A 72,089-nucleotide genomic window follows, 5' to 3' on the forward strand; every position below is an offset into this window, starting at 1 on the left:
CTTTGTGAACCACAAAGAGGCCTTTGTTTCAACTAATGGACAGATTCTGGAGCCGTTGTGCATACTGAATAGTACTTCAGTCCACATTTGGTTCCCTTGATAGTTTGGATAAAAATGCAGATTAAGCACCCCCAAAATATGTGCCAGTTTCTGCCAGTTTTCCTGAATTGTTCTTGTGAAAAAGTAAAACTTAAAAAAAAAATCTGAAAAATTCTAAACATTTTTTGATATTTTTTAAATGAAAGGTTTCAATTTCAGTTCCAAATGCCTTTTCATTTATTAATTTCCTTCCAACCAATTTAAAATTAAATAACATTAAATCATTGACATTAAAATGAAATGTTTCATTTGACCCAAAACATACATATATATATATATATATATATGAACTGCTAGTAAGCCAAGACATCCATTATTTTCACTGATTTATCCATTAATGATGAAGGCGGCTACCACAATCTGGGCCAATATTTGATCAGTTCTACAGACTTTTTTTTTTTTAAATCTTAAGAAGTTTTGGAGCTATTTAAGGAGATGTGTATCTGTCAGTTCAGAAAAATCACAACACCTGGCACAACAGTCAAAGGGAAGGCACATCAAGAGTGGTGAGAAGCTAAACATGACTAGAAGTGGTGAGTACTGCTGAAGATATATCAAATTCTGATCCTCCTACTCAAGTCAATGGGACTATTAATGGAGAAAGGTGTTATTCAGTGTAAGGGTGTATCAGAATCAGGCCCAAACTGTCTGGTCCTTTCATAGGCTACTAATAATATAAAATAGAAAAAAAATGATTTTGGTGGGAGGTATTTTCTAATTCTCTTCATGGCAGAAAATTCACAGGGGGAGAAAGGAAGGCGGGTGAAGCGTCTCCCAAATCACAAAGTATCCAAGGCTAATAAATCTGTGCCCACAGTACATGAAAAAGAGAATGAAAGAGGATCAATCCTCTTTTACCATGTACACCATCTAGTGGCAGAAAATGATAAACCTCCAGAAACTGTAACATCTCTACTCCATTTGTGTGTGTGTAAATTTTATACTCATAAACTTCACAGCGCCCCTCACCCCCTCCCACCACGCACTTTTTTTTTTGAAGGTTATTAAGGCTGCCTCTTGTTCTGGAAAGCTGTAACTGAGTAACCCAAACGGGAAGGATTTGGAAGCAGTTTGGTCTATTTGCAGATATAGCAGAAGTATGCTTGAAAATTGCCTACTTTCTACTGTGTGTTTTCAGCTGTGGTTACTTTAGCTACTCTGCCAAGACCAGAAAAATTTCAAATGAGCAGTAGCAGAAAAACAACTTATAATATCAGCTGTAGCAGGAGGTTCCAGTGAGTGGGAACTCGATTTATTATATGCTTGAGAGATTCTTGAAACAGCACAAAGCTGTGCCTTAATACATGGGCAAGCACAAGACAGACAAGGCAGATGTTCCTTTAACTACAACTCATTGGAATTGGAGAAGAGCTTTAGTTTCTTTTTGCTGCCTGTTTGACCTGGTCAGTTTGATATCTTGGAGATTGTATAAACAGGTTATGTACTTCCATACAGGAATTACTTCAACTCTTGTTAAAATATAAGTTAAATGGAGAGATGCCCAACTTGTACTGGAAGCCTTGGAGGTCAAGACTCCTCAGCTTTACTTCTGGCTGTCACTGATTTGCTGTATGACTTTGAGTCACTTAGGAAGAAATTCACCCAGGTACAGATGGGCTCTGCAAAGTCCACTGCTCCTCTTAAGCCCTTAGCACAATTCTCAAATGAGCAGAGATCCTTGGTAGACTCTGTGTATGGGGATGAATTTCACTCTTATTCTTTCTGTCTTTGTAAAATAGATATAATCGTACTTATCTATACTAGCTTTGCAGCTTAATTTATATTTACATATGTCTACATATATGAAACAGCTTTCATCCGAGGATCTCAAAGCCCTTTTCAAAGTATTTGTGCTCCTCCAAGTATGGCTCCCAGCAAGTATGCCTGATCTATGGGAAGTCAGAGACCTCACTGAAGCTGATGGGTGTGCTGGCCATCTTTCATTAGGATAAATAAGGGAACAATTAAATCCCCATTTAGCAACAGCTGAAACAAAGGAAGCCACTGCCAAAGACTAGACTGAATGAAAACACAGGGCTGGGGGTTAAGTGATGGAGCTGTGTGTGTCTGTGAGTAAGAAAGCAGCCTGAAAGGAGACTGCAGCAAAAGTGCTGGTAGTGTGGCTTTGAGAGAATGCTGGGAGAGAGCTTTTTGGGCAGAGTGCTAACTGGAAAGGCAGGCTCGGAACTGTGAGCAAGAAAATTGCCTCCTATTGTTTGATCCCACTCTGTTCAGAGAAACAGACCATTGTGTACATTCTTTGTAAATAAATGGGATTTCATCAAAGAAATGCCAGATTTATCATCAATATCTCCTCTTAATGGAAACGACCCACAAGAGCTCAAATTTTGGCTAGCTGCTTGGTCCAAAAGGAATAACAATAATAAATGATGGGGCAGGCAGTGTGGTAGGAAAGAGATCTTTATTGAGTATGTGAGTGTTTTGGAGTTTGAGAGTTAGCAGGTTGGGCTCTACTTACATTCAAGACCACCATGGTGTCACCCTGTACTGTCTTCTTGAAATCTGATGCTCTTACTCCAGTTCCAGTCATCCTACTTCATTCTCAACAATGGTGATCCCTATCCATGTGAAATATGACTGAGCAATTAACCACCCTACTGTCTAAGTTATTGGGGTTAATTATTCTAATGTAGTGCACAGTTCCGAAAGTGTGGATGGATATGCATTGTATACTGGATGTTTTAATAGGGACTAGAAGTAAAATATTGCTTAATAATTGCAAAGACTTTGCTTGATATTCATACACTCATAGGACTGGAAGGGACCTTGAGAGGGCATCTAGTCCAGTCCCCTGCACTCATGGCAGGACTAAGTATTATCTAGGCCATCCCTGACAGGTGTTTGTCTAACCTGCTCTTAAATATCTCCAGTGATGGACATTCCACAACCTCCCTAGGCAATTTATTCCAGTGCTTAACCACCACAAAGTTAAGAAGTTTTTCCTAATGTCCAACAAACTGTCCTTGCTACAATTTAAGCCCATTGCTTCTTGTCCTATCCTCAGAGCTGCAGGAGAACAATTTCTGTCCTTCCTCCCTGTAACAACCTTTTATATACTTGAAAACTGTTATCATGTCCTCCCTCTCAGTCTTCTCTTCTCCAGATTAAAGAAACCTATTTTTTTTTTCAGTCTTTCCTCATAGGTCATGTTTTCTAGACCTTTAATCAATGTTGTTGCTCTTCTCTGGACTTCCTTCAATTTGTTCACATCTTTCCTGAAATGTGGCACCCTGAACTGGAAACAATTCCAGGTGAGCCCTAATCTGAACAACATGACACTGTTAACTCATATTTAGCTTGTGGTCCACTATGACTCCCAGATTCCTTTCCACAGTACTCCTTCCTAGGCAGTCATTTCCCATTTTATATGTGTGCAACTGACTGTTCCTTTCTAAATGGAGTACCTTGCATTTGTCCTTATTGAATTTCATCCTGTTTACTTTAAACCATTTCTGCAGTTTGTCCAGATAATTTTGAATTTTAATCCTATCCTCCAAAATCCTGAAACCCCTCCCAGCTTGGTATCATGCACAAACTTCATAAGCATACTCTCTATGCCATTATCTAAATCATTGATGAAGACATTGAACAGCACTGTACCCAGAACTGATCCCTGCAGGACTTTGATATGCCCTTCCAGCTTGCCTATGAACCACTGACAACTACTCTCTGGGAATAGTTTCCAATCAATTATGCACCTACCTTATAGTAGCTCCATCTAGGATGTTGCATTGCTTACCTGATATAACTCTGGTTGTGATTTTGCTTAATTTTCTTCATTTCTCTTCACTGACTTTGGTTCATGAAACAGTTTTCATCTGAGGATCTCAAAGCAGCAGGGAATTGAGCAGTGCAACTACTGTAGATAAGTAAAGTTAAACTCATTTTTTAAAAAAGGCACAGAGATGAAGGGCTTTGACCCAGGTGTACAGACATTGCATGAGGCCTTCTGCCCACTGAAAACCCACACTAAGAATTTAAGTGGAGTGGCTGGATCTGGGCAATTCAGAGCAACAGCACCTGTAGTTGCTTTCCATGGTCCAGCAATGGCACCCACTCTGAGGCTTCTGGCTCCCCGGCCATCACCTCTTGGATGGTCGTGTCACTCTGTCTCCTGACTGGGGTATTACTAAGATGCACAGTTCCCTCGCTATACTGTGAATTCCCCATTCACTCAGACTACTTCAACAGGCCAGCTTTTGCTTTTCTCCACAGAGTTAATAAACAGTGTAATTGCCCACAGTTAAGTTACCTCACAAGCCTTTCCAAGAAAATACATTTATTCTCAAGTAACATTACAGAGAAAACATATTAAAACAATAAGAGAACCTAGACACGGGCTAATAAGCTTACCAGAGGTCACCCTGGATCCAACCAAGGCTCTGGCCAGTGAACAGTCCTTCAAACCCCCACAGGTTTTCTGTGGTCACAAGTTTAGAATGCTTTTTTCTCACAATAAGAACCCCCATGAATCTGTGGGCCACTCCCATATACAGCCTACTACTTTGATCTGGGAAGAGCTAATCCATAAACAATGGGTTTCTCCTCAGGGCATAGCTTTGGGTCCAGAGGTGGACATTTGCACTCACCTCCTTCCAAATATTTCCTAGGAAACCAAACTCAATTTTGTTTATCCCTGGTGTTCCTTCTTGCCTGGCCTATTCTTTGAGTCCTTTTGAAGCTCACAAAGCTTCCTAGGGTTTACACTAGTTATGTCTCCTCTTTAGAGATGTAAAGTATTGCCCCACAATAATACATAAATATTTGCATTGTAATACTCCTAAAATACTTAAACTTGATTCAATAAGGTTTATCCAGGATGTTGCAGGAAATTGCCGTATCTGTCACAGACACATCAAAGCTCAAACAGTGGAACGACAGCAAAGTCAGGAATAGAACCCAGGAATTCTGATACCCAGTCCCCTGTTCTAACTAAATACTCTTTTTCTTACTTAATAGTCTTTGTTATATTCCGTATCAGAGGGGTAGCCGTGTTAGTCTGGTTCTGTAAAAGCAGCAAAGAATCCTGTGGCACCTTATAGACTAACAGACGTTTTTGCAGCATGAGCTTTCGTGGGTGAATACCCACTTCTTCGGATGCAAGTGGTGGAAATTTCCTGGGGCAGGTATATATAAGCAAGCAAGAAGCAAGCTAGAGATAACGAGGTCAGATCAATCAGGGAGGATGAGGCCCTGTTCTAGCAGTTGAAGTGTGAAAACCAAGGGAGGAGAAACTGGTTCTGTAATTGGCAAGCCATTCACAGTCTTTGTTTAGTCCTGAGCTGATGGTGTCAAATTTGCAGATGAACTGGAGCTCAGCAGTTTCTCATTGAAGTCTGGTCCTAAAGTTTTTTTGCTGTAGGATGGCCACCTTAAGATCTGCTATAGTGTGGCCAGGGAGGTTGAAGTGTTCTCCTACAGGTTTTTGTATATTGCCATTCCTAATGTCTGATTTGTGTCCATTTATCCTTTTCCTTAGAGACTGTCCAGTTTGACCGGTGTACATAGCAGAGGGGCATTGCTGGCATATGATGGCATATATTACATTGGTGGAAGTGCAGGTGAATGAACCGGTGATGTTGTGGCTGATCTGGTTTGGTCCTGTGATGGTGTTGCTGGTGTAGATATGTGGGCAGAGTTGGCATCGAGGTTTGTTGCATGGATTGGTTCCTGAGCTAGAGTTCCTATGGTGCGGTGTGCAGTTGCTGGTGAGAATATGTTTCAGGTTGGCAGGTTGTCTGTGGGCGAGGACTGGTCTGCCACCCAAGGCCTGTGAAAGTGTGGGATCATTGTCCAGGATGGGATGTAGATCCCTGATGATGCGTTGTAGGGGTTTTAGCTGGGGACTGTATGTGATGGCCAGTGGAGTCCTGTTGGTTTCTTTCTTGGGTTTGTCTTCCAGTAGGAGGCTTCTGGGTACACGTCTGGCTCTGTTGATCTGTTTCCTTATTTCCTTGTGTGGGTACTGTAGTCTTGAGAATGCTTGGTGGAGATTTTCTAGGTGTTAGTCTCTGTCTGCGGGGTTAGAGCAGATACGGTTGTACCTCAGTGCTTGGCTGTAGACAATGGATCTTGTGGTGTGTCCGGGATGGAAGCTGGAGGCATGAAGGTAGGCATAGCGGTCGGTAGGTTTTCGGTATAGGGTGGTGTTGATGTGACCATCACTTATTTGCACCATGGTGTCTAGGAAGTGGACCTCCCGTGTAGATTGGTCCAGGCTGAGGTTGATGGAGGGGTGGAAGCTGTTGAAATCGTGGTGGAATTTTTCCAGCGTCTCCTTCCCATGGGTCCAGATGATGAAGATGTCATCGATGTAGCGTAGGTAGAGAAGGGGCGTGAGTGGACGGGAGCTGAGGAAGCGTTGTTCCAGGTCGGCCATAAAAATATTGGCATATTGTGGGGCCATACGGGTGCCCATAGCGGTGCCACTGATCTGGAGATATATATTGTCAGCAAATTTGAAATAGTTGTGTGTGAGGATAAAGCCACAGAGCTCAGCAACCAGTTGTGCTGTGGCATCATCAGGGATACTGTTCCTGACAGCTTGTATTCCATCAGTGTGTGGGATGTTTGTGTAGAGAGCCTCTACATCCATGGTGGCCAGGATGGTGTTTTCTGGAAGGTCACCAATGCATTGTAGTTTCCTCAGGAAATCAGTGGTGTCACGGAGATAGCTGGGAGTGCTGGTAGCATAGGGTCTGAGTAGAGAGTCTACATATCCAGACAGTCCTTCAGTGAGAGTTCCAATGCCCGAGATGATGGGGCGTCCAGGATTTCCGGGTTTGTGGATCTTGGGTAGTAGATAGAATAACCCTGGTCGGGGCTCTAAGGGTATGTTGATTAGTTCTGGTGTTAGTGTAGGGAGTGTCCTGAGTAGATGGTGCAGTTTCTTAGTGTATTCCTCAGTGGGATCTGAGGGAAGTAGCCTGTAAAATTTAGTATTGGAGAGTTGTCTGGCGGCCTCCTTTTGGTAGTCAGACCTGTTCATGATGACAACAGCACCTCCTTTATCAGCCTCTTTGATTATAATGTCAGGATGGTTTCTGAGGCTGTGGATGGCATTGCGTTCTGCACGACTTAGGTTGTGAGGCAAGTGATGTTGTTTTTCCACAATTTCTGCCTGTGCACGTCGGCGGAAGCATTCAATGTATAGGTCCAGACTGTCATTTCGACCCTCAGGGGGAGTCCATGTGGAGTTCTTCTTCTTGTGCTGTTGGTGGGAGGGTAACTGTGTATCCGTGCGCTGTTCAGTGTTGTCCTGAAAGAATTCTTTGAGTACCCACACGAGGAAATAAGGAAACAGATCAACAGAGCCAGACGTGTACCCAGAAGCCTCCTACTGGAAGACAAACCCAAGAAAGAAACCAACAGGACTCCACTGGCCATCACATACAGTCCCCAGCTAAAACCCCTACAACGCATCATCAGGGATCTACATCCCATCCTGGACAATGATCCCACACTTTCACAGGCCTTGGGTGGCAGACCAGTCCTCGCCCACAGACAACCTGCCAACCTGAAACATATTCTCACCAGCAACTGCACACCGCACCATAGGAACTCTAGCTCAGGAACCAATCCATGCAACAAACCTCGATGCCAACTCTGCCCACATATCTACACCAGCAACACCATCACAGGACCAAACCAGATCAGCCACAACATCACCGGTTCATTCACCTGCACTTCCACCAATGTAATATATGCCATCATATGCCAGCAATGCCCCTCTGCTATGTACATCGGTCAAACTGGACAGTCTCTAAGGAAAAGGATAAATGGACACAAATCAGACATTAGGAATGGCAATATACAAAAACCTGTAGGAGAACACTACAACCTCCCTGGCCACACTATAGCAGATCTTAAGGTGGCCATCCTACAGCAAAAAAACTTTAGGACCAGACTTCAATGAGAAACTGCTGAGCTCCAGTTCATCTGCAAATTTGACACCATCAGCTCAGGACTAAACAAAGACTGTGAATGGCTTGCCAATTACAGAACCAGTTTCTCCTCCCTTGGTTTTCACACTTCAACTGCTAGAACAGGGCCTCATCCTCCCTGATTGATCTGACCTCGTTATCTCTAGCTTGCTTCTTGCTTGCTTATATATACCTGCCCCAGGAAATTTCCACCACTTGCATCCGAAGAAGTGGGTATTCACCCACGAAAGCTCATGCTGTAAAAACGTCTGTTAGTCTATAAGGTGCCACAGGATTCTTTGCTGCTGTTATATTCCGGGTCTCCTTAATAATAATTGTCTTGCAGATTATCTTTACTTACAAAACTCTTGCAGAGACCAATATGTTATGCAGAAAAAAGAGATTGGGATAGTGGTTTGACTTTCACCTTGAGTGCTTTTAAATTGGGAGGGTAGTGGATGAGACCAGTTAAATGAAAATAAAGTGAACACGCAGCTTTTTATTTTGGTTAATTCTCCAAGAACATATAGTGCTCTCTTTTCATATTATAGATATAGCATTTCTGGGGATTGCACATGATGAGGAATATCATTTGGTTCTCCCTCACCCCACAATTTGGTACCTAATTCTGATCAAGAAAAAGAAATCTGTTTACCATGAAATATTTTTTTCTGTCATTGGTGCAGACATTTTATAGGATCACAGCTTGCATATATTTTTTAATTTTATTTACTGTAAACCTAATTATTGAGCCCACCAAGTTCTTTCTACTGATATCACTTATTTTTAGCATTTAGACATGCTTGAGTGTCTAATACGCAGAGCTCAACCTTTCAAAAGGCTTGTGACTGGACAGGTCATAACCATTCTGCCCCAAGAACACTAATTTATGGTTAGAAGTTTGCATTGGCAGGTGCAATTGACACCTGCTCCAAAGGTAAAAAAAAAACATATCTGGCTTCAAGACTAAGCTTGATAAGTTTATGGAGGGGATGGTATGATGGGATAGCCTAATTTTGGCTATTCATTAATCTTTGACTATTAGCAGTAAATATGCCCAATGGCCTGTGATGGGATGTTAGATGTGGTGGGATCTGAGTTACTACAGAGAATTCTTTCCTGGGTGTCTAGCTGGTGAGTCTTGCCCACATGCTCAGGGTTTAGCTGATTACCATACTTGGGGTCGGGAAGGAATTTTCCTCCAGGGCACGTTGGCAGTGGCCCGGTGTGTGGGGGGATCACCTTTCTCTGCAGTGCGGGGCATGGGTCACTTGCTGGAGAGTTCTCACCCTAAACCATGATTTAAGGACTTCAATAGCTCAGACATAGATTAGGGGTTTATTACAGGAGTGGGTGGATGAGATTCTGTGGCCTGTGTTGTGCAGGAGGTCAGACTAGACGATCATAATGGTCCCTTCTGACCTTAGTCTATGAGTCACTAGTGAGTAAGTGTAACAGGCCCTGCTTGGGTCTTCAGCATAGTTTAAGCCCTAGCACTAAAAGACTGAGCAGCTGCTCCATTACTTGAGCTAAGGGATGAAGGGCAGGTTTATGCTTAAAATGCCACAGCAGCGCAGCTACCCTGCTGAGGCACTTCAGTGAAGACACTACTACACTAATGGGAGAGTTTCTCCTGTCAGTGTAGTTAATCCATCCCAGCGAGAGGCAATAGCTTTGACAGGAGAAGCCCTCCTGTCAACTTAGTGCTGTCCAAACCAGGGCTGAGTTGGTATAACTGTGTTGTTTAGGGGTGGACCACCCATTAGAGGAAGGATTAAGATTCATACTCTCCTAGTGTGGGTTACACAGACTCCTCCAATGCATTTCCGCAAGAACAATGCCTCTGTCCCTCACCATTTGTCTGCTGTTCCTCCTCTTAACAGCTCTGTTTTTCTTCTAATGGCCGTAACTGAGTCCACAGAGTTTATAAATACTTAACGTGTTTAGGTGCGTAAACCGGGCACAGATTCCAGGCAAACTGCAAGCAACTGAATTCTGGGCATGTAAATTCGATCCTTTGTGTACATGCAAAAATTGTGTACACAAGTGACTTTGTAGGCCTCTCTAAAATATATATATCCCTTACTGACCTCTAAAGAGTTTCCTTTTGTCTTGATTTAATAAAACACTTCTTTCTAGTAATGAAATTTACATTTTAATGTCCATTATTTGTAGCTGCAGAAAGTAGCAGGGAATGCATAGGTACCTCTGATCACTTCATTTACACCTACCCTATCCACACAGAAAACTGCTGATTGATTCTATATATTTCCCAATTATGCATCAGGTGGCATCACCTGGACCCAATCTGATGAAGTAATTTATCACTGGATGTGATTGCTTTGAAGCACAACTGAATCAAATGATGCTTTACTCTGCTTTTTTAAAAGTCTCTGCCTAAATATTTTACTTACTATCTCTATGGTAAGAAATAAAACTGAATGATATTTGCCTACTCAGAGTGAAAACAGTGATGTTCATTGAAAATAAACTGCAACCTAAATGTTTATGCCCAGTGAGAACCCAATATATATATCCAAGCAGTCAATTAACCCAAAGTTCATGCCCTGCATAAAGCATGAGTGCAAAATGAGCACACACAGAAATTGAGCCCACAACGAATAAATATGGCCTGATGGAGAATTGATTCTACTGCTTTCTGTACTATTGATACTGTATAACATAGAGAGAAGAAAACGGTAGGTAAGAAAGGAAAAGTGCTTAACTGCACTCTGGGTATTTCCTACAGAATAACTTTCTCAATTTACCATAACTCAAGCAACTGGCATGTGGCATGTTTTGCAGATGGATCATCATCAGCACATCTACAGCTGTGCGTATTAGACACTCAAGCATGTCTAATTCTTGCATGGCAGATGGTGCAAGTACGGGCATATATTTTCTGGATCAGTTTTTTTTAAATAGCTGCCATAGTGCATGATGGTTTTGGCAATGCTGCTCTTGGCACCAATAGCTGGTTGAGGTGTGTTAGTGTCCGAAAACAAAAGTTTGACTCAGATCTCGATTTTTGTCAGGGTGACTTTGAACTGAATTGTGTCTAATCCTCTTGCTTTCTTCTTGGCAATACAGTGTTGCTAGGTCCTAAGTGAGAGAAGTCTCTGCAGCTGAGGTATCTTTGGACTATGATATCTCAATCTATGCAGTACAATCAAGCTTTATTTTTCTATCACATGAGTGATATAGACTATTGTAAAACATTTATATAGAAAATCACTAAAATATAACACACAAGACATTGGGGTGGTGTGGGCTAATAGAGCATTGAGCAGGGAACCTTAGGACTTAGGCTGGGTTCACCTTTCTGCTAATGACATGGTGTAAGACTTTGGACAAGTCTTTCCATTGAAGGCAAATTTAAAATTAAACACGTTCATAAGTGTTCACAGGATCATGCACTTTATTTTTAAATCTTGGGGAGACCTATACAACTCGCTATGGCTGATGAAAATTTATTCATTATTTTTCAAGTAAGAAACATATAGAGTGGGCAAATGCCTTATTAATTGTGATGTAAAAATAGCAGCACAGGTGGATGGGGAATGGAAGGAGCCAGCAAAGGACCGGTTGAACTGTAAGTAATTTTGTATCTGATATGGACCAACAATAAATTGTATCCATTTCTAGCATGCCCAGTCACTATGGCATCTGAGTTTGCTGCAGCCATTTGAAAAACAACAGAAGTTTTTTCCAAGCCAATGAATTGAAATCAGTGTTAAATGTGCCAAGGCAGAATATTACAAATGCAATAAAAAGGGGTTCTTTCTTTACTTTAGGTTTAGTCCTGCATTCATTGGACATCCATACTCTTTGACTTAACTTGCTAGTTTGGAGTATCAAGCACCAAATGTTAATTATTCTTCTTTGCATTTGAGTGCCAGTTGTGCTATGCTAATGGGGGAAAATAATGTTAAGGAAATATTTGTGTCACTTATTTTAATTATGCTAAAGAGAGATGCGGCATCTTCCACTGTAGTTCAGTCAGTGCTGCTCTTGTTAAAATGAATCAGATACGTTTTGCTCTTATACAAAACTTATTTAAGATTTATTGTAGATTGGAATTTAAATACCATGGAACTTATATTGACTTTTTTTATTTTTATAATTGGAGTTGGTTCACAAGTTGACTTCTAAAGATCACATTGTAGGAAGGAAAAATATTAAAACTGAAACAAATATAAACACACACTATTACACGTACAGTCCATCCCTTTCTAGAAGAAGAAAGATCAACAGTCTTTGGCTCAACAGAGTTCTAAATATTTCATTGTCCACAAAGAAATTCACAGTAAAGTTATCCCGTTGTTCTATTTGCTCTGTGATTACCCTTTCAAATTGATTTACAAGAAAATTCTATTAGGAGAAATAGTGGTAAAATGCATTTTTCAGTCTCAGCAGTATATCATACCCCCTTTCAGAAAGGGGGAACAGCAAGAGTGACCAGTAACATCCAAGCTCTGTACCAACTTTTACACCAATAACATATTTGATCCACTGCATAAAATTCCATTTATCTTCGCTTTACAGTAGCACAGTCAAATGAGGTAAGGTCACAACTTCCTAAATTTGTGACATGACCTTGAGACAAAGTTTAAAACCAGAAAACAATATGAAATGTTTTAATTCTGTCCCATGATGTTTTTTTCCACTTGATTTAGAAGATTCAAGGCATGTCTGAAGTTGTTTTTGTGTTTCATTTTTTTTTTTTACAAGGCATAATGTTTTACTGGGCCAACTCTCTGCTTGGCACAGAAAGGTGTGGGAAGCTAGTTGCCTGTCTCTGAATCTCAGGCTGGCTCTACACTTGTTCTGGCAGAATTTAAAGCAGATTTCAGTTTATTCTATACAATTTTTTTGAGTTGTGACTATGTTGAACTTTGTTTGTCATGGGTAACATATCAAGTGATCCTTTTTATATTTTAGCTTTGTATTATACCTTTCTTGCTCGCTGAACAAGATTAGAATTTATGCAACTATATATTGTTAGGTCCTTTGTTTGCCATCAGTTTACACTACTGAAAAGGTTTTATAGCTAGGAATATCTTCTTTGCACATTCATGATTCAGAGGGTAGATGGCAGCAGAGCTACAACAAATATACATTTTATGAACACCTAGTCTAGTAAATAGATCTCTGTCTGCCAGAGATCTGCTATGATTATATAAAAAATACTAAAAGCTGAACCTTGAAAAGATACTAAAATTACTGAAATCTGATTGGGTTCAGAAAATTAGAGGAGACTTCAGTTTAATAGCTTATATACTTGTAGCCCATACTGCACATCAATAATAACGTTCATACTAAGCTTGTTTAATAATCAGAACAATGTATTTTATTTAGCAAAACATAATAATGAAGCATACTGTAAAAACAGTGATAAATGCAAGTTTATGTGATCTTCAAGTATTGTTTCCCATAATGCAGCCATCAATTATACTACTGTGGGACTGGATATGGATCTTAGATAGCTCATTCAAATAATAATTGACCATTAACTGCACAAAAGACACAATAATTATTTTTACTGCTAACTTTGGAAGGAAATACTTGGTAACAAAAAAAAAATTAGATCCAAGGATATTGGAGAGATGAAGAACTGTTCATTAAAACACTATAGTAGGAAGGTTTATTGTGATATATAAATAAAAGCAGCTGAGAGCAATTATGTTTTAAAAATTAAACAGCAAAGTAGAGCATGTAGCCTTTCACTCTAATTAAATGAACACAGATGAAAGCAAGCAAACAATAAAGAAAACTGGATAAGCAGTTCTGAGCAGGTTTTTGCTTACTGTTCAAATAATGATCTACTCACACTATAATAAGTTCCAATGTAGTGTTTACAACAGAAGAACAATTTGGATTTCTACACCACAAGACAGGGCTGATCAGTCTTAGGGATAGAATCCAGAATCAGAACTGAACTTTGCATATAGAATTTCTTATAAGAAGCTCAGTCAAAACCCTGGATCCAAATATTGGGGAGTATGAAATCTGGATATGAATGTTGTAGTCTGATCTGATTTTATTGGTCTTTCCATTAGAAACCCCTATTTCTGTTATTTCTACTCAGTTGTAAAATTTCTCCTGGCTTGAGAAAAAATTTAAAACTTATTTCCAAGGTTCAGTTTGGGGTGTGTGTCTGTGTGAGAGAGAGAGGGTTTTTGTTTGTTTGTTTGTTTGTTTGTTTTGAGCTTCCCACACTGAAGCAAAGTCCTTTTTCCTTGGTAATTTCAATTAGTTCAGAAGTTAGAAGTGTGTTTGACTAGTTCAAATTATTCCTTCTAATGTGCATTACTTTATTTGTCCACACTGAATTTCATCTATCATCTTGCTCCTCATTTGCCCATGTTTGTTGAGTCCCTCTGAATTTCATCAACATCTCTTCTGTAGCCTTAACTATTCTAAGTAATTTAATGTCAGTGGCAGCTTTTGCCACCTCATGTTCAACGCCTTAAAAAAATAAGTATATTAACACCAGTCATGGTATGGAGACCTTGTAGAACCCCACTGTTAGCCTTTGGCCCTGGGGAAAGTAGACCATTTATTTTTCTTGTTTTCTGACTCTTAGATTTTCATTTATGAAAGTATATTCTCTCTCATCCCACAACTGCTTAGATTCTTCAATATCCTCTTGTGAAGGACTTTGAAAAAAGAATTTTAAAAATCCAAATAAATTACATTGACCATTTTAACTTATTTTGTTGACATGTCAAAAGAATGCTAACAGATTAGAGGTGCATGATTTTTCCTTTACAGAAGCCATGCTGGTTTATCTCCATCATGTTTTATTCTTCTAGGTATTTGCTGAGATTGCACACTCTTTGAGGCAGGGACTGTCACCTTTGTTACAAGTGTGAAAAGCAATTAGCACAGGGGGTCCCAGTCTTAACTGAGGTCTTGAGGTGTCACTCCTGCAAAACAAATACCAGTGCTACTCATTATATGTTTAATTATAATTCAACTAATTTACCAGATACTGCAATAAGGATCACTAGTCTGTCATTCTCAGAATTTCCCTTACTGAAACTTTTAAAGATAGATAGAACATTGGATGCTACCCCATCTTTATGACCTGAAAAAAAATTGTTTAGCCTTCCTAATTTCCCTCTTACATTTAACTTGCTCCTTCCTATTTGTTTCTGCTGGACTTGATTTCCAGTTTCTGAAGGATACTTGCTTGACTCAAATAACCTACTAAACCTTGCAATTTAAGCTTTTTATCATTTTTCTGTCTCTGTGTTCCTCAGAGGTATACTTGTCTTCTTCGACTGTCATGGAACACTGAAGAAGCCGCTACATTGATTAAAGGAGTTTTAATTTGCTTACTTCTGAATTTAGGGTCTCTTTGACTAGCATCCTCATTTAAAATAAATGTCCCTTTCTAAACTAATTATTTGCATGCCCCTCTATCTAGGATATATTGGGGTCACTATTGCTTAGTGCAGTGTTGCCTACGCTCACAATTTTATCACATCTTGGGTTAGATTTTTACCCCTAAAGTCTTAGCTTTTGGAAACCTTTTATTACCATAGAATTTCAGCTTTGTAATATGTTTCCAGCCCTCCTAGTTGCAGAGAAAAGCTTGAAAATGAGCCTAATGTTTTAGACATCAGTAAGGAAAAAAACAGGTTAAGAAAAATCTCATTAATTTTAATTGTCTCATATTTTGCAAGACCGTGACTCAAGATTTTTGAATGTTTAGCATTGGGAACACTGTTAGTGGCTCAACAGTAAGTATGTCTTGAAGCAACTCCGATCCAGCAAACACTGATGCATTAAGAATGCGCATAAATCTTTGCAGGATTGGGATCCACATTGAGAATAATCTTGCCTAGTGTGTTCTAGAACTGCCTGTTCCAAGAAGCAACCATTTAAGCTGTGATTCAGCAAAAGCACTTCAGCATGTGCTTAAATTGCACTCAAGTCTGTTAGCCAGTAGTTGATTCATAAACCTGAATGTGATCCAGCCATTAGAGTGGGACAGAGAACCACCCTGTGCAAGCATGAGTTACTCAGAACTTGGGCATCCAATCTGCTGCAATATGTGCCGAACCTCCTATTGCAATTTAACTAGAGAAGCTTGATGAATTTTATATGTAGGTAATACTCTTTTAAATGTCTTTGAGTTGTAGAATTAAAAATATAGATATAGTAAATTATTAATTTCATTAACAAGTATCAAAGAGTTCTAGACCACTCAAATTGATTGATTAACATACTGCTGGGAAATTCATTAAAAAGTAGAGTGTACCAATGAGGCATAACCTTCATTCATTCACTAGCTGTGATGCAAATTACTAGGGAATATCCTGAAAAATAGAAATCACTAATTCTAATTTTCATGTTGGTGGTTAATGGAAAACGATATACAGGGAGAAAATGAAAGCAACTATTTTCAAACCAAGGAATGATCTGAGATGTACGTATAGATACACTGTTTGCCACTTATAGTCTGTGTTGTTACTAAACAGACAAACAGTGATTTACATTTAGGGGGTTGTACATAAATAATCTGAGGCAATATCTGTTTATTGTTCCTTTTTAAAAAAAATAATATAAACTCAGACAACTGTGGATTACCAAATGAAGAAGTATGCCTGCAGAAACACAAGTCTGACTCCTGATCACAGCTAAATCTCTCTAGAGGACACTACTGGAGCTTAACTTTACTTCTGTTGCATTCAGCCCCGATGGCAATATTTGCAAGTATCTTACATTTTACTGCCATGTTGTTATAACATCATCACTACTTTAAAAGTTGTGGAGCCAGATCTGGATGTGGTGTAAATCATGGATATACACCAGCTGAGGCTGTGGTGCAAAATGTTTATCTAACATATAGCATGGGCAAAAACAAACAAACAAACAAATAAAAAAACCCCACAAGTTATTTGCCAGCATATAAAGGAATAGCTATAATAAGCAGTCATTAATTTTCTCCCATTTTAGCCTTTGGGGGGAATATGCATTAACAAGACTATTATTCAGTTAAATGATTTCACCAATTGATTCTAATATAATAAAGATATACTACTGACTAGAATTGTTCAGTGCATTTCCCCCATGGAAGATGGCACTTCCAGGTCAAGATTTAGACACAATCATGTGGGGAAGATTCTACTGCTACCAGGGCCAGCTCCAGACTCCAGTGCGCCAAGCGCGCACTTGGGGCGGCATTTTGCCGGCAGGGTGGCAGGAGGCTCCGGTGGACCGCAGGCATGCCGCTGTGCTTGGAGCAGCCGGATTCCTAGAGCCGCCCCTGACTGCTACTGTACTGTCTTGTGAATGAACAAGGAATTTAATTTCTTTACAGGGCTGCTAGTTCAGCTTCGTTCATGATCACTACATTCACTTAACTTTTGAATTTATTTTTCTCTAATTTTCTTTCGTTTAATAACTTTTTTCTCTGATGGACACTTTTGTTTGTTTGCTTGTGTGTGTGTGTGTGTGTGTGTGTGTGTGTGTGTGTGTGTGTGTGTGTGTGTGTGTGTGTGAAAAGGGAGTGAAAATTGAATACATTAAACTTCTATCTCATGGGTCTGAGTTTTCAAGATGATTTGTAAGACTTTTTTTTTTCCAGTGGCATGGTAGTAAAGAATTGTAATGAAAGAAAAACATTTAAAAAATGCACAGGTTCATACAGCCTCAGAGCAATTAGCTAGGTAATTAGAAGCATGATAAAAGGAGAAGCATGGAAAAAGGAATTTAAACCCCCTTGAACTGTTGCATCAAAAAGTGAATAAGAAAAAGAGTAAATTAATAGTATAGCTTATAGCTGGCAGGCAAAAGACAAAGCCAATTATTCGGGGTACGGGGGAGGAGAGTGTTTGCTTATTTATCTAGAATTACTGTTCATCATGTGTAATAAAGTTACAGAATGTGCAGGTACCAAATTGCTTGTTACTCATTTCTACCTATTGGTACCCAGACTATGGCCTTATCCTATCAGCTGCTGTAACGCCCTCAGCCCTTGTCAGGATCAGACCCATTGGTCCAGGATGAGTAACTTGCTGCATATTGGGTAAAGAGTGTAATTCCCCAAAACTAAAATGTGAAAATAGATGAAATAACAATAAGAAAACCTGGATGCTGTCAAAGTCAGAATTACCCAAGTCATTACTCTGAAAAGGGATGGGAAATAGAATTAGGACATGAATTTGAGATGTTTCACACAGATCCCAATTCAGCAAAGCACTTAAGCATATGCCTAAATCCAACATAGTTCAAAGCATCAAAATCAATGGGATTGAAGCCCGGGCTTAAAGTTAAGCACGTGTTTAAGTGTTTTCCTGGCCTGTAATGGCCAAATCCTAACCACAAGGCCTGGTAGGTGGGAGGGGCAGTGGACTAATACAGGGGCAAGATGGAGGAATTTTTGCCCAGGCTGCCAATTGGTTGTGGCAATGCTCTGTACAAACCAGAGCGTCACATTGTTCACTGCCTCGACACAGCCCCTACCCACAATCTTTCCACATTGTGGCACAGTGGACCCACACTATTTCCACATCTAGGGAATCTGTTCTAGTCCTGACCTAAGCAGTTCTCCTCACCCTGCATTCAATTGGCTGTGGGCAAAGACAAACACTTAGCAGCTCTTCCTGGATATATCACTTGAAACATGTTGTAAATTTTTGTTAGCAGTAACTCATACTGCAAAGGAACTGGTCAAATGCTGCTAAAGCACTTGATATGATTATATTCCAAAGCTCAAAGATATGATTATATTCCAAACATCTGTTCAGTGAATGATATGCATGCTCCTTTGTATTCAAAGTTTCCGAACATTTGCACAAGTGGGGTTTGATCAAAAAATATTTTGGGAATGGCTAGTGGCTAAGATTCTCCTGTGTACCGTGGGCCAGCATCAGGGCCGGCTTCAGACCCCAGCGCGCCAAGCGCGCGCTTGGGGCGGCATTTTGCCGGCAGGGCAGCAGGTGGGTCCGGCGGACCGTCCGCAGTCATGCTTGCGGGAGGTTGACCACAGCCGCGGGATCAGTGGACCTCCCGCAGGCATGACTGGGGACGGTTCAATGGTCCCGCGGCTCGGGTGGACCTCCCGCAGGCATGACTGCGGATGCTCCACCGGAGCCGCGGACCAGCGAACCCTCCGCAGCTGTGGGAGGTCCACTGGAGCCGCGGGACCAGCGGACCCTCTGCAGTCATGCATGCGGGAGGTCCGCTGGTCCCGCGGCTCCGGTGCACCGCCCGCAGGCATGACTGCTTGGGGCGGCCAAATTCCTAGAGCCGCCCCTGGCCAGCATGCGGCTTATGCCTCACTTAACTCCATTTTAACTCTATTTAAGGGGTTAAGTGAAACTAAGTGAGGCATAAGCTACATGCTTGCTCTTTGCACAGGGGTGAACTTCACCACTTACAAATATCCATATTGACACACACACACAAAGATATTCATATATCCTGCATGAATACATTATTCTTTATTCACTGTTTCTTATTTTCTATTCATCATTTCTTATTCATTATTCTGCTTTAAAATGTCAGTCATCCCAGCAGAAACAATATCAAGAGACTTAGGTAACCATTCATACACCATGAAGAGTGAATAACAAATTGTCAAAGTGAACAGTTTCCAGACAACTTGTGGGTTGAAACTTATTTGCATAAACAGTTGATTGAATGATTACAAATATGGAGAGTGAAACATCAGTGTCTATTCAGGCAATGTATTCACTGTGAAGAACATGGCTATGTATACTACTCAATCCAGAAACTATTAATTATTTCTATTACAGTCGTACTTAGCCCAACCGAGATTGGGTTTCTGTTATGGTGGGCATTGTGCAAACACTAGTAAAAGACAGTCCCTCTTTCAAAGCATTCAAAGAGCTTAAAATCTAACTAACTAAACCATCAACAAGATGTTTTGGGGTTCTTTTATATAGCAAAAGGCATCACATGCACATATATATGTGTAGGGTACTGTTATATTGTTAATTATTAAGTAAGTACCACGCTCTCACACATGATCAAGGACCAGGAAAAGAAAATGCATGCATGCTTCTGTTTTACTGCTTTTTTTGCTCACAACTGTAAACATCTTAAATGTTTCTAACATGCTATTTCAGTTGACAGCACTCTGTGCAGCAGAGAGACAGGTAGTGCTTAGATTCTGGCAGTTAAAATCAGACAAATTCAAATTAGAAAAAAGGCACATTTTGTTTAACAGTGAGTGATTAACCATTGGAACAAACTACCAAGAGAAGTGCTAGATTCTTCATCTCTTGAAACTTAACATGAAAACTTGATGAGTGTGGGAGATGTGCTTCAGCCAAACATAAGTTAGTGGGCTCAATACTGAAGCAACTGTGAGCAATTCTGTGGCCTGGGTTATATAGGAGGTCAGAGTAGATGATCTAACATTGGCTTTTGATGTATGAATCTATGAATGTATATCACCCTTACCCATTTTACCTGTGGTGTACTTCAAGAAGGCAGTGGAAATTTCAGTACCCAGGTGCATCATAGTCATCTCCTTATCCAGCAGTTCTCAAACTGTGGGTTGGGACCCCAAAGTGGGTCTCAACCCTGTTTTAATGGGCTCGCAGGGGCTGGCGCTAGACTGGCTGGGGCCTGTGGCCGAAGCTGAGGGCTGAGCCCCACTACGAGGGCCAGAAGCCGAAGGCCAAGCCCCACCACCCGGGGCTGAGGCTTTGGCTTCAGCCTGGGGTGGCAGGGCTCAGGTAACAGGCCCCATGCCCTGGGGCTGCGGCTTCAGCCTCCCCTGCTTCGGGTGGCAAGGCTCGGGCAGGCTCATGCTTCAGTCCCCTCACCTGGGGTTGTGTAATATTTTTTGTTGTCAGAACGGGGTTGCAATACAGTGACGTTTGAGAACCCCTGTCCTTATTTTCCTAAACTGTAAGTCTCAGGGTTTTATGTGTATGTGCTTTTCAAGATGAGGAGATGCATAAAGTACTTCATGGGTCAACTATATTTTGGTAACCCATGAAAATCATTTGGGCCAGTGCTCCAAACAACTCTGAACACAATGGAGAACAATGATTGCAGTTTATGAGGAAGTGAGAGAGGATATTCATATTCAATATCATGGGGATATTCTTGGCACCTATGGACACTTGGGTTTGAAATTGTTGTCTTGCTCTTAGTGTTGATAGAAACCACAGCTGTTCATATGTTCACTCTAAAGCTTCACTCCGACTGCATTTGTAGCTCAAGCATGAGCCGCACTCGAGTTTCACCCCGTTCCCCAGATTGTTACCTACTTTGAGATTAAAGCGTCACATAACTCGTGCTAGAGACTTGTGTGTGTGGACATGAGTTGGGTTGGGGCAACATTTGAGTTATACCTTGAGCTGGCACTGCAGTGAAGACAAGCCCTGAAAGTAAAGTTCCTTCCACTTTCCCAAAATCCTGGGCTACTTTAGAGTCAATTATACCATTGCCTATGCCATTGTGTTTGGAATTTTTCAACCCATTGTAGTGCTTTTAACTGCGTGATCATTACATCCTATATACAAAGCCAGATGTTGGCCTCTCCTGTGTGCCTGCATAATTAAGGGAGGGTAACAGTGCAGGGCGAGTTGGGATGCAGGGAGATGCTATTCCCCATCTTGTGCAGGTGGGTTGGGAATAGGCATCTATGGGGTGAGGAATGGGCAAAGCCTTTGCTCTGCTTCCCCAATTTGCTGGGGAGGTGCTGCATAAGGGGACATGCATTGTGCCAGGAAGGTGTCCATCCCTGACGTAACAAGTGGGGGAGTCCAATGTGTAATTCACATTAATTTGCAAGGGAAGGAGAAGAGTAAATCCACCCCAGATATGGGTGGAAGAAAGTAGCCCTAGCTCAATGCTTAATTTCAATGTTTTTTAATGTTTTGACGTTGTAATGCTGTGGGCTTTAAAAATTTATTATGTTATTTAATTGTTTTATAACTAGTGTGTTTGATTATCACTGCCCTCTGAGAGGGGGAAAAAAGCCTTAGAAATTAGATGAAAGTCTCACCAGGTTTATTTGTGGTTAATTAATAATCAGATATCCTTATCTGTAGCAGAGTTTGCCAGCAAAAGAAGTTTAAAAAATATTGATTTAATGAGGAGACAGATATTTGCTTTATTGACTATCCAGCTGTAAATGTACAAATTATTTATTTAAAAAAAAATAGAAAACTATTTAAAAAACAAACCAAAAAAACCCCAACCAAACAACCCCTTCTTTGTAACAAAGCAGTCAACAAATGTTGCTTGACTGCTTCATCACAAGACATAGCCTGGAAATTGGCTTAATAATAAAACAGGGCTCAATCGTGCCATTTATAGTTCCATAGATTTTTAAGGTCAGAATGTCCTCCCCACACATTAAGTTGGGGATGGGGTGAGGGTGTTGTCTGGCTTGTAGGAAAAAGTGTGTGGCTCTTTAAAGGGCCAGAAAGCTGAAATGACTTACTGCAGCAGCCTCAGACCAGGTCTGCCTGAGGATGCTGACCCATTGCTCCAGGTGACTGAAAGAAAGAGCGGGGACTATTTAGGTCCACGCTGGTGCATGAAAAGCCCTCTTTTTCTGAACTCCTACAATTCACCCACTGATAAGGAATGTGAATTTTTGGGATAGAATTGCTGGCCTGGGACAGCTTGGGGGCAATAGGGCACTGAGGCCCCAATGGTCAGTCACATTGGTTATGCTGGGGTGGCTGACCCCAGGGGAGTTAGAACATAAGAACATAAGAAAGGCCGTACCAGAGGTCAGACCAAAGGTCCATCTAGCCCAGTATCTGTCTACCGACAGTGGCCAATGCCAGGTGCCCCAGAGAGAGAGAACCTAACAGGCAATGATCAAGTGATCTCTCTCCTGCCATCCATCTCCATCCTCTGATGAACAGAGGCTAGGGACACCATTCTTTCCCATCCTGGCTAATAGCCATTTATGGACTTAGCCACCATGAATTTATCCAGTCCCCTTTTAAACATTGTTATAGTCCTAGCCTTCACAACCTCCTCAGATAAGGAGTTCCACAAGTTGACTGTGCGCTGCGTGAAGAAGAACTTCCTTTTATTTGTTTTAAACCTGCTGCCTATTAATTTCATTTGGTGACCCCTAGTTCTTGTATTATGGGAATAAGTAAATAACTTTTCCTTATCCACTTTCTCAACATCACTCATGATTTTATATACCTCTATCATGTCCCCCCTTAGTCTTCTCTTTTCCAAGCTGAAGAGTCCTAGCCTCTTTAATCTTTCCTCGTATGGGACCCTCTCTAAACCCCTAATCATTTTAGTTGCCCTTTTCTGAACCTTTTCTAGTGTGAGAATATATTTTTTTTGAGGTGAGGAGACCACATCTGTACACAGTATTCGAGATGTGGGCGTACCATGGATTTATATAAGGGCAATAATATATTCTCAGTCCTATTCTCTATCCCCTTTTTAATGATTCCTAATATCCTGTTTGCTTTTTTGACCGCCTCTGCACACTGCGTGGACATCTTTAGAGAACTATCCACGATGACGCCAAGATCTTTTTCCTGACTCGTTGTAGCTAAATTAGCCCCCATCATGTTGTATGTATAGTTGGGGTTATTTTTTCCAATGTGCATTACTTTACATTTATCCACATTAAATTTCATTTGCCATTTTGTTGCCAAATCACTTAGTTTTGTGAGATCTTTTTGAAGTTCTTCACAATCTGCTTTGGTCTTAATTATCTTGAGTAGTTTAGTGTCATCTGCAAACTTTGCCACCTCACTGTTTACCCCTTTCTCCAGATCATTTATGAATAAATTGAATAGGATTGGTCCGAGGACTGACCCTTGGGGAACACCACTAGTTACCCCTCTCCATTCTGAGAATTTACCATTTATTCCTACCCTTTGTTCCCTGTCCTTTAACCAGTTCTCAATCCATGAAAGGACCTTCCCTTTTATCCCATGACAGTTTAATTTACGTAAGAGCCTTTGGTGAGGGACCTTGTCAAAGGCTTTCTGGAAATCTAAGTACACTATGTCCACCGGATCCCCCTTGTCCGCATGTTTGTTGACCCCTTCAAAGAACTCTAATAGATTAGTAAGACACGATTTCCCTTTACAGAAACCATGTTGACTATTGCTCAAGAGTTTATGTTTTTCCATGTGTCTGACAATTTTATTCTTTACTATTGTTTCAACTAATTTGCCCGGTACTGACGTTAGACTTACGGGTCTGTAATTGCCGGGATCACCCCTAGAGCCCTTTTTAAATATTGGCATCACATTAGCTAACTTCCAGTCATTGGGTACCGAAGCAGATTTAAAGGACAGGTTACAAACCTTAGTTAATAATTCCGCAATTTCACATTTGAGTTCTTTCAGAACTCTTGGGTGAATGCCATCTGGTCCTGGTGACTTGTTAATGTTGAGTTTATCAATTAATTCCAAAACCTCCTCTAGTGACACTTCAATCTGTGACAGTTCCTCAGATTTGTCACCTACAAAAGCCAGCTCAGGTTTGGGAATCTCCCTAACATCCTCAGCCGTGAAGATTGAAGCAAAGAATCCATTTAGTTTCTCCGCAATGATTTTATCATCTTTAAGCGCTCCTTTTGTATTTTGATCATCAAGGGGCCCCACTGGTTGTTTAGCAGGCTTCCTGCTTCTGATGTACTTAAAAAACATTTTGTTATTACCTTTGGAGTTTTTGGCTAGCCGTTCTTCAAACTCCTCTTTGGCTTTTCTTATTACACTCTTGCACTTAAGTTGGCAGTGTTTGTGCTCCTTTCTATTTGCCTCACTAGGATTTGACTTCCACTTTTTAAAAGAAGTCTTTTTATCTCTCACTGCTTCTTTTACATGGTTGTTAAGCCATGGTGGCTCTTTTTTAGTTCTTTTACTGTTTTTCTTAAATTGGGGTATACATTGAAGTTGGGCCTCTATTATGGTGTCTTTAAAAAGGGCCCACGCAACTTGCAGGGATTTCACTTTAGTCGCTGTACCTTTTAACTTTTGTCTAACTAACCCCCTCATTTTTGTATAGTTCCCCCTTTTGAAATTAAATGCCACAGTGTTGGGCAGTTGAGGTGTTTTTCCCACCACAGGGATGTTGAATGCTATTGTATTATGGTCACTATTTCCAAGCGGTCCTGCTATAGTTACCTCTTGGACCAGCTCCTGCGCTCCACTCAGGATTAAATCTAGAGTTGCCTCTCCCCTTGTGGGTTCCCGTACCAGCTGCTCCAGGAAGCAGTCATTTAAAGTATCGAGAAATTTTATCTCTTTTCGTCCTGAAGTGAATGAAGTCCAGTCAATATGGGGAAAATGAAAATCCCCACCTATTATTGGGTTTCTTAATTTTGATTTTCTCTAATTCTTCCCCTCATCATTCATCATCACATATTCTGTCCTGGTCAGTGGGTCGAGAAGAGATAATTAATTTTTTTTTTTAGATAAAATTTCTTCTATCCATAGAGACCTCTATGGAACATGTGGATTCTTTTTTTTTTTTTTTTTTTTTTTAACTTCTTTTCACATATATATACACTCCTCTCCCCCCTCTGACCTGTTGTCCTTTCGATATATTGTTTTTGTACCTGATTGTGTCCCCATTGATTGCTTTGCTGGTCTACCCAGGTTTTCTGTGATGCTATATATATATATATCCTCCATCACAAAGGCACACTTAGTTCCATCCATTTTATTATTTACTTCTGGCATTTGTGTACAAGCACTTTAAAAACTTGTCCCTGTTTATTAGCCTGCCTTTTTCTGATGTGCCAGATTCTTTTTTATGTGACTGTTTATCATCTGATCCGGCCCTTACATTATACTTTTCAGTCCTCTGCTCCTGACTATAACCTGGAGATTCTCTATCATCAGACTCTCCCCTAAGAGAAGTCTGTGTCCGATCCACACGCTCCTCTGCAGCAGTCGGCTTTCCCCCATCTCCTAGTTTAAAAACTGCTCTACAACCTTTTTAATGTTTAGTGCCAGCAGTCTGGTTCCACTTTGGTTTAGGTGGAGCCCATCTCTCCTGAATAGGCCCTTCCCATCCCAGAAGTTTCCCCAGTTCCTAATGAACGTGAACCCCTCCTCTCTACACCATCGTCTCATCCACGCATTGAGACTCTGAAGCTCTGCCTGCCTACCTGGCCCTGCGTGTGGAACTTGGAGCATTTCTGAAAATGCCACCATAGAGGTCCTGGATTTCAGTCTCTTCCCTAACAGCCTAAATTTGGCTTCCAGGACATCTCTCCTACCCTTTTCAGTACTACAAAAGATACGATTTTGAGGGAGGAACATGTAGACATCTCATCACTGTTGCACAGTGAAGTGCTGACAGGGAATAAGCTGGAGCAGAGAAAGCAGGCCAGCGAAATGCCTAATAAGTCAAGGGTGACTACGGAATATTGGGAAGATTCCTTCCTGATCTATTGCAGAGGCTTACCCAGACAGAAGCCCAGTATTGTTCAAATATTTGCATATAATCCAGCGGGCATGTAATACATTTCGGAGCCTGGCTTGGTTTAACCATGGCAAAGAGTTTTAGATTGAGGGCAGCAACACAAACCGGAATCCAGTGGGAAATACCACGTCATACACGGGGGCCTGTTTTCCACACTGATAGTGGCCTCTTCATTTTGCAGCAAGCCCTGCTGAGGCTCACAACGAAATTTGCTGGGCATCTGTCATAAACAGATAGTTAAGGGTTAATGTCTCTTTTACCTGTAAAGGGTTAAGAAGCTCAGCAAACCTGGCTGACACCTGACCAGAGGACCAATAAGGGGACAAGATACTTTCAAATCTTGGTGGAGGGAAGTCTTTGTTTTGTGCTCTTTGTTTTGGGGGTTGTTTGTTCTCGGGACTGAGAGGGACCAGACGTCAATCCAGGCTCTCCAAATCTTTCTGAATCAGTCTCTCATGTTTCAAATTTGTAAGTAACTAGCCAGGCAAGGTGTGTTAGTCTTTTGTTTATTTTCTCAACCTGTAAATGTTTCTTTTTGCTGGAAGGATTTTTACCTCTGTTTGCGGCAACTTTGAACCTGAGGCTAGAGGGGTTTTCTCTGGGCTATATAAATTTAAGTACCCTGTAGAGTATTTTCCATCCTGATTTTACAGAGATGATTTTTACCTTTCTTTTTCTTTAATTAAAAGCTTTCTTTTTTAAGAACCTGATTGATTTTTTCTTTGTTTTAAGATCCAGGGAATTGGATCTGGACTCACCAGGAGTTGGTGGGGGAAAGGAGGGGGAAATGGTTAATTTCTTCTTGTGTTAAGATCTAAGGGGTTTGGATCTATGTTCCCCAGGGAAGGTTTTGGGGGGATAGGGAGTGTGCCAGACACTGACTTCTGGCTGGTGGCAGTGTTACCAGATCTAAGTTAGTAAATTAAGCTTAGAAGTGTCCATGCGGGTCCCCACATTTGTACTTTAAAGTTCAAAGTGGGGAAAGAAACCTTGACACCATCTAATGAAAGTGGTTGGTTTTATAGCATCTGGAAATGTAGGTGTGCTTGAAAATGTGCTTTTGGGGAGCATAGAGCCTGCGATTGCTACAGCAGTTGGGGAAGGCAGCAGTGGGGACCACAGGAAAACAAAATGGTAGATGGGTCAGGTGCTGCCACAGACCAATGGGGGCTGGAGCAAAGTGTGAGACCCAAGGCACAGGAAGGGGTAGAGGGCAAGCTGAAAATGGCAGGGGTGGGGGAGGTGGACAAGAGCACCATCTCTGATTAAGATGGAAGTGTTAAGGGTGCTACTTTGGGATTATACTTACAAGATAGATAGGGCATACTTGCAGGATAGTTTACTGGTGGGTAAAGTGGTTTCCCCCCTTTACAGGTGAAAGAAGTCATGTTAGGTCCAAAAATCTGAAGTTCTTTAGTGGAAATGAGTCATATTGTGGGGGGTTTGTTTGTTTGTTTGTTTTTTTAAAAAAAAGCTTATACAAGAATTAATGGAGAAAAAGGTAGCAGGACCACTCAATCATCTACCTGTACAGGATTTGTGGGTTTCTTCTCTGGGCTTGGTCCCTAAGAAAGTGCTTGGTGATTACCACTTAATTCATCACCTGTCATACCGCAGGGATAGCTCAGTTAATGGTGGAATAGATCCAACCTTGTATTCCATGCACTTTTCCTTCATTTATGAGACTGTGCACATGGTTGGGTCATGTGGCATGGGGAGGTGATGGCCAAGCGTGATGTCAAATCTGTTTTTCGATTGCTGCTGGTGCATCCTTCTGATTTTAACCTTATGGGTATCTCTTTTGAAGGACAATTTTATTTTGCCAAAGCTATGCCCATGGGATGGACAATATCTTGTTCAGCATTTGAGACATTTAGTACAGAGATGAATAGGGCAGTGACGTGGGAAGCTGGTTTATGGCAGGTAGTGCATTACTTGGGTGACATTTTATTCAATGTGCAGGGTGCATTCGGACAAGTGTGTTAGCCTGACAGACACCTTTCAGGCCTTGGCTAAAAACTTCGGAGTACCCCTAACGGAGGAAAAAACAGAGGGGCCTTCCACTATGCTGTCTACTAAGGGATTGAACTAGATGCACTGGTGGGTATCTTGCAATTCACTCAGGATAGCCTTCAGCAGATACTAGGCTTGATTTGGGTGTGGGTGTGGGGGTAGAGCAGCTAGGAAAATCACAGTCTATGAGCTGCAATCTATTAATGGGCATCTTAACCTGACCTGACATGTGATAGACTGGGTGTGGGCATTCTGAGCCCCGCTTGCAGAGGCCACACCACAAGCACTCCCATTTTATAAGAGTTACTGGAGAGAGGAAGGATGATTTGAGGGTTTGGAACCAGTTTCTGAGTCATTTTAATGGAGTATCATTGTGGCAGAAGGAATGGATACTTGAGGCTGATTTTAAAATCCACTTGGATTCTTTGAGAGAGATGGGTTTGGGGGTATTTTACCAAGGCAGTTGATTTACTCAGAAATGGCCCTCTACCTGGATACAAAAAGGGATAGTGCAGGGTATAACATCTCTGGATCCCCACCCCCCTCCATTTTAGTTGCAATGGTCATTTGAGGGATCATTATGACCAGCTAGCCTGACCTGCTGCATAACCCAGGTCAGAGAATGTCACCCAATAATTTCTGCATCAAGCCTATGACTTTTGTCTGAGCTAAAGCATCCCTTTTAGAAAGACCCACATTGGGGATTGTTCTGCCTCAACCTGGTGGAAGCACTGGAAGTACTCTTCACCAGAGCCAGAATGCCTCCCAGAGTTCCCAGGAACACAGAGGAACTTAAACACACTGTCATACCCTTCTAAGGTATGCATAAGGCCCAGGGTGCATGGTTCTCCTGGGAAGCAGCCTGGGGGTGGGGTGTGAGGTCAGCCTTCTGCTCCCTGTGGGTCTGTTGCTGCAGCGGTTGGGCTGTCTCAGCTACTGGGACCTAGTTCCTTGCACATCTTGCTCCCTCAGAGAACAGGGGAAGCAGATTGGGCCACACTGAAAGATTGGGGTCAGTCATGTGCTCTGTCCGGCAGACTCAGGCAGGGCCAGCTCTACATATTCGGCCACCCCAAGCAGTCATGCGCGGGAGACGCCCCGGAGCCCCGGGAGCAGCGGAACTCCCGCTGGCTTGACTGGTGAGGGTCCGCTAGTCGCGCGGCTCGGCTGGACCTCCCGCAGCTGCGGACGGTTGGCTGGTCCGGCGGCTCCGGTTGAGCTGCCGCAGTCATGCCTGCGGGAGGTCCACCGGAGCCCCGGGACGACCGGACCTGCCGCAGTCATGCCTGCGGGAGGTCCAGCCGAGCCGCGCGACCAGCGAACCGTCCGCAGTCATGCCTGCGGCAGGTCCGCCGGCCCAATCTGCCGCCCCTGTTGACAACTGCCGCCCCACGCACGTGCTTGTAGCACTGGGGTCTGGAGCCGGCCCTGGACTCAGGCTACCACCTGGCTCCCTGCCCATCTCGCCCCTCCAAGCAGGGAGCGAGGGTTAGATAAGATGGGCAGACAGCAGGGTGATAGAGGAGTGAGACAGGCAGGGAGCCCCTCTTAGATTTTGGGACCCAGGTCCAGCATCTCTCTCTCCCCCAAAACACAGCAGCAGCCACCAGCCGGTAGTTATCCTCCTCTGCATGGGTGTACTGTGCTGTCCGACAAGAGATTGTGGGGGTGGGGAGTTGGATCCGGCAAGTTTCAGAATTTGTGATAAAATCAATAAAACCCAAATACTTGCTTTTGCAAAACCCAGGAATTTTGCAGGGAAGTAAAAACTGAAAACAACGGATCTCAAGCCTGCAGTATACTCCCTTCTCCTTTTCTGCCGAATACATCGTCTGGACGGAGCCAGGGTTCTGCCTGCTTCTTGCCTCTTCTCAGGTTATTTAGAGAACCCTGTGCCCCCCAGTGGAGTTACTGGAGACTGGTGTCTGCACTCCCCTGGTTGAAGAGAGCGCAGTTCTGCCTTTTTTATATGAGCTGTGAAGGGAGAGGGGAAGGTGTCCCCACTGATCCCAGTGCATCCATGTAAGGGCTAGACAAAATCTTAGCCCTATGTGAATAATGCATGTGAATGTTACTAAATCACATAATCCCATTACATTCTTTTTGTAAAGATGCTATATTTTAAAGATGAGATGTATCAGAGTTCATGGACTAATATGGTAACATGAGCTTTTGTAAGAAGAATACAACAAAGGGCATTTTAATCAACAGTCTTCTATTTTTTTCCTCTGTCTGGTCTTCTTTCACCATATTCTCAGCCCCCTGCAACTTATTTTATTTTATAATAGCTGTTAAGCGCATTAATGAAAGCACTTCCACCATGCCTCTGATAACAGGCTGCTCACCCACTCAGAACACTCAACTAGCACTTCTGGAAGTATCACCAGAGCTTGATCAAAACAACATGTAGGAAGATGATCCACTTTTCTGCTTTTATTTTTCTCTTCCTTTATTTCTGAGTGACTTCAGCTGTCATCAGATGTTTTCTCCTAATGCTGGAGGCTGAAGTCATATTTACCACTGGAGCTGGAATGCAAACTTCCTTTGTTTCACCCTGATCATGTACTCCTCACCTGACTTGGTGAGACTATTGCAGTCTTTCTGCCATAGGACTGCTTGTTGTGGTGATGTAGGCTGATGGTATTGGATTGACATACACAACACAAGTCACCAGTGGCTTTTAGCACAATTGGTATATATTGTACTTGAACCAATGACCTTGGACTCAAAAGCCTTCATACCGCACTGTCAAGCCTCCTGAGCCATCTAGTTTCCCCTTATGTTTTGTTTTTACATTTATTACAATGTGACCAGTTGTAAGAGTTCCATTTCCATTGATTTATTCCTGACATCACCTGGATTGAAAACGTTAAGTTACCCAACTTGGGTTCTGAAAACCATGGATAACAACACCTGCCTAGACCAACCTTCAGGCTGATGTAATTTATGTCCTAGCTACACAGTCAGGATTGAGGAAATAAATGGATCCCACAAGCATTTTTCCTTCCTGAATTTTGCACCTCAGTAAAACCCAATAGAGGTCTTGGCCTATATCTCTGTTACACTTCTTTTCGTCTATATAGCACATGCTGAATGGAATCATGCCCCCAATGAAGACAATGTCAAAATTCTTGCTGAATTCAGAGCGGTTTGGATCCACACATTGTTCTCAGAATTGTATAATGCGTAAGCAACTGGAGTAAATTAGAACTGAAAATCTTAACTTGTATTCGGCTTGATTGTATTTGTGTCTGTCACAACAGCCTAGTATTAGTTGTAATTACTGCAGACCCAATCCTGTGAGATGCTGAACACTCCTAATGCCTGTTGACTTCAGTTGGAGTTGAAGGCACTTGGTATTTCTGTAAACTGGGTGATTTTTTTGGGGGGGTGGGGCAGGGGAGATATAAGTTGTCTCATTTGCACTTGTGATTTCCAGTTAAATGCAGATCTGTTGGAAATTGACTAGGGCCCTACCAATTTCACTGCCATAAAAACATGTCACAGACCATGAAATAAGCCCTTCCCTGTGATAGCCAATCCTCCCCTATGCTTCTGAGAGCACCCCAGTAGAGGTGCTAGTCCTGCCTGGGCTGAAGAGGACAGGACTTGGCCTTCCCCTGCTTAGCTGCTCTCAGGGAGAGATCAGACCCACCTCCAGGTACCTCCTTCTGCTGCAGGAAGCTCTGGGGCTGCTGACGTGAAATTGACTAATTTTCAAATCCTATGGGCATGAAATTGACCAGAATGGGCCCTGAGTTTGGTAGGGTCCTACAGATGACAGGTTCACCTTTTGCCTTCTAAAGTTCCACTCAGCGACTAATAATATGATAACTTTTTAACTACCCTGCTGAGCAGAAACATTCATACAATAAATATGGTATGGAGTAAATGTGTTGCAGTTTATTTTACTGTAGTGCTAAATTCACTTTTTATAGCTCTGATTTCTTCTGTTCAGTGAAGAAAAACTAAATTTACAAGGAAGATACTTAAAAGTGCAAAATGTTTTCTATGGCGACAACCTTTGCTCCCGCCCAGATATTTTCTTACAATTAATGACATTGTAATAATATTTAAATATGTGGTTGATTTGCATATCTGCCAGGTAAAATCCAATTCAGGTTTCAATATATTCATTGTTTTATTGTATTTAAGAAGAAATGAAGCTATGGTAAGTACATATTTTTCTTGTTTGTTGCTTTTTATTTTCTTTAACAAAATAAAGGAATATATGGCTTTGAGGAATTCTATTCAAAGTGATATATTTTCTCTGAATTCCAGTAGAGCTCTCCCAAATCATAAGGGCATCTATTGTATAGTCAACTTGTATTGCTCTCTTCCCGTTAGGCTGAACTATTATGACGAGCTATTGTAAATCTGTGTTTGCTCATCTTGAACAACAGAAATAAAAATGTCTAAAAGTATTATTGTTAAATAATCTGAAACCACCTAATAACCTTCTTGCTCAGCCACAACTCTCACTTCCATTTTTAAAAAGTGGGCATTTATTGATTTGTTTCTTTGAAGGGATAGTATCAGTGGTAACTAGGGTTCCCCATAATGGAAATAACACCCACAAGGGGAATATGAAGGGGAGCAAGAGCTCTCTACAGCAGTGAAGTGAACATGTTGCCTTTTTTAAAAAAAAATTAGAGTCTCAAATCATTGAGCCTGATTCCAAAGCTCAGTTACAACATGCTCTCTCTCTCTTTTTCTTTTTCCTGACTGGATTCAGATATACTTAAAATAAGCCACACTGGAACTAAAAAAATCCTTTAAATTCCACTATTTCAAATTAATTTAGCATATTCAAAGCTTTGCACACAATGAGAATAGATATATTAACATAACTCTTAAATACCTGTTTTCTTAAACATACAATGGCCAGATTTTAAAAAGTGCTCAGCATCAAATGAGGGTCAGATTTTTCCAAGACGTTAGCTATTCATGCACCAAATTAGGTGCACAGGCTTTCAAAATTGCTCATCATGTTGATGCTGGGTGCTTTTGAAAATCCTGCCTATAAATGTCACAATGGGACCTTCTGGATACTGAGATCTCCTGACAATGTCTCCAGTAGTAGTTTCTGAGTATTTTACAATGTGTCTCTTAGGTTCTTTGACAATCTGGGCCACACAGTACCAAGACAATAAGTAGAATTAAAATGTTTAGTAACTTTCTACTGTGAACTGATGTGCTTCATAGAATAGCCTGTATTTCTAAAGGCCGGAAGTGTACATTCAGTCCTTTGAGTAATGTGTTACTGTGCTAAAACTGTGACTGTCTTTTACAGGCTAAAGAAGTTAAAATGTGTTTAGCCTGGGATTGAACAGAATGGCAGAATTAGACCAGTGTGTATATTCCATGCATATGTCATATAATATATATACAGTGTACAGGTTAGACACCATTTATTGATGACATCTTATCTCAGCAGGACACGCCTGCTGGGCTGTTGAGATTTTTTTTTATTATATATATAAATCCTTTTTTCAAGGGCATCCCTGGGGCTAAGCAAGACACCATACAAACATTACCGTACACATTAGCAATCTTTATGTCTCATTGCAATTTAATATGAAGCATGAGAAAATGAGTCAGCCTAAGGACACCTTGTCAAGCTGATAGTGGCTGGGATGAAAGAAATAACCTGTTGATCAATGGTTTTCAACAGTGGTGGTTTTAATACAGATTTCTCAATTTGAAAGACTTGTGTGTTCTTCCACTTCTGGTCACCCATTTTAAATCATGTTAGAGATGAAAAAGTGTTCCTTTATGATAGCACTTAAAGGAAGTAAAGTCAAGTAAGGTGTTCTAAAAGCATGCCATACTTTTTCTGCTGTTGTCTGGAAGGAATTATGTATGGGCACTGGGAGGGAGGCTGGGGACACACAACTGTTGTCAGGGATGATGGGCCACTAAAAGGAGGGGAAGTAGACTTCTAGGAGGGGAGCTGGCTCATCTGATTAAAAGAGCTTTAAACTAGACACTGGGTGACTGGAGGGGTATGGAAGGGTATGTGCTGTTGTTTAAGAAAGACCGATGCAAAGTAAGGGTGGGGAGTAGCACTGTATATCAATAATGAGGTAAAATGTAATGAGATAACTAGCGCTGCAATGGAGCTTAGAGATGGATAGGAGCTCTTTAATGTTTTATAGCTAATGAATTCCTTCATCAAAGTTGTTGCTGAACCGACGGGGGATGCCATTTTAGATTTGATTTTGGTGAGTAACGAGGACCTTGTTGAGGACATAATCATAGTGCATCTGAGACTAGGGTGTATGATGATTTCAGGGCTAATTTTACTAAATTAAGGCGCGACTAGTAGAAGTGGACTGGGGCTAACATATTTAGGATCTAAGGGCAGATGCTTTAAATGGAGGAGATTAGGGATAATCTTGGAATGGAATAGTGATAGAGGAGATGGGAATGAAGATATGGGGGGTAGACATTACGGTAGCTGAGGTAGAAGCCAAACCATCTGTAGTATGCAAAGTCATGGAAAAATCTAAACCAACTTGATCTCCTTCTTGAGAGTAAACAGATTTTTAGACAAGGGAAATGCGATGGATCTCATATATCTGGATTTCAGTAAGGCGTAAAGATGGGGAAGTGAAAAAAAAAAGGTGGAGGAGGAGGCTGGGTAAAAGGGAGACTGCAGAGGGTAGTATTGAAGGGGAACTGTCGATGACACCAAGTTGGGTATTGTCAATTCGGAAGAGGATCGGGATATTCTCCAGGAGATTTAGATGACGAACTTTAGTTATAAGCTGGGGGGCACCAGTTGGAAGTAACGGAGGAGGAGAAGGACCTAGGAGTCCTGGTTGATCGCAAGATGACTTCATTTGGAGTATTGTGTGCAGTTTTGGTCTCCTATGTTTAAGAAGGATGAATTCAAACTAGAACAGGTACAGTTTGTTTTCCTTAACCAAAAGAAGGATGAGAGGAGATATGATTACACTCTTTAAATATATCAGAGGCGGATATAAACTGTCAGTCAGAATTCAGGCTTGAAAATTAACGAAAGGTTTCTAACCATCAGGGAGCCTCACGACTTTAATTAAGCTAGATAAGTTTATGGAGGATGGTATGATAGGATAACGGAGGGGCTTAGTATAGGTCAATTATGTGCCCTGTATGATGTAACCTTTTTCCAGAGGGTATGGCTGGAGAGTCTTGCCCGCATGCTCGTTCTGATCTTGAATTCTATGATTCTATGAATCCTGAGAGAGTTTTATAAATGCATTTTTGGTAGGTATAGATGAGAGCTAATCCATTGCAACAGGAAACTGAGGTACCTATTTAGAGCATGAATAGTGTAACTCTATTCCAAATGGCAGAACACTGCTGCCTAGCTATTAACATATGATCAGACATCAGTTTTCTCTCAGTTATGATGCACTATTGTGACATAGGAGCCTTCTTTCCTTGTTTACATGAATGTTTTAATTATATAAGGCTAAGAATGACATCACCTGACCACCTTTTAAAATGTTAATAAACCTTCAGTTTTTGAGAGATGTACATGAAATAAGTAGGCTGCCGTCACACTAGTGTTGGATGCAAGATTTAGTGGCAAAATTCTACTTACTCTGACATTTTGCTTTCCTTGGATGTACCAAATTCACTTTCACATTAAGAGTATTTGTGCACAAAGAGCAAAATATGTAAGGAGAGGTGTATCCTGTTAATCTGAAAACAGAGTTTTGTCCTTGAACATTTGATTCCTTTTCTTTTAAAGGGGCGGATTATGGTACCATCAGTACAACATTTACCTGAGCCATTATTCCAGCATGTAAACTGTTGCTAATCACAGTGTGGAAGAACAAGTGGAGGCACTGAAGTGCTAAAGGCATTGATCAGTACTGGCTTCTGGTTCATTTCTGGGTTTTGGGTTTAGATTCATTAAGGTTTGGGTTTTGACCAAAGGAACTGGTTGGAAAACATCTTTCTTGAAATCTTTGTGGATTTTCTTTTAAATTTGATGGAAATTTTCTAGCCAGCTGTAGTTTTGCCAAATTATGTGGTTTGAGCCCTGGCTACCTAAGAAACCACCTTTCCTTGTAGTCAAAAAATGCTTTTTCTTTTTCTTATGGAAAATTTTTGCTGAAACCAAAGAAGTGTCATTTTGTGAAATTTTCCAAAGACAATTTCAACTTTTCATTGAAAACACAAAAACTTTAGGTGAAAGACCAAAAAACCATCCAGTGTTACAGAAAAGGGTTAATAATTGGTTCTTGGGGCAGAAAAAGTCTAAGGAGAACCCCAGTCTCTCCCAACGCAAGCATTACCTTAAATGGCAAAGGAATGCAAGAGCTGAGTCAATTCACATATCTTAGAAGGAACATGCAAGCCACTGAGGCTATTCAGGAGACAAAATGTCACAAACTGGCAAGGCAACAGCTGCATTCACATGATTAAACAAGATTTGGTCATTGAAAAACTGTGAAAGACCAAACAATATATCTTCAATTCAAAAGTTATTTCCCTCTTAACATATGGATATGAAAGCTGGAAATCAACTAAAAGCATAGACGGATGTCTGACTTTGAAAGCAAATATCTCAGGAAAATACTAGATATTAAATGGAATGACTGTATAACAAATGCCAGTGCTCCTCAGAAAGTTCAACAACTCCTTATCTCCAAAGTTATCCAGAAAAGAAGTTGGAAATATCTGGGACATGTGTTGAGAATTAAGCCAGCACATCTGCCATGGCAGGTGTGTCATTGTGCAGCTGGGGGAACATGCAAAAGAGCTTGAGTAAAAGAATCCCTCCACTGAATTTCACTCAGGCCTGGTCTACACTATGGGGGGTGGGGGGAAACCGATCTAAGATACGCAACTTCAGCTACGTGAATAACATAGCTGAAGGTGACGTACTTAGATGCTCTCCCATCAACTCTACCTGCACCTCTCGCCCCGATGGAGTACTGGAGTCGACATGAGAGCACTTGGCGGTTGATTTATTGCGTATAGACTAGATGTGATAAATTGACCCCCGCTGGATTGATCGCTGCTCGTCGATCCAGCGGGTAATGTAGACATGCCCTCAGAGAGGGAAAATTTATGGGACATAACATAGAAGACGTGCAAAAGCATCCTAGGATAGACAGAGATGGTGGAGCCTTGTTCATGCTCCAAGCAAGATTTGATGGTGCAAGAAGGCTTCAGATTCAGCAAAGGAGGAGGGTGAATGGGTGGCTTTGATTTTGGGCCATATTATTTGTCCATTAGTAGTAGTAATTTTTTACCTCTTTATATATACCCTAATATTTTGTAATGAACACATAAGAATTCTAGAATCCTGTGGCACCTTATAGACTAACAGACGTTTTGCAGCATGAGCTTTCGTGGGTGAATACCCACTTCTTCGGATGCAAGTGGTGGAAATTTCCAGGGGCAGGTTTATATATGCAAGCAAGAAGCAAGCTAGAGATAACGAGGTTAGTTCAATCAGGGAGGATGAGGCCCTGTTCTAGCAGTTGGGGTGTGAAAACCAAGGGAGGAGAAACTGGTTCTGTAATTGGCAAGCCATTCACAGTCTCCGACCGCTATGCCTACCTTCATGCCTCCAGCTTCCATCCCGGGCACACCACAAGATCCATTGTCTAGAGCCAAGCACTGAGGTACAACCGCATCTGCTCTAACCCCACAGACAGAGACCAACACCTAGAAAATCTCCACCAAGCATTCTCAAAACTACAGTACCCGCATGAGGAAATAAGGAGACAGATCAACAGAGCCAGACGTGTACCCAGAAGCCTCCTACTGCAAGACAAACCCAAGAAAGAAACCAACAGGACTCCACTGGCCATCACATACAGTCCCCAGCTAAAACCCCTCCAGCGCATCATCAGGGATCTACAACCCATCCTGGAGAATGATCCCACACTTTCACAGGCCTTGGGTGGCAGGCCAGTCCTCGCCCACAGACAACCTGCCAACCTGAAGCATATTCTCACCAGTAACTGCACACCGCACCATAGTAACTCTAGCTCAGGAACCAACCCATGCAACAAACCTCGATGCCAACTCTGCCCACATATCTACACCAGCAACACCATCACAGGACCTAACCAGATCAGCCACACCATCACCGGTTCATTCACCTGCACGTCCACCAATGTAATATATGCCATCATATGCCAGCAATGCCCTCTGCTATGTACATCGGCCAAACTGGACAGTCTCTAAGGAAAAGGATAAATGGACACAAATCAGATATTAGGAATGGCAATATACAAAAACCTGTAGGAGAACACTTCAACCTCCTGGCCACACAATAGCAGATCTTAAGGTGGCCATCCTGCAGCAAAAAACTTCAGGACCAGACTTCAAAGAGAAACTGCTGAGCTCCAGTTCATCTGCAAATTTGACACCATCAGCTCAGGATTAAACAAAGACTGTGAATGGCTTGCCAATTACAGAACCAGTTTCTCCTCCCTTGGTTTTCACACCCCAACTGCTAGAACAGGGCCTCATCCTCCTGATTGAACTAACCTCGTTATCTCTAGCTTGCTTCTTGCTTGCATAAAATTTCCACCACTTGCATCAGCTCATGCTGCAAAACGTCTGTTAGTCTATAAGGTGCCACAGGATTCTTTGTTGCTTTTACAGATCCAGACTAACACGGCTACCCCTCTGATATAAGAATTCTAGTTCTAAACCTGTAGTTTGTAGAGTGAACACCTTTTTTGTGCTTTTCTATGTAGCACTAATTCAGGGATTGGCAACCTTTGGCACACGGCCTGCCAGGGTAAGCACCCTGGCAGGCTGGGCAGGTTTGTTTACCTGCCGCGTCCACAGGTTCGGCCGATCACAGCTCCCACTGACTGCGGTTCGCCGCTCCAGGCCAATGGGGGCGGCGGGAAGCCACGGCCAGCACATCCTGCTGCCCGCGCCACTTCCCACAGCCTCCATTGGTCTGGAGCGGCGAACCATGGCCAGTGGGAGCCGCGATCAGCCGAACCTGCGGACATGACAGGTAAACAAACCTGCCGAGCCTGCCAGGGTGCTTACCCTGGCAGGCTGCGTGCCAAAGGTTGCCGATCCCTGCACTAATTCATTCCTAGAAGGTGGGGAGAGCTATAAAGGACTTCCACCTGAAGTTCATCTTCCACTATGTAACTAAGAAATTTGGTTTATAGTACCAGACCGAAAATATCTCACCATTAACTAAGATTAGTTAAACTATACTGATGATACCCTTTAAAGGCATTTTACCAGTTCATAACTCTCCATATGACATATCACATCTAGTGCTAAATAAACTCACTCTTCATCCACCTCCATTACATGGTTTCTGCTTAGTCATGTATTTAGCTGAAATAATAGGGTAATAGTATAAAGTGCATGATGCATCTTTTTAATTATTACATTACTTCTGTGTACAGATTCTTCTGCATAAAGATTTAAAAGAAACACCCCAATATAACTATGACTAGTAATTTGGAAGTAATTGCTATAGTCAGCTGTTTTTGGTTATTGCTTGTTTCTGGATACCACTTATGAGTGTGGTTTGGTCATAAGCTGTTTGCCACAGAAAATTAGATACCCGATTGTCTGAAATAATTGCAGAAATCCAGCCCCAAACATATTAGCTTGCTAAAGATACATCAACCAAATGTTCCCTTTTATATTTTAATATAATTAACAAAGGCCTAAAGATGGCATTATTCATCTTAGCTGTTTGTATCTATAGTGGCCATCTGAGAAATCTACCAAAATCCTTAGAGGAGAGCCAGGTACTCTGAGCAAGAGAAGTTTCTCTGAACAGGGATGTTGGGGAAAAAAGAGGGTATGATTATTACTAGAAATGGGAGAAATCATAACCACTGTAAATCCTCATCCATTTTTCAGATTGAGCTCAAACTGATCTTTTGCCCAGATGCTGAAATGTTCCAATGTTTGTTTAAATTTTAAACGGTTGTTATTGGAGTATGACAGGGTACAAATACTGAGAAAAAGAGAGAATATAAAAGGATATATCGAAAAAAGATGCCCAATATTAAAACTTTACCAATTTTATTAAAGATAAATAGAGAAGATGACCTCAGCATCAGTAGTATTCTCTTATACTTTCTTACTATTGGAAATAACTTAAATACTGCAAGTTTAAGGTTATCTAATAATCAATAAGACCCAGTCAAATTTTATTGAAATCATTGGAAAATCGATTTACAGCAAGGAGAGTTAAAGCAAGCTATTCGTGTCTGGGAGAGAAGGGATAGCTCAGTGGTTTGAGCATTGGCCTGCTAAACCCAGGGTTGTGAGTTCAATCCTTGAGGGGGCCATTTGGGGATTGGTCCTGCTTTGAGCAGGAGGTGGGACTAGATTCCTGAGATCCCTTCTAAATCCTAATAATCTATGATAATGTTCCAACTGAAAGTAATCACAAAGCTCCCGTTAGTTTCAATGGGGACAAGATTGGATATTTAGACCCCAATACAGCAAAACCCTCATGCATGTTTAGCTCTAAATATGAGAATAGTTCCATACAGAATCATAGAAGATTAGGGTTGGAAGAGACCTCAGGAGTCCATCTAGTCCAACCCCCTGCTCAAAGCAGGACCAACCCCAACTAAATCATCCCAGCCAGGGTTATGTCAAGCCAGGCCTTAAAAACCTCTGAGAATGGAGATTCCACCACCTCTCAGGTAACCCATTCCAGTGCTTCACCACCTTCCTCGTGAAATAGTTTTTACTAATATCCAACCTAGACCTTCCCTACTGCAACTTGAGACCATTGCTCCTTGTTCTGTCATCTGCCACCACTGAGAACAGCTTAGCTCCATCCTTTTGGAACCCCCTTCAGGTAGTTGAAGGCTGCTATCAAATCCCCCCTCACTCTTCTCTTCTGCAGACTACATAAGCCCAGTTCCCTTAGCCTCTCCTCATGTTCCCCAGCTCCCTAATAATTTGTGTTGCTCTCTGCTGGACTCTCCCATATCCCTTCTGTAGTGGGGGCCCCAACACTGGATGCAATACTTCAGATGCGGCCTCATCAGTGCCGAATAGAGGGGAATAATCACTTCCCTTGATCTGCTGGCAATGCTCCTACTAATGTACCCCAATATGCCATTAACCTTCTTGGCAACAAGGGCACATTGTTGACTCATATCCAGCTTCTTGTCCACTGTAATCCCCAGGTTCTTTTCTTAGTTAGTTGGTCCCCAGCCGGTAGCAGTGCATGGGATACTTCCGTCCTAAGTGCAGGACACTGCACTTGTCCTTGTTGAACCTCATTAGATTTCTTTTTGTCCAACCCTCCAATTTGTCTAGGTCATTCTGGACCCTATTCCTACCCTCCAGCACATCTACCTCTCCCCCCGCTTACTGTCATCCATGAACTTGCTGAGGGTGCAATCTATCCTATCTTCCAGATCATGGGTGATTAATGTAATCAGTTATTTTCCAATCATATTTTGACATCAATACCTAGCTCTCTGCTTAATCATGTATTTTAGAAGAAACAAAAAACAAAACAAAGTTACAAGTTACATAGGAACTTCTTATTAGTCTATACTTAGGTACATAGTTTAGTTAGTTGTTCTTACAGGTTTTTCTTCCAAAAAAAAAAAGGGGGGAGAGGGGTTTCCTTTACTTAATTCTCTGTTTAGGAATATGCTCCAATATGTCTGTTAGTCTATAATGTGCCACGGGACTCTTTGTCACTTTTTACAGATCCAGACTACCATGGCTACCCCCGATACTGTTTAGGAATAGTTTCTACAGTTTACCATTACAATTATCTCCCACCCTTATCTATAAAGAGTGGGGGAGAGTCTTAACTGCAGTCATGCCGGGCTCAACAGGATTTAAAAAGTGTCACTCCTGCCATGAACCAATGCCAGTCTCCGACTGCCACATATCCTGCATTCGCTGTCTGGGAGAAACTCATATCTCCCAGAAATGCATATATTGCACCAACTTGACAACAAGAGCAATATGTGACAGGGATCTCTGCTTGAAAATGATTCTGCTGGAGAAATCCCTCCAACCTCCACAAGAGACGTCCTTCATGGAGTCTCATGAACCTAGATCCCTGAGCTCCGGTAAAGCTCTGACTTCTAAAACTGTCAGGAACCAAGCCTCGACCTCTCCAGCAAGGGTCTCAGAAAAAGAGAGCTTCCCCAGCGAGATATTTACCCTCAGTGCTCCACTCATCCAGAGTGAGCACTTATGAGGCCCCAGGCTCCTCTGGCACTGTCCCTCAGCGGACGTCTGCCAAGCCCCAATGTGCAGCAATGGAGTTGAGATGTCAAGTCTCCTCTACAGCACCGACTATCCTGGTGCTGAGCGCGGCACAGGCAGCAGCACCATAATCAATGCTGCCGCCTCCGGCACCAACCCCAGACTTGATGCCGGCTAACAAGCTGAATCCTGGCACCAGTCAGCGCTCCAATGGTCGACCGCAACCCTAAGGTGAGACCAGCGGAACTCCTGCATCTTGATGACTTAGTGCTTTCTTCAGCACCGCAGTCACTGCTGCTTGGCACTGAGCACTCCCTGAGCTAACACGGCACAGTACCATCCTTCATCTCCTGCATCACTCTCCATGCAGAGTGATGAGGAAGAAGACATGCAGGACAACTGCTTCTCCTCACAACGTTCCTCCCCATCACAGATGAGACCTACATGGAATGCTATGAAGCCTAAGCCTCTTCCCTCCGAGCATTCACAGCCATAGTATGCACAAAACTGGCCTTACCCATTACCACCTTACCCCGTGCAATGACCACAATGGGGTCCTTGGGCCACATACCAGAACCCCTATTCTGGTCCTCCTTCCCCAGCCACAAGAGGTTCCAGAGTACATCCATCATTACCACCCGGAGAAACCTCTGACTCCCCTGAGACAGAGATAGAAGAGGAAGAGATACTATTAGAGGGAGACATGGATGATTCACCACCTGCCCCACACTCATCTTCCGCAGAGGAAGTGGTGACACCATCTACCCCCATGGCACCAGATGACCTGATGACAACATAAATTGTTAAAAATCCTACAACCGACATCATTGATTAAGATTGCCCTCTCCATGGATGAGGCTATAATGGAGCCCGCGGAGGATATATGGCAAACATCAGCATCAGCACCACCCACCAACAAATGGGCTGACAGGAAATACTTTGTTCCAGCCAAAGGCATGGAATTTTTGTTTTCACACCCTCAAGCCTTTTCTCTGATCATAGAGGCTGCCAATCAGCGCAGTAAACAGCCTCATTTCCGCTCCACACTGCAAAATAAAGAACACAAGAGACTTCTTTGGGCAGTAAGTTTACTCATCAGTCACCCTTCTGCTTAGAGTTGCCAACTATTCTGCTGTACTAGCAAATTACGACTACTCTAACTATAGTAAAATACAAGAGCTTGTGGAAAACCTCCCCGAGCATAAACGTCCTCAACTTAATGCTATTATTAATGAGAGTCAGTTAATAGCTGCACAGCGCTGCAAGCCTCAATGGATGTAGTGGACACAGCTGCCTGAACAACTGCAACAGCTGTGGTTATGAGAAGAACATCATAGTTGCAAGCTTTGGAAATTCCAAAAAAACTACAGCTAAAAGTGGAGGACCTCTCCTTCGATAGGGATAAACTATTCTCCTCTCAAACAGATGACGTCCTCCATACTATGAAGGCCTCCCGAGCGACGCATATGCCAGGCATACACCCACTGCCTGACAAACGCCCATGCTTTATAGCATACCAGAGGTCAAGAGACAACTCATTTAACCGTCAACAGTCACGATACATCACTCAGAACAACAGGCTCAGAGACAACGAGCTCCACAGAACCAGGCCTCGTCCACCCGTCCATCTACATCTAAGCCACAATTTTGAAGTATTGGTCGAGGGTATGCACGACCTCACCACACCTCTAGTGCCAACAGATACCCCATCCTACAATTTTGGTCACCCCCTACATCCATTTTACCGTGCCTGGGCTTCAATAACCACAGATCGATGGGTTTTGGAGATCATACAATCTGGCTACACCATTCCTTTCACAGCCATTCCTCCCACCCTCCCCGCTTCCCCATCCCTCTTCAGGGACCCCTCTCATGAGCACCTTCTGCAACAGGAAGTAGACCGCTTCCTACTGCTGGGTGCTGTAGAACCAGTACCACATCAATACCCAGGGAGGGATTTTATTTCAAATATTTCCTTGAAGAAAAGAAAGGAGGGGGATGGAGACCAATCTTAGATCTCCAAAAACTCAACAGGTTTGTACGCAACCACAGGTTCAAAATGATCACTCTGGCCACAATAATCCCAGTGCTAGACAAGGGGGACTGGTTTGCAGCTCTCGACCTCCAAGATGCATACTTCCATATTACAATACAACCTGCCCACGGACAGTTCCTGCGGTTCACGGTAGGACCCAAGCACTACCAATACAGGGTCCTTCCCTTTTGGACTGTCCACTGGTCCCCGAGTATCCTCAAAAACGTTTGCGGTAGTAGCAGCACATTTACGATGCAAAGGAGTCATAATTTTCCCCTATTTGGATGATTGCCTTCTCAAGGGTGCTGATCGACAAGAAATGGCAGGCATGCTGAAGACCACAATAGACCTGTTTCACCGGCTAGGTCTACAGATGAATGAAAATAAATCCACCCTGGAACAAACACAGCAATTGGAGTTTATCGGAGCTGACCTAGGCAATATTACCAAACCATAGATTCACTACATTGACCAATCTTATTTCCATGGTGACCATCAGCTCACAAACTTCAGTGAGGACATGCCTTCAGATTCTGGGACATATGGCAGCTATGACTTTCGTAGTAAAGTGTTCCAGACTCCATATGCACTGTCTACAGCACTGGTTGAGCACGGTCTATGCACCCAGCAAACACTCTCTCAGCAGACGTGTGATGCTACCACCAAGGGTTTTCCTCTCCCTACAATATTGGACACAACCAGGGAATGTATGCTCCGGGATTCCCTTTCAACAAGATCCGCCATCAGTGACTATTACAACAGATGCCTCCCTGATAGGTTGGGGTACCCACTTGGGTCACCACAATGTACAAGGCAAGTGGTCCGCAATGGAAACCCGACTGCATATCAATCTCCTGGAAATACGCACGGTACACAATGCCTGTCGACACTTCCTCCCACTCATACGAGAAACCTCAATCTCTATTCTCACTGACAATGTGGCAGCATGTTTTGCATCAATCATCAAGGGGTAGCCAGGTCTCAGTCACTATGCATAGAAGCCATTAACTTTTGGAACTTGTGCATCTGCAACAATATAAACATCACAGCATCATACCTACCAGGATGCCAAAACATTACAGCCACCTCAGCAAGCACTTCTCACAGGAACACAAGTGGGAAATCCATGACAGTGTTCTCAGCACAATATTCCAAAAATGGGGTCTCCTGGTAATTGACCTTTTGACCTCAGTGACAAATCACAAATGTCCACTATTTTGCTCCAGGGCAGGCCTGGCACTGGGATTGTTAGGGATGCCTTCCTCATTCCGTGGAACGCGTCGGTCATGTAACACAAGCCATGGTGACATCGATTGCATTCTTGAACGTCTCCTTAATAGACATTTGTAGAGCTGCAACCTGGACATCAGAGCACAGTTTTGCAAAGCATTACGCTATCACCCAAGGCCTTGTCTCAGACTCTATTTTTGGCCTTACTGTGCTTTATACATAACCCTGAACCCCTACCACTCCTGGTGGGGTACTGCTCTACAAGCACATAGAGTGGCGCACCACAGGGAAACCACTGAAAGAAGTAGTAGTAGTTACTCATCTTGTGCAGTAAAAATAGTTCTTTGAGATGCATGTCCTTGTGGGTGCTTCACTATCCACTCTCCTCCCCTCTACTTCGGAGTTCAAACAGCTGAGCTCTGTGGTGGAGAAGGAACGGAGGGGATGGTCGGGGGTGCGCGGGCTACAGGAGGCAACAAAGGCTGCATGAGATGACGCCTGTGCGCGCCCTTTCCCCGACCGAGTACTGCTGCGAAAAATCTCCGATCTCCGGCGCAGGGACGCACTGACACCTAGACTGGAGCACCCGCAGGGACACACATCTCGAAGAACCATCATTACTGCACAAGGTGAGTAACTTCTTCATACACAGTCATTTTGTCTACATATAGTGCAAACTTACTGTGTGCCTAGCTGCTTTCAGGAGCTGAGCAGTATGCCAGGCTAAGCCTGAAGCAAGGGTAGTATTTTTCATGGGTTGACTGATGATTTGCCATGTTCAGTGTGGACCTTTTTTAGTTTGGCTAACTGTGACCAGTTAGCTGCATGGTAGACAATACTGTGTGAATGGGGGCCTAGGGTTCCCGTGTGCAGGCGTGTGTCAGGGCGGGGTTGCTAGAAGTAGACTGAGTGCTTCCAATAGTAATAGCAAATAGGCAGCCTCAGAAAGGCAGAGATGGTTTAAACCATGTAGCTTGTAAATCAACAGAAACAGGCCCCTTGGAGTAGGCACTTCATCTAACCCACTGAAGTCTCTGAAGGTAGGTGCTGCCAAAAAGGAGCTATCACTAAGGCAGCTGCACCGGAACGGATATCTGTCATCTGAGAATGGAAGCAGGAGAGAACTGAATGTGACCATGCACTTCTTTCAGTGACAATGGAGGTAAAACCCTTCTATAATGGGAGTACAAATCTGTGGTGTTGAAGAATTTGTTCCTTCCGATCATCATCTTAAATGTGCAAATGATCTTCCCATTCACAGACAAAGAATTTGGCATGATTCTTTCAAGGCTTTTGACCACTAGACATTACAGCGCTACCCTCACAAGTAATTGCTAAATAAGGGCTCTATTATGGAAACGAGCACTAATATGTTAAATATAAGCTGTACTATTTCATTCTGAAGGATGAGGACTGGACAGTGAAGACTTCTGACTGCTGATCTGATGTATTAAGTATGAAATGCTCTGCTTTAGTATACTGGGTTTCCAAAGGGCTGCCTTTTTAGTTTGGAATAAGTCATAAAATAACAACAGGGAAAATGGCCTGTGAGAATCTATTAGACTCTCAAGGGAAGTCTCATCTGAGTAATTTTAAAGCTCTTGAGGATAGAGAATGCGGGAAATTATGTTTTGTAGGTGGATGGTGAAAATGATTTAATAGGATGTTTTCCATTTCTCATTTCTGATTGTATGACCAATGTATTTTTGTGGCTGAGACTGCATTGCAGCAAATGGTCTTATCTGAAAACAATATTATAAAAAAAAAAGAGAGAGAATATTTCCCTTATCCCATGCTTGATAGCCACACTCAGCTGTGCTGTTTGCTAACTGTACACTCATGTTGCTGATGAGCAGTTTTATATTGTGTATTTTAAAAGTTCTTCTGAGATTCAAGTGCAGTCAGTAACACAGATGTCAAAAATCCACAAGAAAAATAAACATATGCCTGATACAGAAAATTGGAGTTGATATCAGCAAGTATGTGATTCAGAGGAAAATATGGTCTATCTACTGGTAAGTGAGGGAACCTGAGGCATCTAACTTATAAATGGCAATTTTTTTTTCCACATCACACACTTGCTCTCATTCCCAACAGTGGGCCTCTTCCTATTATAATTGAAATCAATGGGAATTGTTACCATTTTTAAATTGGGGGAAGATTGGGGCCATTGTATTGCCAAACCCACCATGGAATGAACTTTAAGCAATATATTTTCTTACAAAGGTATGTGCTAGTAATAGATTCTAGATGCGATACTCCCAAACATCCCACATAATAGGACTAGACTTTATTTAAAACATCTACCATAGTTATTTTAGTATTGTAAAAGCTGGTTAAAGGTGATCATACAATGTTTCCCAAAATAAACTGATGTGAGCTTGTAGAAATCAGATCTCCTAATGGCATTTAAAGCAATTAAGATAAATGACATATTAATTCCAAAGAAAAGCTTGCATAAGTGTGAATCATGGTGTAGAGAATAATTAAATTGTACTTTCAAAAGGTTAATGCAGCAATTTACTTGTTTTAAAATTGTAATTTAGATAATTGTGCACAATTCTGTGGTCTGACAAAACCATCTATCTACAGCATGTGCAACGTATTTTATATGAGGCATACTGTGTCTGTATTATACAGCAAAGAATGTATTAAATATTTTAATTGGCTGGGAATAAATAAATGAAAACAACGTTCCCTCTCCCCTTATTGTGTCACCACATCTTCCCTTTCCTGTCCCTTTTTCCTGTGACTTGATCTCCTTATTCACTGCATGATGCTTATGTTCTTTGGATCAATTGAACAGGAGATGGGGTTTATACCTTACTCTCCCTGCTCCTTTCAATGACAACATATTGTCAACAGACATTAGACCAATAATTCTCAACCTATTTGCCACAGTGGGCTGCATATGCAATTCTCTGTTATGTGGGCCACATCCACACAATATATATACTACCCATATGGCCCTGAGGATGTCACATGGGCCACAGCTGTGAGCTGATTGGGCCACAAGTGGCCCATGGGTTGAGGACCACTGTATTCAACAAACAGCAAAACCTGTTAAAATCAAGAGCCTGTAGAAGGATGACTTCTGGGTATTATCAGTCTGTAGTTTTCTGAGTCCCGAGGGAGTCCTGCAGATATAGCTGTCATGCTCAGCAATCTTGTTGTGTGCTATCATGAAGATGCAGCTTTCACTTCAGAAAAAGGCTGATGACAATGAGAACTGTGATGTGGTGGCAGGACCGGCTTTACAGTTTTTGCCGCTGGAAGCAGCGCACCGAATTGCCGCCGCCGGCGGTGGCGGGGGCAGTCCATGTGCCCTTAGGGTGGCAGGCGCGTTTCCGCGGCGGCGGCAATTTGGCGGCAGCTTCTATGTTTAGCTGAAGCCGCCGCGGACAGCTAAACATAGAAGCTGCTGCCGAATTGCCACCACCGCGGAAACACGCGTGCTGCCCTAACAGCACACGGACTGCCCCCACCGTCTGCGGCGGCAATTCAGCGCGCTGCTTGGGGGCAAAACAACAAGGACTGTCGCCCCTTGCAGAATGCCGCCCCAAGCACCAGCTTGGAATGCTAGTGCCTGGAGCCAGCCCTGCGTGGTGGCAGCTTCTGAAAATTAAATTTGAGATGGACAGCATCTCTCTCCTACCCTTGTCCCTAGAAAAGTAGCATGGTGGTTGGTGTGCATCCGAAGAAGTGAGCTGCAGCTCACGAACATAAGAACATAAGAAAGGCCGTACCGGGTCAGACCAAAGGTCCATCTAGCCCAGTATCCGTCTACTGACAGTGGCCAATGCCAGGTGCCCCTGAGGGAGTGAACCTAACAGGCAATGATCAAGTGATCTCTCTCCTGCCATCCATCTCCATCCTCTGACGAACAGAGGCTAGGGACACCATTCTTACCCATCCTGGCTAATAGCCATTTATTGACTTAGCCACCATGAATTTATCCAGCCCCCTTTTAAACATTGTTATAGTCCTAGCCTTCACAACCTCCTCAGGTAAGGAGTTCCACAAGTTGACTGTGCGCTGCATGAAGAAGAACTTCCTTTTATTTGTTTTAAACCTGCTGCCTATTAATTTCATTTGGTGACCCCTAGTTCTTGTATTATGGGAATAAGTAAATAACTTTTCCTTATCCACTGTCTCAACATCACTCATGATTTTATATACCTCTATCATGTCCCCCCTTAGTCTTCTCTTTTCCAAACTGAAGAGTCCTAGCCTCTTTAATCTTTCCTCATATGGGACCCTCTCTAAACCCCTAATCATTTTAGTTGCTCTTTTCTGAACCTTTTCTAGTGCTAGAATATCTTTTTTGAGGTGAGGAGACCACATCTGTACACAGTATTCGAGATGTGGGCGTACCATGGATTTATATAAGGGCAATAATATATTCTCAGTCTTATTCTCTATCCCCTTTTTAATGATTCCTAACATCCTGTTTGCTTTTTTGACCGCCTCTGCACACTGCGTGGAAAGCTCATGCTAAAATAAATTTGTTAGTCTTTAAGGTGCCACAAGTACTCCTGTTCTTTTTTAAAACTTTAAGTTTTATACTGTAGTGAAGATTAGATGGTGCTTCATAAACCTTTACAACTATTGGAGATTAGCAACTTTTAGTATGATAGGCCTAGTGTGGAGTTTGTTATTGAAAAGTCCCAGTGATCAATCTCAGTAGCTATGAAATCTCCCCTCCTCCCCCCAATTGGACCTGTAAACTGTAAAAGTGCTTTTTAGAACTCTGGTGCTATACTGTCACTCATGACTAGAGCTGCGTGATTATATATATTTGTTGTTTATTCACAGTGATTATATATATTCAGTTTATTCACTGAAAAATGCAGTTTCAGTCACCCCAAAACTGCACAAATTTGACCCAATAGTTTTTGGTTGAAGAAAAAATGTTCAGTGTCAGCTTTGTAGTGCAGGCGTATTCCTTCCTGTTCTTTAAGATCAATGATTACAAGACTTCTCTGGGACATGGTTTGAATCTCTATTCTGAAGAAGAGGCTTAACTAAGCTCTCCCCTTATGGAGGTAAGTGTCTAAACACCAGGCTATACTGAGTGGGCTAATCTCACTCTCTTCTGTTGAAGCTGTTTCACTTTGTAAAGCTATTTAAATACGCATTGGGCCCAGCAATGAAAGACTGATTCTATAGCTAGGTGATTAAGGCACTCACCTGGGAGGTAGGTGACATGGATTCAAATCCCTCCTCTGAATCAGGCAGAGATAAGATTTGAACCCACATCCCTGGGCAGTGCCTTAGTCACCAGGCTGTAGAGTCATTCTTTGTCTCGCTCTAGCTTAGTGATTAGGAGCACACCTGCAGAGGGGTGATCTGAGCTCAAGTTTCTGTCACAGGTGGCGATTTTAATGTGTGTCTCTCTGAAATTCCAGGCAAATAACCCAACCACGGGGCTAACGGGACATACACATGGTTTACTGGTCCAAAGATCAATTTTTACAACTTGCCAACAAATTCTGAACATTTTCAGAACTAAATATATTTCCTGATTATTTTTTTCAGCTTGCTGCCTAAACTGAACTATCAATAATCATCCAGCTCTGCTCATGACCTTATTTCCAGTCAGTTGGTTGCAGTCTCAGATGTTCATCTTGGCTTTAACACTTGGCTTCACTAATGAAGAAAGGACTATGTGCATTAGCCCTTACATGTTTCTCTTTATTTCTGTTGAGGGTCCTAAAATAATGTGATCCTAAGAGGGTCGGTATCTACCTACTAGTCTAATTGGCATCATATAAAGAAACTAAAATAGTTATTTTGGACCTGATCCTGTGAGTTGCAGTCTATTTCTCTGGCACTACTGGTCCAAATCAACCCTAAAGCTGTCATAATCCCAGTGCATGGGGCTCTTCTGGCAACACTGGGCTTGTGCAATGCCTCTTACACTGTTCTCCTGCTGGCAGCTGGTATAGGAAGCATGGCTAGTGAAAAGGGGCATGACCAAGTCCTTCCTGTGCCTTCTGATCTGCAGCTGCTGTACTGGCCCTCTGGGGATCTTTGCAGATGGCACAAGTCAAAGTGGCTCTCACCAAGCACGTAGCTTGCCAGGATGTGGGGCATGCATTGGTGCTTAAAGGTATCTTTGCACACCTCATCCTCTGTGTTATGATCTCCTGCCACAGTGGACAGGGCAGAGGCTCTTCTGTGCCCAAGAGATCTCTAAGTTGCTCTTACCTGTGCTTGGGGATAGCTCAACATAGAGCAACCACAGGATCTGGGACTCCCCAGGGATGTCGTAGAGCCATGTCCTCAGATGCATTTGAGAGGATAGAGCTCAAAATCTCCTGAGTCTTCCATCCTTCAAACACAACGACTCCTCCTCACACCACCCCCGAAAAATGTTGAATGTGATGCATTGTTGGACCTAGTTAATTAGAAGGCAGGAGCTAATTCAGATCATGTTGCATAGGTTTTATACTGATGTAACTGCAAGGATTTCAATTTAAGCCACTGTAAGTGAGTTCAGAATCTGGCTGAGACCCCCAAATTAAAGGAAAATTCAAATCCTTCAGTGAAAGTAAAACTTTTATCAAGGGATGAGCAAAGAGGGAAAGTTTCAAAATCCATATGTGCCTCTCTTTTGAAAAGTTTCTGTCTTGTAACTTTTTACAGGCCAATAAGAATAGCAATACAGCTTTAATTTGAAGTGATCAGCATTGTGATATTTACCTCTTTAAAAAAATCTCTCTTATAAATATCAGTTTCTGAAATTAGCTAGCACATTCATTTTAACATCTACCTATGCAGTTGATATCACCCAGCAGGAGATTTTAAGCTATTTCAATATAATTTCTAAGTTTTCATAAACTTGTAAAAATATGGATTACAATGCTATAAAATCATTATGCTGAAAAGAAGAAGATTTTAATTGGCTCTCAAGATACCTCCGTGACATCCATGGCCTTTCAGTTGTTCATGCAAACATGATCTGTGCATTACTTTCAGAGCCTTATTCAAATTAAGCAAAATGAAATTTCAGCAATTCATCTCACTTCTTAAATTCACTATTTAATGTCTAGTGGGATGGAATACTTAATGTCTTAATGGTGTGAGAAGTATTTGGATAAATTATGCATGTATTGCATCTTGCTGGGAAATAGCAAAAATGCAATTCAAGTATCTGGGAAGAAAATATGAATATTTCTGTGAATTAACTGTAAAGAGTTTGCTTGTTTTTTAAGGATTTATAAGTTAAATTTTGAATAGGAATCCCAATTTTCTGCAAATACTAGGGGTTGGAGGTAGGTTAATAGAAACAGTGTTAAGGTAATTGTTCCCCTCTTAAAAAAAGTAAAACTTTTAGATATGTCTTTTAAAGACAGTTCTGCATCCTGGGGTACCCTGAATTTAGAGCGTCAATCCCAATAGTGATCATAATGCCCTACTGTAATGGCGACTCTCTATGTGCACAACTGCCCTCTGCTGGATGGCCTAAAAACTACTGCACTGTGTCCTAGGCCCATAGTGATGAACTGGCTTGTTTCACTGTGTGTGCGTGCACACCATAGTCTTCTAATGGATGCAATCACAAGTGCCCAACCATGTGTCATAGGAATTAGTGGAGATTCTCCTTTAGCACAAGTGATACGAGTCAGGAAGGTTAGTAGTAGAGGAGGATTAGAATAGTGGCCTAATCTTTGTGGTCCTGTGCCCTCTCTTACCCCTTCTTAACCCTACCAGAAGTCCTGGAGGAGCTCACAGAGGTGAATTATGGAGATCCCAGAGCCAGGGTGCACCCTGCCCAAACAAGCCAGCATCAGAACCAGCAGCTTCCTTTCCCCTTCCACATGGGTGGCAGCAGCCGATAGGTGTCTGCAAAGCCCCCTGACATCATCATTCCCTGAAACCTGGACTCCTCCTTATTCCCCCTACCCCCTTGTGCTGAATTGCCATGGCTTGTTGGTCCCCTGCATCCCAGCCTTTAGCCACCCAACACCACTTTTCCTGCCCAGTGCCCTCCTTCTCCTCCCATCACATTCATTTCCCCTGTCCCGTCCCCATAATCTCTTCCCTTCCCCCATTCCACCCCAAACTGTCCCCAGTAAAAATACACACATGATACTGAGCGTTTGTAATACAAGTAAAATAAATCTGTGAACAAATCAGTACCAAAAAAGGGACATCGATCAAACAGAACAAGTGCCAACTGGTATCATGGCTTTTTTGCTTGAAAGTTGTAGCCTTTTACCTCACCCTTCATCTGCTTTTCTTTCCGTTTCTTTTCAAATTCTAAAGTGTTTCACGCAGGCTCTGTGTTTGGCTCGGTTTCCCTTTATGTGTGTACAGTACCTCATCCAATGGGGTTCCAATCCTGATTAGGCCTTGGGTAGCTGTAATAATAATAATAAAGTCAGCAAAGTTTAAACTGGAAATAAGATGCTTAACTAGGAGGGTAATTTAACCATTGGAACTACTTACCAAGAAAGTGGTACATTCTCTATCACACAGAGTCTCTAAGGCAAGATTGGATTTCTTTGTAAAAGATCTAGTTCAACCAAGTTATTGGATTTTAGGAATAACTGGCTGCTTTCTCCCAAGTCAGCTGAGGTTCTATGGCATGTATTGTGCAGCTGATCAAACTAGATCATAACAGTCCCTTCTGGCCTTAAACTCTATGGGAGATTCTCATTTATACTAATGCCCCTTTGTACTGCACTGGCAGTGTACAAGGCCTAAAAGTGTATGCAACTGTTATTTTTGCCCACTTTATGGCTGCGTCACATTGCCGGAGTGGTGTCAAATGAGACTCAGGCCCTGTGAATCTAACTATGAAAAATAACAGCTCTCACACTGGCATTTTCAAAGAAGGCCTAGGGGAATAAAGCGTCCAACTCTTGTTAAACATCAACTGGGAAATGTGTATCTGACTCCCTGAGGGCCCTTTTAAAAAAGACTCCCTTATGGTTTTATGCAGTCACAGATCTATGGCTACATAGGAGTTCACAGTTTTCTCTCTTCTGGGACTGAACCCAAATCCTCCCTCTCCAGTCACTGCAGGAAATATGCTGCACCTATCGTCTAATGTAATGAAAAGCACTTCCCTCTCTAGCTGGTAGAGCCAAGCTAGTACAGACCTGTATATTGCACAGCTGTGGTTCCGTGGCCCCTTTGCTGTCTAAGTTTCATTGCTTTCTCCAGATGTAATTTTTTTTGTTTATTTAGATTTCAAAACTACTCCACTGGCCGCTTTCTCCCAAGTCAGAAATAGAAAATTAAAGTGCTCAGCATAAACCAGGCTCCAGGAACCATTAGTATTTGCATCGATTGCATCTGTTGATTTTTAATGCTAAGGTCTTGATGCCAAACAAAAAATTAATAGTCACAACTAAATCAGACCACTACAATCAACAAAGGAGGCGAGTTGATTAATGGCTGTAAGCAACACAGACACTTTGAAGAGACAGCATATAATATTTATGGTTTAGCTTCTTGCTGTAATTTCAGTAACTGATGGTTGGGAGAGAACCAAGTTACACATCATATATTATAAATTAATGATTGATTTTATCTGGCAGACACGCATCTGAAAAGATTATTATCTAGGCCTGTAAAGAGCTGGATAAAATAATGGTACAATTAAATTTTGATGGAATAAAGCATGTCTGCCTTGTCTTCCTGTTTATTTTATTTTATTGGCTGGAAGGTGGATACAATGAATTGCCTCTGTGTCTGTAATTCACTCTACAGGTGCTTTCTGTGACACAAATCAAATTTTATGGGCCTTATCCTGCTGTCATTCACATGACATAATTCATTTTTGCCACCCAATGTACGTGACTAAGAAGATTTGGCAGCTTAGGTGAGTAAAGGAAAAAGACAACATATTTCACAGACAGCACATTTAGATTCAGGATTAACGTCACTTTACAATCCCATTACATGTTTTAGAATGATTGTAATTAATCTAATATCTCTTAGGGCTCTGTCACAGGGCACGCTGGCCCTTTAAGAGAGTTGAGGTTAGCCCCATCTCTGACTGATTAGCTGCCTCCCAAGTGAAGTATTTGAGGCCAGGGATCAGGTGGTAGTTAGGTGGATCAGGTAGGCCTGCAGGCTTAAATAGCCGGGCAACAGTTTTCTCAGTTGAGAAGGATACTTACAAGTGGCTAGTTGCCTGCTGTGGGGAGGGGGATAGGGAAGGAGTTGGATCATCTGTTGAATGGTTTTGTTTTAGATAAATAAAATTCAACATGGAAGAAAAGGGAGTGAAATCTTGGTGCTGCTGGGAATGTTACATGATGCATTGGCCTGGTGAGTTGGCCAAAAGACGCATTTATTCTCTCGTATATTATGTTGTTTTTAGTAATCCTGTAGGTATTCAATGGTAAATTGACAGCATTTCATAAGAAGTTGGTTGACTGAAATCTAAGAATGAAATGGCCAACAGCAAAAGTAAAAAGGTTTAGTTCTTCAACACTACACTGTAGGAGCCACTGTCTTCCTGATACCAGCTGGTTACCAGGGGAGGACCTGAAGTCTGAAAAGTGGCAATCAACTATTACTCTTCTAATCCAGTAGATTATGTTAGTACCTGAACTAAATAAAACAACTACATAACATAATATTTGAGGTAGGATGATGATTATTGTATGGGATATAAAAATGGAGACTTTGGGGCCCAATCCTGCATGCTTTTTATACAAAACTCCCATTAACGTCAAATCTATTGATTATTTGTATTTGCTCCTGTGACGGGTCTGGTACCCCAGCACCCCCTGGTGGCAGGGGCGAGCTGGAGCCTAGCGCCGCGCCACTCCCTTGTTCTTCGGCCTGCCCCTGGTAACCGGCGTATTACGGCCTACTGGTCAGAGTTCACATAAACACCCCCTCTCGGAGCGGGGTAGCACGGCCTAGCGGCCGGAGTCCAACAACCCCCCTCTTCGGAGCGGGGTAGCACGGCCTAGCGGCCAGAGTCCATAGACACCCCTTCGGAGCGGGGTAGCACGGCCTAGCGGCCGGAGTCCAACAGCCCCCCTCTTCGGAGCGGGGTAGCACGGCCTAGTGGCCAGAGTCCATAGACACCCCCCCCCGCTCGGCGGGGATCCGCCCGCAACACGCCGAGCGGTACTGCAGCTTTAAGGCTGTCAGTCTCGACAATCTCCTGGGTCACTTCCTACCCTGTCTAGCCGGACGTCGGCATTGTGGGAGCGGTTCCCCCATAGGTCCCTCCCGGCAGGCGTCCCCCCCCGGGGTCTCCGGTACGGCCTCTGCTCGGCTGACGCCCCGGTCCAGGCGCACTGGCCCTCCTTCTGCAGGAGCTGACGGTCTGCGTCCTTCTCCCCCGGTGGTCAGCCCTGACTGAGCAGACCTGCAGGCTTTTATACCGGTCTGCCAGTTGGAGCACGCCCAGCAGTGGCTTCCTCCGCTATCAAAGAAGGGTTAACCCCCGCTGTACCAGTGCGGGGCTGTTCCGCCCCGTCACAGCTCCCAGTATTCCAAATTCAGTCTTAACAATGCAGTGCAAAGTAGCATTATAAACTGTCACCTTTCAAGAGATTTCTCTCTATATGTGTCTTAATGAACAATTTTGACCTTCTTTGCAAGACCTTTACATTACAAAATTGAGCAACCAAATACTGTTCTAAACTTGTAAAGAACACTAGATCTTTTCTATAATCTCATAAGAGGTTTACAAATATTTATAGACTTTATTATTATTATTGTCCTTTTGACTTGAGGCTTTTACTTTTCCAAACATGAATCAATCCCAGGACTATTAACATGTAGTTTTCTTTTGTAAATATTGTCAACTATATTTGTTTAAGAGACTGTATAGTATAAATGTAAAAAAAAATACTCCAAATATAGTTCCATGATGGATGAATGAAGAATCTTTTCAAAATCTGGAAAGGCAAATTGCTGTAGGAGCTTTCTATATTGTTCAAAACCTGCTCCATTTATTATACATTTTCTCCCCAGAATATGAACAGCTGCTTGATTAAAAAGTTCATGCAACCTTCTGGCTTTAAATATACTCTTCAGTTTTATTTTTAAAGTTATATGTTTACTTTGTATTTCAGTTAAGTGTCTGTTCAGTTAGCTCTGTGTGAAAGGGAATTTGAGTTGTACTGGTGGTCAGGGTATATTATTTTTTTAGAAATTATTGTTCTGTGTGGCAGGGATGGTAATTGTCACAGGCATCCCACTTCACTGCATAAATTAAAAAAAAAACATAAATACAAAGGTTTCTGTAAAATAACCTAAAGTTAGTAAGCAACCCTATAGGGAAAGGATGAGACCATTCTGTTGTAATGAGAGTTTCCTACTTTCTTTTGAATGCTGTCATATCTTTCAGTGATAAGTCTTCTCTTTTGTACCTCTTTGGGATTAATTTTAACCTCTATTCTTTGCATTATGGACTTAATCAAGTCCTCTTTGGGATGGAATAAGTTTGCTTTGGTTTCTCAGTTACGAAAGGACAGTAGCTAGGGATGGGGTAAGAAAAAATAAGAACCAACTCAAACTCAATGTACTGAAATGAAACAAGCATTTCTTCGACAATCAGACTGTGCAGGGACTTCAGGATCTGCCTATTGATTGCACTATCTATCTGTCACATAGAATAAAATAGCTGTTTGAATATATGCATGCTAGTAAGGATCATTTTTCACTGTCAAGCGCTATTTGACCACCTAAACAAAGTTCCTAGTTTAAAAGCAGAGGCTTCAGGCATGGCAAAAGGTTCCTCCTTATTACGGACACCCTTACTTACAATGAGGAGTACCTTATTCAACAAGTTTAATTGAAATCAGGGTCAATAGGGTGTCAGGATTGGTCTCAATGCCTTTGATTACGCTGCTTTGTTGCTGAAGGGTGGGAATTTTGGGCTTCACTGTTGGCAGGTGAATGCTTAATAGCTGCACACTAACCATCCTCTTGAAAAGCTATCAGTTGCAATGAATATCAGTTAGTCTGACAGATCAAGTTTTGAAATACAGTAACTATTGTGCTTGACATATTAGCTTTCTGAGAGACACTAATCATGGTGCTTGCTGAGCAAAATTATCTGGGTTAATAATGGCTCCTGTCTTACTTGTTTGTTAATAGTCTGACATTATAACAAATATGTTTAGGCCTTGACATCATTCAGACTTTTTGAACCTTTGGCATTGTATCTGTAACAGTAAATCTACAATTACATGAACACCTGAAATGTACAGTGGAATACAAATAGTGTTTAAAGGCATCATATGTGGTGGTAGGCGATAAACCTTGTTTTCCTTTATTTGATCATGTTTGATGTTTGCAGCTGGAAAGTGTGTGAGATCACATTTCTAATACAGGCTAAGACTACTTTTTCACACTATCTTGTTTACTTCTTTGAATTGTTTGTGTTCTTAAACATGCATATACAGGAGGAAAAACCATTAACTGTGAAATACAAAATCTCTTTAAGCTCACTAAGCTCATGAGTTTTTTCTTGTAGTCCCTGGCACACACTCCATCCCTTCCTTTTTAGCTATACTCACGTTAAAACATTTTCCTCCATAATCCCTGTTCTCCTCAATAGTGGCAGTATTTTTATCAAGAGTGTCTCCTCAGGTAATTTTCTGGGTTTTTTTGTTTTTTATTATTATTATTATTATTATTATTTATTCTCGCCCGCATCACCACCTCTGCTTCCACTGAGGCCTGGTCTATACTAGAAAAGTAGTTTTAACTATATTGGTCAGGTGTGTTGTTCCACTGACCTAAATCCCTGTGTGAAGAAAGAAGAATCCTTCCATCCAGCTACTGCCTCTTGTGGAGGCGGATTACTTATGCCACTGATGGGATCGCCTCTCCAGTCAATATAGGTAGTGACATGCTGCAGCATTGCAACTGTGCTGCTGTAGCATTTTAGGTATAGACAAGCCCAGAGTAGACTTTCTTTTGAAGCACACTTCCGCTTTAGAAAGTAGCTCTGTCAAAAAGGCATCATGGTGTTATAGGTTGACTCCACCACCTGTGACATTCAACAAATCTCTTAGGGCTTGAATAAGTGGGGAAAATGAGTGGCCTAGCTATCAGCATAGCTATACTAGTAACACTCCCAGTTGTGAAGCTCTTATCCTGCAATAAGAGTACTCTTTTCCCATTCACCTGATGGTTCTTTGAACGGGATTTAAGCTAAATTGGGGAGGGGAAGAGCCCTCTTATTCCAGGATAAATATGTTCACATGCAGAGTTTTACTATGCAGGTAAATATTCTTATGTAGACAAGCCTTTAATCTCTGTGTATCAAAGTTCCCCTTTTGTAAATAGGTGATTATCCTCTATACGTTTTTTGAAGGTAGCGGTATTAAGACAAGATGTTTGTGGTGCTCAGATGCTACAGTAATGACCAGGAATGTGTGTGTGTGCATGCTCTATAGAAGTACATAAAATGGATAGAAATTTAAGCTAGTCAGAAAAATCATTTTTCCTGAATTTTTGAAGAACAAAACAGTCACGTTAATTCTTCAGTGAACAGCTGAAAATGGAAGAAGTTTTTGGTTTTTAACTGAAATTATAAAATTTAAAAAATTGCATAAAAACTTTCATTTTGTAAACAGGCCATTTACTCATGGAATTTCTCAAATGAAAAATGTTGACCAGCTCTAGTAAACGTGCACACATTTTCTGTTGAGCCACTTTTCAGTTATTCTCATTCCTTACCTTTGGAGTAAGATAAAGAATGGTGAGGGTGAAGTATTCAATCAATTCCATTGTTGTGTTGGCTAACAAAAGGAGACAACTGTGAGTAGTTGTGTGCATGGAAATATGGAGAAAAGGAGAGGGGAAAATTGGGGTTTGTGTACACAGGCAGACGTGGAAGGGAGGGAAGTAGGCTAAATGCTCAATTTGCTGCAAAGTGTCCGATGTTGCATAATACCTGTAAATCTAGTATGTTCTGCTACTCTGTGCTGCTCCAGAGTGGCATACAGCAGCTACATTTTACTGGTGAGTCTGACTCCCAAAGCTAAAATGTTTTTAAAATACTCAACAACAAAAAAAAAAAAGAATTAAGGCTTTTAAAGCATACTTTCAAATTAGAAATATTACATGGCATGTGATACAGCATGGCCAGAGGGCAGCAGGAGAGGGTTAGAAGGGAGCCTTATTCCCTGTAGAGGGAAGAAAGTTTGCTATAGATTAATTAAAGTACCTGAATCCAATTAGAGCATCTGAAGCTAGTCACCTGATAAAAACCCCCTGCTTCAATCAGACAGGTGAAGGTGTTGGAGCAGAGAGCAGTTTGGAGGAGTTGGAGCAGAGTGGATTGGTGTTGGAGCAGAGAACAGTTTGGAGAAGTGCTGCAGTGGGCTAAGACCACCAAGACCCTAGGTAAAGGGACACCTGGCTTGTGCAGAGGAAGGGCAGGAAGCCCCCACAAGCTGAATGGCAGGAGAAGGAAGTAGCCCAGGGGAAGGAACTGCTAGTTCAAGTGGTTTACCGCTATTCCTAAGGGCCCTGGCCCTGGGTCCCTCCTTCTCCACTCCCCTTCTCTAGGACACTAGTGGGACAGTAAATATCCCAGTTCAGGGGCAAGAAACGGCACCCTGAACCCCCCCAGAAGAGAAAGCAGGAGACCCATCATAGTAGTGCCGGCAATTTGCCACAGGCAATAATTACTTTGAGTTACTTTAGTATTCATGTTTGTGTTTTTCTTTAAAAAAAAAAAAAAAAAGGAAATTCCTAGACACTAATGTTAAGATGCAGTTAAGGTATAGTACATATTAGTAATTTAGGGTATAGAAAAACAAACAAAAATTCACAGTATCCCTGTTTACTCCAAAACTGTTTCAGGCACCCCACAGGGGAAAATTGTGTATGGAAGGCAAGTTTATTTAATCTGGGATCACAAGCACCAATATCCATCCAATAACCATTGTATGGTTATTGCAAGCATCACTGCATGGTAGAGTAGCTTAAATGTGGATTTCCATACCTTAACTGCTTGGATTTCATTTTAAATGTTAATCTACCTGACTTTCTCTGTTGAGAATGTTTGTTTATTTTAGAATAACAGCTCATCCCTGTAATGTATTTTACCCTAAATTAAGTATGTGCACTCAGCCGTAAATCCACTCTACCATGGCTTTTATCTGGCAAGATGTACATTTTGAAAAGGCAGGATTTCCCTGAAAGTGTAGACCAAGGCACTTCGTAAACTCCTCTGAACACAGTTGTACTGAAGTGTCCTGACAATCCGTAGAATAAATATAAACTTTCTCAAAAGCATCTTAGAGTATGTCTGCAGAGCAATTAAGCACCGATGGCTGGCCCGGGTCAACTGAATTGGGCTTGGAGGGCTGTAACATTTCAGTGCACTTTTTCAGGCTCAGGTTGGAGCTCAGGCTCTGGAATACCCTTCCTCCCCCGTCTCTAGGGTGACCAGATAGCAAGTGTGAAAAATCAGGATGGGGGTGGAAGGTAATAGGCACCTGTATAAGATAAAGCCCCAAATATTGGGACTGTCCCTACAAAATCAGGACATCTGGTCACCTTATCCACCCGCTCTGGGTCCCAGAGCCGGGGCTCCAACCTGAGACTGAACATGTGCACTGAAATTTTACAGGGCCTTAGCCTGAGCCCTAAGAGACCAAAGACAGTTGTGGGTGTTTAATTGCTGCTTAGACATACCCTTTGTGATTTAGGAGTCAAAATCACTTGCACAGTGTGATGTTCCCTTCCGGTGTTATCTGGACCGGTGATCTGCTAGGTCACTCCAATCCTTGACTCTGGTAGCCAGCCTTACCCTGCTCTGCTGTGAGAACCCCCACTCCTGGGCTGTTCACGCACAGCCTCTAGCATGTAAGCTGCTCCTTGGATTGTGAAACCGAATGACACTAGACAATAACTGCAGTCCCAGATACAACCCTAGGAACCTCTGTCTTGCAGTGTCCAGTTATGCCCGCTGTACACTGCAAGCTTATATGAGTTTGTCAGTTTAACAAAGAAATTGATATGCACCAGACTTGTTATCCCAAGAGAAGTCTCTGACATAGAATCATAGATATCAGGGTTGGAAGGGACCTCAGGAGATCATCTAGTCCACCCCCTGCTCAAAGCAGGACCAATCCCCAACTAAATCCCTAGATGGCCCCCTCAAGGATTGAACTCACAACCCTGGGTTTAGCAGGTCAATGATCAAACCACTGAGCTATCCCCCAAAACCAAACACACTGCCTTAAGTAGAATAAACAAACAGATTTATTAACTACAAAGGTAGATTTTAAGTGATTATAAGTCAAAGCACAAGTCTGATTTGGTCAAATGAAATAAAAGAAAAACACATTCTAAACTGATCTTAACACTTAACGTTTGTAACATGCCCTTACAAACTTAGATGCTTCTCACCACAGGCTGGCTGGTTGCCCTTCAGCCAGGCTCTACCCTTTGATCAGCGCTTCAGTCACTTAGTGGTGAGGTCTTTAGATGGAGGTGGAAGAGAGAGGAAGAGCATAGCACATGTCTCTCTCTTTTATCATGTCCTTTCTTCCTTCTTGGCTTTGCTTCCCCCCCTTCAGAGTCAGGTGAGCATTACCTCACCGCAGTCCCACACTGACCAAAGGAAGGTGGGGTGACTCACTTGAGAGTCCAACAGATCTGTTGTTGCCTAGCCCAGTGTCCTTTGTTCCTGTGAGGCTGGGCTGGGTTTGTCCCATACATGCCCTGATGAGGTGTGAACTGCCCCTCTGCTTCTGGAGAGTTTTTTTGCCTGGGCTTGTTTTAACCATGAGGACACATTTTCAGCCTCATAAATATATAGATGAAATTAAAACCTATAGCATTACTATAACAACGATTACTATAACATTACCATAGCAACAATGCTCAGTACATCATGAGCCTTCTGAAGACACCCAACATGACAAACTTTGCATTAGATACCATACAATCATATTATAAGGATGAACATGGGGGTGTAGGGTGTTCCTGTGAGGTACAGAATATCACACACACTTTACAAAACTTTATCCTAGAGGTCTTTAACTCCATTGACTTTAGTGGAGCCACTTGTCATTTACACTGGTGTGAGAGGAGAGTCAAGCCCTTTTAATTATGATTACAAAGAATAAAACTTACCAAATGGAAGACGACAAATTTAGAAAGTGTCTTCTAAAGTTTTTAAAAGGGAATTTTAAAACAAGAGTAGGTATTTGTATAGCTGTTTTGCTTTCCACCAGTTGAGGACTAGCTAGTGGCTTAGACTCTATAACAGCTAAGAGCACTATTACAGAGTCTAAGCCACTAGCTAGTACCATGATTAAAGCCTCTGAAGGTGACGCATAGCTAAGTGCTTCATTAGTGTGATGAGGTTTGTTATATCTCCCTACCCTAAACATCTTCATAACCATACAGTACCACAACTTCACTTCAAAGAATGGATGCATGGATCTCTCAAACTTCCCTAACCTCAAAAGGCCATCTTTATTTTGGACCCAAAGTTGCGTCCATTGCATAAAGGTTTTCTGTTCTTTTAGTACTGAAAACTATTAATACGACAGTATGAACCATAAACCTGTGGTCATAGTTTTGGTAGCATGCACCTCTTCTAACTTCACAGCATCTTAAGATTCTTCACTATTGTGCTGTGGGTTCTTCAAGTTGATCCGTCCCATATTCTCTCAAGTCTATGTCTTGGCATGTCTAAGTAATATTGCAAACCAGATGCAGGAAAACAAATGAACACAGGGCTTCTTCACCACTCTGCAACTTCCTTTTTCTAAGAATTTGCATTAGAGAACATACAGAATATCCTACCATGTCCTGAATCCTGAAACTTTCCTGCTTCTATGGGACAATATGCAAAGGTTAAAGGTGTTTTTAACTCTTAATGCACATGTTCAATGTTTTTCAGTTATTTTGTACGCTGATTAAGGACAAATTTATCTGCAGTAAGCAGGCATCTCATTTAAAAATCTCATTGTGCAAATGTCTAATACTATACTTTGCCAAGGTGCAGCTATGTAGAACCTGGATTAAGTTTCACTACAATTAAACAAACATTCAGCTCGATGTGTTCTGGGGCATATTGGAGATGGTACTTTTCTGATAGCAAGAACATCAAAAATGGCATTTTTCTTCCTGGTAGAGCAACATGATGAAATCATCCTAACAATGAGGAAATGTCAATTTAAGTCTATAAGAAATGCTATATACCATGTAAATTCCTTTGGAGAAGATCCGAACAGACACATCACCTGAAGATCAAAGCACTTTAGGTGGGCGGAGCTAGCTGGCTTTGCAGTCAGATGTCTCAAAAGAGTTGCTGGCCCTAAGGACAGATTCAGCGAAAACTTTACATGGATTTTACAATTATTGGCTAGCACAGCTGTAAACAATGTACAATATACAACATACATACAAGACAAAATGCTGGATTTCTTTGCTCTGCAGGCTCCTCATTCATGCAGGATTTTTGAAAGATGTCATCTTACTAATTTATCACATCATTACTGGAGTCAGTGATCTGGTTTGCTTTGCCTTGGTGAGCGTACTTCTCATTGTGCCTACCATTTAGTGTGCTGCCAAATCTAAGCCTCGAACTCTTTCAAATGTGAATCAAGTGTAAACTAGTGTGGTAATGTATGCCTGAAACAACATCAAAGGTGTGAACTTCTCCCATTCCTCACAGTGGGCTGTTGACTTAAATTTCAAAATTAACTATTTCACAGCTATCAGAGCATGCAAGGAGAGGCTAGCATAATATAAAGATCTATACTATGTAATATGAATGACATCTATTTTGGTATCAGTCATGGGTAGAACTTGGCCTTGTGGATTTTTGGATTATTTTTATGAATGTCTTGTTAACTGTGATGCAAGTCCTCTTACAGGGCTAGAACACTGAGCAGAGACGAAAAACAAGTTCAATTGAGTGGACATACAGGCTGTTCAGCAAGATGAATTTAACAGATGAAACAAAGATGGCCTCAAAACCTTGACTAAAAGTCAAGTAATGTAAAAGATGGCATGACTTAAGATAACCAACAGTAGCGCCATAACATCAGAATTCTTTTAATCCACTCTAGGAAGGAAAGTGAGGATTCTCTCAAGTTCAAAGAAAACTGTCAACTAGTGGTTATAGATATTGTTGTGGACCATATAATTGAATACAGTATTGTATCTGCTCCATGTGACTGATGGATTCCTGCAGGTGGCTAATGTGAAAATTAAAGTAGATAATACCTGGGACATCAGATGCTGCTGTGACCAAGGTGGATTCAGGTTGCCTGAGTGCTAAGGAGGCCTGCAGGAAATCCCCAAACATCCTACCTTTAAACCGCACCATCCAATCTCAAGAAATATTGTGCCTGACTACTGGAACCCCAGAAGATGCCCTATAGCTCTATATATTCTGAATACAAAAGTACTGAAAAAAGAGATCTGCCTCCCTTTCCACAAATAAAATGGTGCCCGATCCTGATGGAACACAGCTGATGGCTGTACTACAACGGATGGCCACAGATACTGTTGAAATTAAATCAACAGTTCCCACCCTACAGACCACCATGACTGAGATTTGGAGTGCACTATAAACTTTTTCCACATGGATGGTGAATCAGAATACAGAATTTCTGAAGTGGAAGATGATTTCAAAGAGGACAAATTACATGTTATGAAGAACTAATTATATCAAGACTATTCAGACCAAGGTGGTTGAGCTAGAAAGCCACTCACAATGATGTAATATCAGGATTTGGGGATTATCAGAGGGAATAGATAAAGGTAAACCCTTTGAATTCATCCCTAAACTAACGAAGTTAAATCTGCTGGTAGATGTCCATTTTGATATGGAATGGGCACACTTGACCGTTGTTTCTAAACGAGCTCCAGGAGATTGGCCTCGAGCACTGACTGTGACGTTCCTGAAATATACCACAAAGGAGCTTATATTGCAGAAGTCCAGAGAGGGAAAAAGGGTTATGGGGAGAACTAACAATTAAAATACTGATTTTCCCCCCACACACACCACCACCACCAAGATTATGCCTGTGCTGCAATTCAATGAAGGCAGCTTTTAACCAAATGAAACAATTGGGCAGGAAGATGGACTCAAAATATTTTATTAAATACCCAGCAGTGCTCCATATTAAGAATGGCAAGATGATAATATTATTTGGTTTACCTCAGGAAGTAGAAAAGTACCTTAATCTGCAAACTCCTTCCTGCAAGAGGAGACATTCTAGGGGATAATTTTTGTATTGCTCTCTAAGATTTGATATGGCTGCTCTAAACAAGTTGATAGGCTCCAGTTGATATTGATATGTTAGTTCCTCCTTAAAGGGTCACTATTAACGTACTTCCTATTGCCTTAGCTCATGGGAAATGAGCATCAATGTAAAATCTATCATTGCTTTATTAGATGGTGCTTTCTTATGGACTAATGTGTCAATGTTCTATTGGTAATAGGTGGTTGCTTTAGTAGTTCTGTTTGGGGCCCTAGGGACTTACCTCCAGAGTGATCAATCCAGCAGGGTTCGATTTACCGCGTCTAGTGAAGACGCAATAAATCACCCGCCGAGTGCTCTCCCGTCGACTCTGGTACTCCACCGGAGTGAGAAGCGTAGGCGGAGTTGATGGGGGAGTGTCAGCAGTCGAAGACACCACAGTGAAGACACATAGCTGAAGTTGCGTAACTTAGATCGATTTCCCCGCTCTCCTCCCAGTGTAGACCAAGCCTAAGTTTCACCTGTTCCAGCTGCCCTCTCTGGGTGTTAAGTGTGTATTTTTTTTTTAAACAGATTCTTCTTGATTGTATGGTACTAATGAATATTTCTCTCTCCATTATGTTTTCCATTAGTTAATTCCTCCTTCTGCCTCCCCACATGTTACCCTTTCATGCTAGGAATTTCCTTCCTACCCCTGCAGAACATGTACTGGGAGGTGACACCCTACCCCTGATTATATAACCTTGGTTGCTTGCATATGCAAGAACTGTGTGCTGCTCCGGAAAATTAGCAGTTTCTCATTTATTCAAAAAGTGACTTCATATTTTTATCTGGTATATTTTAACAATGATGGCTCTGATAATTGTCTCCTCAGATATAAGGGGTTTTAATAACCCTATTAAAAGAGAGATCTATATTCAATGCTTAAACAAAGAGAATGTTGACATGGCCATGCTTCAGGAGGCACAACTGACAGAATTTAAAGCTTCTAAACTGAACAGATTGGATAGGCCTCTCAATTTCTAGTTGCTTTGATTCTGGACCAAGGGTTGTTGCTATACTAATACAGAAACATTGAATGTTAATATTCTGAGCACACGGTCTGAGGGTGAGGACAGATTTACTCTCACCAAGGCTGATATTGGCAAGTCTATAATCCTCTTTGCCAATCTGTACAGGCCAAACCAGTATGATTTCAAATCTTTCATAACTTTTTTGAGTATCAGTGCCATGGGCCATCATTAAGGATATAAGTTTGTCACAGAGCTCACTTCTGTGACTTCTTTGGCTTCCTGGAGCAGCTGTCAGCCCCCACCCAAAACAGGGGAAGGACAGCACCAGTGGCTGTGGGCCAGCAGTCAGCCTGCAATGGGCCCCTCCCCCCAGGTATTTTTAGTAAAAGTCACCGACAGGTCACAGGGGCAATAAACAAAAATTCAGACTCTCACAAACTGTCTGTGACTTTTACTAAAAATACCTGTGACAAAAACTTAACCTTAGCCATCATCCTATTATAGCTGGAGACTTTAATGAAACTCTAGACCCAGTCCTTGATCTTCTCTATCTCCACATAAAAACACCAATACTTGCCAGGTACTTAATACATGGCTGATTTAGATTTACGAGGTGTGTGGAGATTAGATAACCTACAGTCAAAGACTCTAGGTTTTGTTGTTGTTTTTTCTTTTCTGCAGCTCATTCAACATATTCAAGATTGGACTATTTCTTAGTGTCCCAAGACTTCATTGGTTTTGTTACTGACTGTGGCATTGGTACTTCTGCTATATCTGACCATGCTCCTATGCATGTGTCTGTTAGGCCTTCAGGGTATGCACCCCAAATAAACTGTGGAGATTAAATACCTCTCTGCTTTTTGATACATTTGTTATTTCTATCCGGCAGAAGTTAGAACTATTTTAAAACAAATGCCCCCACTGCTTCATCAGGTGCCACACTTGGGGAAGTCTTTAAAACCTTCATCAGAGATAATTTCTCTTTGTTACTTTAAAAAGAAATGGAGAAAACACCAAATTGATACTCTTGAAAAAGAAATTTAGGCCTTGGGTGTGGACTATGCTTCTGCCCCCTCCCCAGAGAAACTCAGAACCCACATCAGTCTAAGATATGAAATTTATAAACTTCTGTCCCAAAAGGATGAGGTTGCTTTATTCTCCTTGAAGCAAAACTACTGGGAATCTGAGAGAGCTGGCAAGCTGTTGGCACACACACTTAAGCAAAAGGCTAACAAAATAAGATTTCTACTATTCATGATAGTAGCAATAAATTTATATACTTCCCAGTCAGATATTAAACAATTTCAATAGTTTTATTTTAAACTAAATTTAGCTGAAGAGGGAATCAACAAAGATGCCAAAGATAACTTTTTTTTAATGGATTGCCACAAATCTGCTTTTCATAGAATCATAGTATATCACGGTTGGAAGGGACCCCAGGAGGTCATCTAGTCCAACCCCCTGCTCAAATCAGGACCAATTCCCAACTAAATCATACCAGCTTTGTCAAGCCTGACCTTCTTCCAGAGCCATATAGTGATCCGCTCAAGGTCATTCTTGGCAGTATCATTGGTGCCCATGTGGAGAAGCAGGAAGGGGTAGCGATCCGAGGGCTTGATGAATCTCTCCGTCACATTGTGAATCCTAGCTCCTGGCAAGCAGCAGACCTCTCAGTTTTCCCGGTTGGGATGGCAGATAGATGACTCAGTCCCCTTGAGGAGGGAGTCCCCTACCACCACCACCTTTTCTTGGGAGCGGTGGTCATGGAACTCCCATCCCTAGGACAGTGCATCTCATGGCTTCCAATCAGTGGAGTCTCCTTCTGCTCTGTTCCCTCAGATGTATCATCTAGTTCACTCTCTGCATTAGCATAGGCAGCGAGTTATATGGGCCCGTGGGGCCCATGCTCCAGCAATATTCCTGAAGGTGGGCCCAGCTCCACCAATGTTTGGGCCCCAGGCCCTGTGCTTTGGGGGCCCCCGCGCCAGGGGTCGGCAATGTGGGGTGCTCTCACCTTAGGGGCAGCTCTCCCGCTCCCCACAAGCAGCTCCCCCCAGCCCCGGAGAGGCCCCAGCGCGGACTCGGCTCACAGCCCATTGGCCGGGAACCCCAGCCAATCGGAGCTGCAGGGGGCGGTGCCAGAGCTGCCTGGTCACGCCTCCACAGCAGGGAGGGGGAGGAAGCCACAGGCAGCGGCTCTCAGCCCTGGGCAGAGCGAGCAGCAGGGTCTGTTCCTGTCAGACTGACACAGCCGGTGAGCTGGAGGGCTGTGGGGGCAGCCAGACACATGGACACAGCCAGGAGGCTGTGGGGGCAGACAGACACAGAGACACAGCCGGGGGTGGTGGGGACAGACAGACACAGCCGGGGGGGTTGTGGGACAGACAGACACACGGACACAGCCGGGGGCTGTGGGGGCAGACAGACGCAGCTGGGGGTTGTGGGGACAGACAGATGGAGCCGTGGGCGGGGGAAAGAAGCAGCGATGGGCACCCCGGGGCTGGCATAAAATACACAGGACGGGGGGGCTTCCTGAGGGGACTATAGCAACACCCCCACAGAGCAGACCCAGGTTGCGGCTGACTCCGTCCATCACAGCCCCCTGCCCCACAGAGACCCACACAACCCTCTGCCCCCTCAAGAGACTCCCAAGACCCCTGTGCCCCGTCACTCCTCTCCAGAGAGCGCTCCCCTTTGTGCCAGCCCACTCCCCTCCCCCACTGCCTCCTCTCCTCCAAAGCTCCCTACAATCTCCCCCTTTGCCTTCCGCCCCCCAGCCCAGCCCATTCCATTGGCCGGGAGGCTCCCAGTCTATTGGCTAGCAGGGCCCAGGGGAGCTGCACCTGAGGCAGGGTGCCTGCTTGCAGATGCAGACCTGCCTGGCTGTGCCTCCACAGCACAGGGAGGGGGAGCCACAGGTGAGCAAGCCCTGGTCATCATCATCACAGGCCCAGTAATTCTCTGGATATTTAATTTCACTGAGGCGAGTAATTCAGTCTACTCTTCCTTTCCAGACAGTTTGTGACTTTTCCGGTAAGAAAAAACTTACAATTTCTTTGCCAAGAAGTCCATTTATATTTTTTTCACTTGAGAAGTACAGTATATTTCTGGTTGTTCATAAGCTCATTTATTTTGTTAACTCAGTTTCAAAGGCAATTTTAAAAGTCACATGAATTGTACCTGTTGTTTTCCATTGGTCCACAAACACATGGAAGATGTGCAGATTTTTATTTCTGTGGGCCAAACCGCCCTGTATAGAAATGTAAGTGTTGGAGCCAGAAAAGCTCTGCAAGGGTAAGGGTCCCTTCAGGAAATTGTCCTCAAGTCATTCATACTTCTGGGCATTCCACTCTATTGTTTCCTCCTATAGTGATCGGTGTTTCCACCCACTGGGGAGAGGCAGAAGACTGGATCTACCCTACAGTGACTCTGCCCCTACCCTTGTTCTCTGTCTGCTCCCTCTACCAGCCCCTTTGGTCTCCCTAGGATTGCCCCTCCCATTACTCCCTCTGGGTCTTCTTTCTCTGGAGCTTCTCATGAAGTAAAGTCTATCATGACAGTCTATCTCTGTAATGTATTTAATTTTGATGTATTTATTAAGTATTAATGCATTATGGGAGTCTCCTTCAGCCCTCTGTATAAATTGATCCTCTTCTTTCCATACGTTTTGCCCATATGGTTTTCTGCAGCCCTAGGGCAGCCAGCAATAACCCCTGTGCTTTTGCAATGGGTTGAGGGAAGGGGACCATGGGTTCCCTACTTATGTGATTTGCAAGAAGTGTTATCATTATTCAAGGTACCAAATGTGTTTAAATGATATAAGTGCCTTGTAAAATCCCAAAGCAAGCTCATTTTCATTTCTCATATAATCTCATATACAGTATACACACATTTTTCATTAATTATATGAGTTGAAATTATTATTATTATTATTTATTAGCTAGGTTACTGTTTTTTTGGT

Source organism: Mauremys reevesii, linkage group 8 (genome assembly GCF_016161935.1).
Source record: "Mauremys reevesii isolate NIE-2019 linkage group 8, ASM1616193v1, whole genome shotgun sequence".
NCBI lineage: Eukaryota > Metazoa > Chordata > Testudines > Geoemydidae > Mauremys > Mauremys reevesii.